The 71,234-nt window shown below is 47.9% G+C and overlaps 6 long non-coding RNA genes across 7 annotated transcripts; 4 read left to right on the top strand and 2 right to left on the bottom strand.

Moving 5' to 3' along the window:
• Positions 1-30,466: 30,466 nt before the first annotated feature.
• LOC103888813 (uncharacterized) lies at positions 30,467-31,588 on the bottom strand. The gene is made up of 2 exons (XR_008516982.2): positions 31,261-31,588; positions 30,467-30,870 (listed from the first exon to the last, which is right to left on the bottom strand). It is a non-coding gene; the product is annotated as an uncharacterized LOC103888813 (long non-coding RNA).
• Positions 31,589-31,694: 106 nt separating this feature from the next.
• Positions 31,695-34,719, top strand: LOC100940007 (uncharacterized). Its single transcript, XR_008516979.1, has 2 exons — positions 31,695-32,025; positions 34,039-34,719. It is a non-coding gene; the product is annotated as an uncharacterized LOC100940007 (long non-coding RNA).
• Positions 34,720-37,195: 2,476 nt separating this feature from the next.
• Positions 37,196-43,346, top strand: LOC129052142 (uncharacterized). Of its 2 annotated transcripts, XR_008516981.2 has the most exons (3): positions 37,196-39,778; positions 40,593-40,743; positions 40,834-43,346. It is a non-coding gene; the product is annotated as an uncharacterized LOC129052142 (long non-coding RNA). The 2 variants fall into 2 exon arrangements; XR_008516980.2 differs by having other exon boundaries at positions 40,593-43,346.
• Positions 43,347-43,801: 455 nt separating this feature from the next.
• LOC129052141 (uncharacterized) lies at positions 43,802-58,441 on the bottom strand. The gene is made up of 7 exons (XR_008516978.1): positions 58,068-58,441; positions 57,847-57,960; positions 56,565-56,680; positions 56,195-56,437; positions 52,509-52,621; positions 50,590-52,361; positions 43,802-44,615 (listed from the first exon to the last, which is right to left on the bottom strand). It is a non-coding gene; the product is annotated as an uncharacterized LOC129052141 (long non-coding RNA).
• Positions 58,442-58,565: 124 nt separating this feature from the next.
• On the top strand, positions 58,566-63,186 carry LOC134760766 (uncharacterized). The gene is made up of 3 exons (XR_010138721.1): positions 58,566-60,228; positions 60,757-61,828; positions 62,881-63,186. It is a non-coding gene; the product is annotated as an uncharacterized LOC134760766 (long non-coding RNA).
• An 869-nt stretch (positions 63,187-64,055) lies between these two features.
• Positions 64,056-66,140, top strand: LOC129052140 (uncharacterized). Its single transcript, XR_008516976.1, has 4 exons — positions 64,056-64,368; positions 65,340-65,461; positions 65,557-65,749; positions 65,941-66,140. It is a non-coding gene; the product is annotated as an uncharacterized LOC129052140 (long non-coding RNA).
• Positions 66,141-71,234: the final 5,094 nt, after the last annotated feature.

Below are 71,234 nucleotides of genomic sequence, written 5' to 3'. Positions count from 1 at the left end.
CAGATTTCGAAGAAAGATGTGGCTCTTTGTAAGAGCTGTGTCATAGGAAGGGGGAAAGCACTCACCAGTTTCCTAATAGAGCAAAACGTCACTTGTAATCTAGGGTCCTGATTAATGCAGAGACCAAACCTAGGAAAGATCTGGATGCTGGAGTCTACTGTTTGAGGACTTCAGCTCTAAGACCTCATAGAAAACATCCTTTCAAGCTTTCTTCTATACCCAAGGTCCCTCCAACGTTTGCCTGGAGAGGAGAGACGGTGACTCTTGGGTGAGGAACAGGCTGAGTGGCAGAGGGGCGAGCAGACCTCCTCATTGTGGATCCATGTCTTCATAGAGGCTTTTGAGAGGACCCTGACCACATGCATTTGGAAGAGGTCACTATATTTTTCCAGTAAAACATTTAGGATCTGTAAAGAGGTCACGGTATTTGGCTAGGGGATAAAAAGAACTGAGAGTTTCTTTGCCAGTTGGGATTTTTAACTTGTAAAATACGTGGCTTGAAATTCTGTTGATTTGGCTGGGCGTGGTGGCTCACGCCTGTAATCCCAGCACTTTGGGAGGTTGAGGTGGGTGGATCACTTGAGGTTAGGAGCTCGAAATCAGCCTGGCCAACATGGTGAAACCCCATCTCTACTAAAAATACAAAAATTAGCTGGGCGTGATGGTGGGCGCTTGTAATCCCAGCTACTCAGGAGGCTGAGGCAGGAGAATCGTTTGAACCCAGGAGGCAGCAGTTGCGATGAGCCAAGATCACACCACTGCACTCCAGCCTAGGCGACAGAGCAAGACTCTGTCTCAAAAAAGAAGATAATTGGGAAATGTTATTTGCATATTTAAGTGATCAAGTTGAGTATGCATTTCTAGGGGATCTTGGATGACTTAGAGTCACTGTGCCTCCTCTCCAGGCAAACCTTGGAGGGGTCTTGGGTACACTTGGGCATAGAAGGAAGCTTGATATTTTGCTCTATTAGGAAACTGGCAAGTGCTCTCCTCCTTCCTATGACATAGCTCTTACAAAGAGCCACATCTTTCTTTGCACAATGTCACTCCTGCCATCTCTCCAGTCTCATCTCCACCCCCATTCCTACCACTCCACATTGGTCTCCTTTAAGTTCCTCATGTGTGACAAGTTCTGTACACAGATGTTCCCTCCATCTGGGATACCCTTTCTGCCACACCTTCAGCCAATGAGCCTATTCTTATCCTTCTGGGCCAAACTTGACTGTTACCTCCTCCAGCAAACCTTCCCTGACAACCCTGTCCACCAGGCTTTCCTCTCCCTCACCCCCAGGATTCTCCACCTCACTTCATGTTTGTTTCATTCCATGTGTGTCTGTGGAGTACCTACTCTATGCCAGGCACTTTCTAGGGGCCAAGACTACATCACTGAGCAAGCAGACAAACATTACTGCCCTCATAGAGTTTATATTCTAATAAAGAGAAGAAAGAAGTAACCCAAATAATAAGGAAATGTTATAGTTTATTAGAGGGTGATGAGTGCCATGGAGATCAATATAGCAGGAAGGAGAAGAAGGCTGAGAGGATTCAATTTAACAGGAATATGGAGAAAAGGGCTCCCTGAGGAGGCAACCTTTGCACATGAATCTGAGGGAGTAAATGATACAGTGATGCAAATATCTGGAGAAAAAGTCCATGCAAAGTATAAAATAAATAAAAACAGTGCCAGGTTGGAAAGGGAGGGAGTCAGGAGTCAGTGGCAAATATTCAAATATTCCCCTCTTGATGTCTCAGCAGACAATGAGGAGACACATTCTACATGGTTTCTGAGAGGGTCTCCAGTGGATTGAGCCTAGTTGTCCGCCTGTGTGCCCAGTTGTCTATTGGTGCATAGCAAACCACCTCAAAACTTTGTGACATAAAACAAGAACCAGTTTATTCTGCTTGTTGACTCTATGAGTCAGAAAATCAGATAAGATATAGCCCTAATGTGTGTGAGGCCTCTGCTGGAAAGAGTTGAAGTTCTGCCAGTGACTCAAATCACTAGAGGCTTGAATCATGACAGAATTCTTCACTCACTTGTGTAATGTCTGCCTGCAATGGCTCACAGATTAGCCTTGGCTAGGACTCTCCAGCAGAAGGCCTAAATGTAGCCTCCTCATGTGGCTTGGGCTTCCTCCCAGCATGGCAGACTTCAGGCATGGTAGCTCAGGATTCCAACAGCAAGTGTTTTAGCAAATAAGGTGGAAGCTAAATGATCTTTTATGACCAAGCCTTAGAAAATCACATAGCATAACTTTTCCTAGCTGGAAGAGCCACAGGAAAGGACAGGGAGCATAGAGCCCACCTCTAGATTGGAGGAGCATCAAACATCTGCAGCCATATTTTAAAACTGCCACACAGTAACTAACTCAAAATGCATCCTTATATTAGCTTCTTCTCTTTCTCTATTTCACTCTTCCCAGTCCCCCCACTTCAGTTCCTCGGATTGCTTCCATAATCTATCTGAACACAAGCCCTTGACTCAGGCTCTGCTTGTGGGAGAACCCAAGCAAAGACACTCCCTATAGCTTCAACCTCAAACAATTTGGGGACCTTCCAGGTTTGCAAGATGTCGTTTGGTTTCGGCATAAGTGAGTTATAAATTGAGTCCACTTCAATTGGAATTTCTAATGGTCATTGGAGCAAAGGAAACACGCCAAAATCTGACATAGTCACACACTCTTTCTTTCACAGGACTACTTGGGTTTTCCAGTTTTATTTCTCTCCCCTTTAGCAGCTGCTTACTTTTACTGGACAGAATAATTCATGGGAGAGCTTTATAATAACCTTTAAATTCTCTACTTTATGAAGAGAAAGAACAATACTAAATGCATGAATATTAACACAGGTGAATGTCTCCCCTCTCTTTTGATTTGGCTTCATAAACCCTGCGACATGGCAGGACTTGGATCAACTCAAATTGTATCAAATTTAAGTGGTCTCACTTTTTAAAAGTCCTCTGGGAATTCAAATATATTTCCTCTACAGGTGATTCATTTTTCTCCCATCCACTTTGAACATATAAAATTCAGAATATATCAAGCATAGCATCGATTTATTTCAAAATTCACCATTAACTAGGACCATTTTTAGACCCTGTGTTCTTGCCCTTCCCTAAAAGTAGCCTGCAGCATTTTCATAATAAAAAGCAGTTAGCATGCTTAAAATCTTGAATGAATTAGAAATTATTTCCAAGAAATCCATGGGTCAATTTATAAGCAATAAGCTTTTTTTTTTCATTTGAGGTGTGCTTTACAAAAGCATTTTCCTACCTCCTCCAACTCTGGGTGATGGCTGTTGATTCTGATTGTGGCTGAAACCATGATGATGAAGGTAATAATGATGCTGCTGATGGCAGAGGTGGTGATGGTGATGATGAAGTTGATGCTGCTGCTGATGGTGGAGGTGATAATAAAGTTGAGGGTGATATTGATGATGGTGGCTGTGTTGCTAGTGATGGTGAAGGGGATGGTGATAATAATGGTGGTTGTGGTTGTGGTGATGATGAAAGTGAGGGTGATATGATGGTGATTTGTGGTGGTGGTGATGATGAAGGTGGTATTGATGATGGTTGTGGTGGTGGTGATGATGAAAGTGATGGTGATATGGTGGTTATGGTGATGAAGGTGATGGTGATATTGATGGTGGTTGTGGTGATGATTAAAGTGATGGTGATATTGATGGTGGTTGTGGTGGTGGTGATTATGAAAGTGATGGTGATATTGACGATGGTGGTTGTGATGATGGTGATGATGAAGGTGATGGTGATATTATGGTGATTGTGGTGCTGGTGGTGATGATGAAAGTGATAGTGATATTGATGATGGTGGTGGTGGTGGTGATGAAGGTGATGGTGATATTGATGGTAGTTGTGGTGGTGGTGATGGTGAAGGTGATGGTGATATTGATGGTGGTTGTGGTGGTGGTGATGATTGAGGTAATGGTGATATTTATGATGGTGGTTGTGGTGGTGGTAATGAAGGTGATGGTGATATTGAGAATGGTGGTTGTGGAGGTAGTTACGTGAAGGTGATGGTGATATTAATGATGGTGGTTGTAATGGTGATGACGATGAAAATCATGGTGATATTGATGAAGGTGGTGGTGCTGGTTTCTCACATGGGAAACACTGATTGAAGATAAAAAAGTATTAACTGTGGATAGTTCATTGAAAAATACAAAATATTCCTTTCACATTCCTGGTGCCTCTGTTTACACTTTTAACCTCATTGAAGTGTTCACAGGTGATCACCAAAGATCCTAATTTGAGAACCTTAACCACAGAAACATCTGAACCCGGATGAGTCCTTCCAGACAACAGTGCAGGTCACGTCACTGGGTCAGGGTTTCCTTGGATGGGACTGAAGAGGTGGTTACCATGCAGATCTCTAGGAGAATGCATTGCTTCAGCTCAAGAGGAAGCATTACGGATTCCTCAATTGGGTCAACTGTGGAATAACTTAGGAAAAGAAGTCCCTGTTTGAAGACACACCATATAAACGAATCTCTCTCTTGAAAAAATGAGCCTTTGATATGGTTTGGGTTTATGTCCCCACCCAAATTTCAAGTCAAATTGTAATCCCCAGTGTTGGAGGCGGGGCCTGGTAGGAGGTGATTGGAACCTGGGGGCAGACTTCCCCTTTTGGTGTTCTTGTAATAGAGCTCTTATGAGATCTGGTTGTTTAAAAGTGTGTAGCACCTCCTCCCCACCTTCCTCCTTCTCTGGACATGTAAGACGTGCCTGCTTCCCCTTTGCCTTCCACTATGATTGAAAGTTTCCTGAGGCCTCCCCAGCAGCCGAGCAGATGCCAGCATCATGCTTCCTGTACAGCCTGCAGAACAGTGAGCAAATTAAACCTCTTTTCTTTATAAATTACCCAGTCTCAGGTATTTTTTATAGCAATGCAAGAGCAGACTAATACAGCCTTTCTTTATCTGCCCTCAGTGGAAACTGACTAAGGAACACATCACATCACATCACATCACATCACATCACAAGCAGATGTCAACCTTCACAAAAGCATCTCAGGCTGCACTCATCTGGTGAAGAACTTTCCACGCCATTTGTGAGAAGGGCCACAGGACCTCCTGCACCATCATGCTTTCATCTAAAGCAGACTAGCCAGGTTCGTAAGTCATCTGCACAAGCCTAGCCAGTGTACAGTGACCTGCTTTGATGCGGATGACCACAGGGAAGATGTATGTGAAGAGTCAGCTCACCTGGGAGCCACCACACCCCATTTGCCTTTTCTTTTCTTCCAAAATAAACAAGTAACTCATGCAGCAGTTTCACCCATTATCAAAGGCAAGAAAGAGATGGGGATAGAAGTGAATATATTAATCAAACTCAGCTCACAGACCTACTCCCTTCTTCAGTTAGAGCCTGTAATTTGGGTGCTGTGATTTCTGAAGTCAGTGAAATGCTAAATAGAAGCATGTCAGCTGGTATCAAATAGATCCTCAAAATAACATTGCTGGGAATGGATCCTTTGATAAAATACTCCTTAAAAGTTTCAAGATACATTTTTTTTTTACAAAAAAACATTGGCAGAATTTTCTTCTAGTTTCCAGCTTTACAAGGATGATTTTCATTCCAAAATGTTTTTAAGCTTGCAAAATATCTTACTTCTTTCACTCCCCCTATACTGAGTTGTCTCTTTTGCATTTCGCAGTTAATTTTAAATCTGAGATGGATGACTTCTTTGGTGCTGAGTCACTGGAACAGAAATGGCCTAATTTTCTATTACATGTGAGCAAAATGGGGAGTCTGAGGCTTGTATATGGGCAACATGAAATATCCCTTAAGAGACTGAAAACTACAAACTCTGCTAGCCAAAAGAATCTCTGATGTTCTCCAAGCATGGTTTTTCTCTTGTAGGTTTTTCCTGGCAATAAAAAGGGAGGGTTTTTTTAAATTAAATACTTAATACAAAAATTAAGTATTTTTATCTTCCTAGCTAGACCATATGTGCTATGAATTTAGCATCTGATTTTTAACTGTCCTAGTGCCATTCACTATCCTTTGAATCTCAGAACAAGTGCTTGGTAAATTCTTACTGACAGCTTGATTAATGTCTCAGAGAATCACGAGATGACAGATTTGGGTGTGAGGTGGGATCATTGAAAAAGAAGGAAAAGCCTTGCTTTCATTAAAAACAAAGTAGCTGTTATGGACCAGATTGGATTCCCCTCCAAATTCATATGTGAAGTCCTAACCCCCAGGACCTCAGAATGATGTATTTGGAGACAGGGTCTTCAAAGAGGTAATTAAGGTTAAGTGAGGTCATTTGTGCCAGCCCCAAATCCAATAGGACTAGTGATATGATTTGGATCTTGCCCAAATTTCATGTTTAATTGTAGTCCCCAGTGTTGGAGGTGGGACTTGGTGGGAGGGGATTGGATTATGGAGGTGTTTCTCATGAATGGTTTAGCACCATCCCTGTGGTGCTGTTCTTGTGATAGTGAGCGAGTTCTTGTGAGATCTTGTCATTTAAAAGTGTGTAGCACCTGCCCCTTCTCTCTTGCTCCTGCTCCCATGTGAGGTGCCTGTTCTCCCTCTGCCTTCCACCATGATTGGAAGCTTCCTGAGGCCTCCCCAGAAGCCCAGCAGATGCCAGCATCATGCTTCCTGTACAGCCTGCAGAACCGTGAGCCAATTAAACCTCTTTTCTTTATAAATTACCCAGTCTTGGGTATTTCTTTACAGCAATGTGAGAACAGACTAATACAACCTGTGTCTCAAAGAAGAGAGGACACAGACACATGCAGAGGACGCAGGGAGCAGATGACCATCTCCAAGCCAAGGAGAAAGGCTTCGGAAGAAATCAACCCTTCTACCCTCCAGAATGCCGAGGAAGTACATTTCTTGTGTTTAAACCACCCAGTCTGTGGTAATTTGTTATGGCAACCCTTGAAAATGAACACAACCACTATCTTCCCTTTCGCTGGGGTTCCATTCTCTGAGAGCTGATATTGCTTATTCACATGCAATCCGCGAGTGAAATATGACATGTTTTTACATCAAAGTCAAGGATGAGAGACATTTGAACTTGAGCTTAAATATTCAATTTGTACCTGGCCAGATAGACTGTCTGTAAAATGCGTTGTCCCCAAAGAGTTTCAAATGATTTATAATCCCAACAGTGAAAAAGGAAGTGGCCTTCTTATATTAGTATTTGAAATACTTTCCAACTCCCACCAAAAAAGTAACAGGCAGTTAGATCATATCTCAAAAACTAATCTGAGCAGAAATGTCAAGCCCTGAACTGGCCAGCCTCTCTATTAGGAAGCAGATCTGGAGAGACCAGGGCTTGCCACCTGCTTCTCTCATGTTACCTAAGCCTTATAATAAGAGTATGGATCTTCGAAAAAAAATAATGCATTAAAACGAGAAAACATAGAATAACCCATGTTGAGTTCATGCTGAGCACGGAGCCCACTCAATGCCCCTCAGTCATTGCTTCCCTCCCTCCACTTCAATGGTCACAAACCTTCAGCTCCCCTTAAAGCTCTTCCTCTCTGCCGGCTTTTCCAGATCTCCAAAGCTCCCTCTCCTCCCCTGGCTGGCACCCTGTGCTCCCAAAGCCTGGACTGGGCCTGGAAGGGACATTCTCCTCTGTTCTCCTCCACTTTCCCCCTGCAGCCTGGGGCACAAGTGTCGGGAGAAGGTACAGATGCCTCAGCTTGTTGTTCCCCAACTCCTTCCCCAGTACTTGGATCCCTTCTCTGCCCGGGGCTCCCTGTTTCAGAACTGGCCCCTGAGAATTGCATCTCTGGGGCTCCCTGCCCTCTGGCATCCAGTTAGGTTCAGCCAAAGGGACTCTCCCCTGGAGGTCATAGGGCAGGAGGGGAAAAGTCAGGGTGCCTCTTCGCTACTCTCCCTGTGGTGTGACCTTCCCTGCAGGGCTCTCCCTGGGCTACCCATGCACTCTCCTCCACCCACCCCTCCAGCCGTGGGCTCTGGGCAGCTCCCTCTTCTTGCTGGTCCCCAGGTGCTTTCATCATTTAACAGTTCCCTTAATTCTGCCCCAAACCCCCGCTGTGCATGCCTCTGTTTCCCACTGGGGCTGGGGCTGAAAAAAACTGCTAGACCAAGGCCAGGCACGGTGGCTCATGCCTAGAATCCCAGCACTTTGGGAGGCCCAGGAGGGCGAATCACTTGAGGTCAGGAGTTCGAGAACAGCCTGGCCAACATGGCGAAACCCTGTCTCTACTAAAAATACAAAATTAGCCAGGCCTGGTGGTGCACGAGTGTAATCCCAGCTACTTGGGAGGCTGAGGCACGGAATCACTTGAACCTGAGAGGCAGAGTTTGCACCAAGCTGAGATCATGCCACTGCACAAACCAGAGCCCAGGAAACAATCAGGAACCGAGTCCCTGACCCAAAGGGGGCTCAGCAGAGAGGAACCGGAGTCTGCAGCCCTGGGTGCCACAACTCTGGTTCCTGCCACAGAAACCAACGATGCCACACATGGCCACCCCCCATCCCCAGTCCTGCGCCTCATTGGCCCTGTGCACACAATGCCACGGGGTGCCCCAAACCACAACCTGCCCTGGGGCTTGGCTCCTGCAGCTAAGCCAGGCTAAGAGCAGCAGGGAGGGGTACAGGCTCTCCTTGGAACCCTGACTCAGCCCCTTCCAAGCTGTGTGACTGTGGGGAGGTTATTTGCCCTCTCTGGCCTCAGTCTCCTCCCCTTTAAAATGGGTGGCATGATGGACCTGCCTCGTGGGGTGGGAGGGGCTTCAGTGAGATGCTGCAGGCACAGTGTTCAGATCCAGGCCTGCACAGGACGGTCTCAGTAAACCCGAGCTCTGGGGATTTCCCTGTGCCTGGGACGACCTGCCCGGCTTGCCTTCTGCAGCCCAGGCCTCTCCGTAGACTGTGGACACTGCACAGATTTCTTCCATGCATACGTATTCTCCTCAACCCCCGCTCCAGGCCACATTCTTCCCTTTAAGGAAATTCTATGTCCTGCGGTCAGTGCCTACACCCCTGCCTCACCACCACTCACCCCGGCACTCCCACTGGGCTTCCCAGCCCTGCTCCTCAAAGCCTCTCCTGTGGAGCTCCCTGTGCTCCCCCTAAGAACCTGCCCAGTCCCTCTTGGGTGTCCACAGGGGTTGTCCTGGGCTGTTGTTCCTCCTGGTCTATCCCTCTGCTACCGTCTGAAGGTGTCTCCCAAAATTCTCGTGTTAAAACCCAATTGCCAACGTGATAGTGTTAAGAGGCGGGGCCTTCAGGAGGTGATTCCAGCATGAGGCCAGAGCTCCTGGATGTGACTGGCACCCTTCTACCCATTTGGACCCAGAGAGCAGCCCTCACTGGACACTGAACCTGTCAGCGCCTTTGTCTTAGACTTCCCAGCCTCCAGAACTGTGAGAAATAAAGTTCTGTTATTTATAAGCTACCCAGTCTCAGGCATGTTGTCACAGTAGCGGGAATGGATGAAGGCCCCTTTCTTGTTCCCATGCTCAGCCAGGCTTTCTCTGCCACCCTTGTCCTCTTCTCCTGCCCCTAAATCCAGGGGTCCCTCCATTGAGTCTGCCTCTCACTCACTCTGCTTCCCCTCCTGGGGGTCTCAGCCCCCCTTAGACCACAGACACATGGGGTCACAGACACACAGGGGACTCCTTAGCCACACCAGCCAACCACTCTCCTGGCTTCAGACCTGCAGGTCCACATGGGTGTCCCACGGCACCTTCAACTCAGCCCGATAAATTCACCCCCAAATGTAGGCTCTTTGGGGGTCACCGCCTCGGTGACAGGTGACCCTGTCCCTCCAGGCCCATCCGGAACCCTGGGCAGCTCTTTTATCCCCTGTCTCCTCCCTCTCCCTCTTGTCTCAAACCCAAGTCCTACTGAGTTGACTGCTAAATGGCTCTTGGCTCTGTTCTATTCCTTCCTCCTCTGCTGTCACCCTCCTAGCTCAGGTGACCATCCTCTCTCACCTACATGATGGTCTCACCCACCTCACAGACCACCCTGGCCCTGGGCAGCCCCTCCTCCTCATCCCCCACACCATGGACAGAGGGACCTTCCGTGGTCACGTCACATCCCTGCTAACCTCACTGAGGTCTCCCACTGCATTTAAAGACACCCCCAGTGCCACATGTGGCTGAGAAGGTCCTGCATTGTCTGCCCCTACAGCCCCAACCCCTGCCTTCTTCCCTTGTCATCCTCACCTCAACACTCTGCTTAAACCCCACTGAACTTCACTCAGGTTCTTCAACTTGCTGCACCATCTTTGCCTCCAGGCCTTTGCACATGCCATTTCCCTGCCTGGAACTCCTTTTCCTGCTCTTTTTGCCTGCCTGAGTCCTCATCATCATGAAGTCAGCGCAGCCACAAGCCCTCCTGGAAGCCTGTCCTGGGTTTGCCGCTCCTACCTGCTCCCATAACAGCTGAGCTGCCCAAACACACAGACAAGTCACTGCCGGGCACTTCTCATTTCCACAAGCAAAGGACAGTGACCTCATAGTAAACTACTGAAGGAGCAGCTGTTGTTTCTCCCTGCCCATTTTCCCATCTTCCATCTACAATTTTTTTCCATATAATTCCATTTTTCCTTGAGAAAGTCTCTCTTCCTTTCCCCAAATCCATGTGGCAGTTCCCAGGGCTGGTCCATTCCCGGTGGGCCTGTGACCCAGGTCTGGCCCATCCGTGTACCACATCCTCCTAACCACAGCAATTGACTTAGGATGGAATGTGACCCAGACTGGCCCAAGGATTACCCTGCCTCAGAACAGTTAGCAAGAAGACCCTCTTTCTGGTAGGGCTGAAAGGGCTGAAAGAAGATACACCTGGTGTTCCATTTACTGCATAACAAATTGTTCCAAAATCAAAGAGCTCAAAATAACTATTTCATTATTCCATGGGTCCCATGGGTCAGGAATTCAGACAGAGCAGAGCAGAGTGGTTTGTCGCTACACCACAATGTCCAATGCCTCAGCTAGGAAAAATCAAACACAGGGAACCATCTAGAGCCTCTTCACTCAATCTGGTAGTTGCTGCTGGCAATCAGCTGGGCCCTCAGTTGAGGCTGTCAACCTCAGCACCTCCATGTGGCCTCTTCATACAGTCTGGGCTTCCTCCCAGCGTGGCAGCCTCAGGACAGTAGGACTCACATGCCAGCTCAGGCTTCCAAAGGCAAGTGTCCCCAAAAACAAAGCAAAATCTGCACTGCTTTTTCTGACCTAGTCTCACAAGTTGTGCAGCACCATTCTCACCTCTATATACTGGTTTCCAATGAGTCACAAGCCTGTCCAGCATGAAAGAGAGAGGACATAGACTGACTTCTTAGTAGGAGGAATGTCAAGGCCACATTGTAAATGAGTGCCTGAGATGGGATATTGTTGTAGCCATCTTTGAAAAATAGAAGCTATTGCCATAGCTGGTGCTTGCAAAAGCAAAGAGCCTTTCTACTGATGAAGCGAACACAGAGGAAAGTAGAGGCATCAGAAGGGAGGGACCCAATGCTAATAATGTCATGTGAACACCTGGATCCATCCATGCCTAAAACCAGACATTCTGGATCTCGTACATGAACCAATAATTTCTCTTTTTACCCTAAGAGCTATATTTCAATCATTCACAACCAAAGGAGTTGGTGTTTACTAATCTTTACCTGATTAGTAAAGAAGCAGCACAATGCAACAGGTAAGAGTGTGCTCTTTGGAACCAGAAAGCCCAGGTTTGAATCCTGGTGCTTCCTGTTCAAGCTGTTTAGCTTTGGAAACAGATTCTCAGTGGTCTGGTTTGCACCACTTGCCTATATTTTGAAACTAGCCCAAATGTCCCATAGAGCTGATGCTTATGGTTTTTCTGAATAAACATAAAAACTGATCCTCCCAGTTTGGTCTCAAAGCTTGAGAAAGTTACATTTGTGTTATCTGAGTTCCTTTCTCAGGAAACCAACCATCAGGACTCCCAGATAGTAACAAGGAATTGAAACTCACCAGATGACTACATTTAGACAATGAAACACCAGACCCCTCACCCATGTCTGCCTAAGCCATCACTTGCTTCCTATTGAGCAACTCCTCTTCCTTACCCCTCCCTATTTCCTGTCTTCCCACACATAGTTACATTTTGTCCCTGCTACGTAAACCCCTAGTTTTCCTCAGTGAAGGAGACGGATTTGAGGCTGATATCTCATCTCCTTGGCTGAAGCAACTGATTAAAGTCTTCTTCCCTGACAATACTTCTGCAGCATCTGATTAAAGCTTTCTTCCCTGACAATACTTGTTGTATCAGTGCTTTCTGTGTAGCAAGCAGCAGGACCTAGCCTGAACCCCTGGTGTTTCAGCAACACTTTAACCACTTGATTTACAGAAACCATCAAACTGCATGCAGAGGTAGGCAAACAATTTCTTAATCTAACCATGAAAGAAAAGAATGATAATTCAAACTCACTAAAATTCAGAAGTTCTATTCATCAAAAGCATCATTAATAAAGTGGAAGGGAGTAAAAAGGCAAATCTCAGATGGGAAGAAGACATTTGTAATATCGTATACTTGACAGTGACTTGTATCTAGAATATACAAAGAATTCCTAAAAATCAGTAAGAAAAAGGCAACCCAATTAGATAAGGAACAAAGGATTTCAACAAACCTTAACAACAGAGGACATCTGAACATCCAATAAGCATGTAAAAATATTTTTCATATCATGACTCGTAAGAAAAATGCAAATTAAAGCCATAATGAGATACTTCCACACATCCACCAAATAGCTACAATGTCAAAAGACAGACAATACCAAGTGTTAGCAACGATGTAGGACAACTGTAACTCCCATGCTGTTGATGGGAATGCAAGTCACTACAGCCGCTGTGAAAAATGTCTAGAAACATCTACTAAAGCTAAATAAATATCCACCCCTCCCCCCCATTACCCAGTCCTTCCACTCTGGGAAATTATGCGACAGTAATGAGTATGTACATTCACCAGAAGACGTGTATGCATGTCCATGGCAATTGTATGCCTAATAGAAAAAAAAATTAGGCCAGGTGCGGTGGCTCATGCCTGTAATCCCAGCACTTTGGGAGGCTGAGACGGGCGGATCACAAGGTCAGAAGATCGAGACCATCCTGGCTAACACAGTGAAACCCCGTCTCTACTAAAAATACAAAAAATTAGCCAAGCGTCCTGGTGGATGCCTGTACTCCCAGCTACTCCGGAGGCTGAGGCAGGAGAATGGCGTGAACCCGGAAGGCGGAGCTTGTAGTGAGCCAAGATGGCGCCACTGCACTCCAGCCTGGGCGACAGAGAGAGACTCCGTCTCAAAAAATAAATAAATAAATAATATTAAACAGATATCCATTAGCAAGAGAATGGATAAGTAAATTGAGGTCTATGCATGCAGTGGAATGCTATGTAACAATGAAAAAAAAATGGACCACTGCTACAAGAAACAACATGCAGACATTTACAGATCCAGCAAGGAGCCAGGAAAGCCAGACACAGAGGACTAAATATGCTATGAACTTATTTATACGAAGTCCAAGGACAAGCAGGGCTAATCTCAAGACTAACCTATGGAAGTTGAAATCAGAGTAGTGGTTTATTGTGGGTGTGTGTATTAGTCCATTCTCACATGGCTATAAAGAAATACCTGAAGCTGGGCTGGGCGCTGTGGCTCACCCCTGTAATCCCATCACTTTGGGAGGCAGAGGTAGTCAGATCACCTGAGGTCGGGAGTTCGAGACCACCCTGACCAATATGGAGAAACCCCATCTCTATCAAAAATACAAAATTAGCCAGGTGTGGTAGCACATGCCTGTAATCCTGGCTACTCAGGAGGCTGAGACAGGAGAATCGCTTGAATCCAGGAGGTGGAGGTTGTGGTGAGCCGCAGATTGTGCCATTGCACTGCAGCCTGGGCAAAAAGAGCGAAACTCTGTCTCAAAAGAAAGAAACAAGGAAGGAAGGAAGGAGGGAGAGAGAGGGGGAGAGAAGGAGGGAGGGAAGAAAGGGAGGGAGGGAAGAAAGGGAGGGAGGGAAGGAGGGAAGGAAGGGAGGGAGGGAGGGAGGGAGGGAGACCAGAAACTGGGTAACTCGAAAAGAGGTTTAATTGGCTCATGGTTCTGTAGGCTATCCCGGAAGCATAATAGCTTCTGCTTTTGGGGAGGCTTCAGGAATCTCACAGTTATGGCAGAAGGCAAAGGGACAGCTGACATGTCAAACAGCCGGAGCAGCAAGATAGAGTGAGGGGAGCTGCCACACACTTTTAAACAACCAGATCTTATGAGAACTCAACTCAGGACCAAGGGGGGATGGTGCTAAACCATTCATAAAAACTCTACCCCATGATCCACTCATCTCCCACCAGGCCCCACCTCCAACACTGGGGATTACAATTCTACATGAGATTTGGTGGGGACACAGGTCCAAACCATATCAGTATGTGTTGAATCACAAGGGGTGTGAGGAAGCCTTCTGGCTGTTGGAAATGATCTGTATCTTCCCCTGAGGGTTGTCACATGTGTGTGTCCATGGAAAAGTGTACTGTGTTTATACTTAAGAAGTGATCGAACTTAACTTTAGATGCTCGCACTGAGATTCTTCTACTGAATCTGTGGTCTTTCAAGTTTAGCCATTCGGTGGATCTATATTTGTTCACAGTTACAAGTACTGTGACTCCTGTGACTATTACCATGTATAGTGTCAGTTGAATTGGCCTTAGGGCGGCATATTGATGAGTTCCTCATAAAAAGACAATTATAGATGTCCCTCAGTATCCCTGGGGAATTGATTCTAGGACCCACCCGCCCCCCACAGATATCCACAGATGCTAAAGTCCTTTGTATAAAAAGACATAGTGTTTGCATATAACCTATGCGTATCTTCCCATATACTTTAAATCATTTCTAGGTTATGATACCTAACACAATACAATGTAAATACTAGGTAAATAGTTTTTATACTATACTGACTTTTAAAATTTGTTTTCCTTTCTAATTTTTGTTTTAGTTTATTTAAATCCAGATTCTGCACAACATATTGATTTTTTAATCTGTATTTTTAAATTGTTGGGGTTTTTTTTCAAATGTTTTTATTCACAGTTAGTTGAATCCACAGATACAAAACCCATGGATAGAAACAGCTGACTATACATCTTACATTCTATGGCTGAAGTCCAGTTACAGGGTGCCCTTAGATGGGGGTGAGAGAAAATTAGCAAAGATGATGTGACCCAAGGTGGGGAAATCCAGCTCTCTTTATTTGGGCTTCAGCAAGAGCTGACCAAATCTCTTTTTTTCAACAAAGGGCATTTTTAAGTTTCATGAAGCCAGAACAGAGGAACTGAACTAAATAATAATGTTGGGTGTTTTTTTTTTTTAAATAAAGAATGCTTCCTAGTGAATTCCGTGCTGCCAATTCATGCCAACATTGAGGCCTACAGCATGGATAATTTGGACCTGCTGCTGAGAAGAGTAAGACTTTGTGTTAGCTGTGGGCAAGATTGCATAGACCTGGGATGCTCCTGGATCCTAAAAGGGAACTGTTGCAAACATGCGCCAGCCAGGCCAGACCCCACCCGTGGTGGTTGCCATGGTGACAACACAATGGATTCCTCAGGGAGAATGTGGCAGCATCTCTGGTCTTAGGGAAGTGCTTGTGGTAATGAATTCCACCCTGGCCTCTTCAAGGGCCAGCCTAAACACAGTTAGGCAGAGATATTGAAGCGTTTGCTCTCCCTGCTCCGTCCCTTGGTCAAGTTGTTTCTCGGGTCAGCAGGAGGCCAGGAGCTTCCCTGTAGACCATGCACACCCTGTTCTGCAGAGAGAAGCCGAGCATCCTCCCTGGAAGTGCTCAGGCCCCACTCGGGTGCACAGAACCTTCAGTTCACAAAATGCTCCTGAGCTGCTCTTCCCACCAGCTTCGCCGAGGTTTGAAAGAGCCATATTAGTGTTCTTTTTTTATTTCTCTAAGACATATTATTTTCCCACATTTCACACACACACACACACACAGAGGCATGCATGTGTGCACATCTGTTTTCCAGAGAACAAGTGTTATTTGTTATGTCATTCAGCCAGAAGGAAGTTCACACAGCTTTTCACAGACCTGTCTTCAACTCACAGAAAAAAATCCCTTTCTGAACATCCCTGACACCTTCTCAGCCCCCCTTTTTGAGACGGAGTCTCGCTCTGTCGCCCAGGCTGGAGTGCAATGGCTCAATCTCGGCTCACTGCAAGCTCTGCCTCCCCGGTTCACACCATTCGCCTGCCTCAGCCTCCCGAGTAGCTGGGACTACAGGCATCCGCCACCACGCCTGGCTAATTTTTTGTATTTTTAGTAGAGATGGGGTTTCACTGTGTAAGCCAGGATGGTCTCGATCTCCTGACCTCGTGACCTGCCCGCCTTGGCCTCCCAAAGTGCTGGGATTACAGGCATGAGCTACCGTGCCCTGCTCCCCGTCTTCTTAAATACCTGAGGGGTAAGGCATATATCAGTTAGCATGTTTGGTGTTGCAAACAACAACAACAAAAGTCCAACTGAACTAAACATTAAAGGAAGCATTAGGTTTCTCCAGTTGAGGTAGAGGGCCTCAAATGGGTTTGATCAGTCTTGGCTCTGTTTCTTTGTGCATCTCTTGCTCTGACTCCAATGCCAGAGACTTCATTCCCTCTGAATTTCCTTGTGGTCACAGACTACTGTTTGCATCCTCACTTTCCAGAAGGGAAAAAGCTTCTGTTTCCCAGTTGTGAATCAAAAGTCTTATCTTCAAAATCAATTAATGTAATCCATCACATCAACAGGCTAAAGAAGAAAAATCACATGATTATATCAATAGCTGCAGAAAAAGCACTTGATAAAATTCAACACTCATTCATGATAAAAACTCACTGAACTAGGAATAGAGAGGAACTTCCTCAATTTAATAAATAGCTACAAAAATCCCATAGCTAACATCACACTTAATACCAAGAAACTCCACTTAGCTTTCCCACTAAGATCAGGAACAAGAAAAGGATGTTCCTTCTCCCCACTGCTTTTCAACATTGCACTGGATGTCCTAGATAATGCAAGTCCTAGCTAAGACAAGAAAAGGAAATAAAAGGCATATAGATTGGGAAGAAAGAAAGAAGACTACCTTTGCCTATAGATGGTCTGGATTGTCTATGCAGACACACTGAAATAATCAACAAAATAACTCCTAGAACTAATAAATTATTATAGTGAGGTTGCAAGATACAAGGTTGATATACAAAAGTCAATCACTTTCCTATATAGCAGCAATGAACAAGTGGAATTTGAGATTAAAAATGCAATACCATACACATTAGCACTCTTCAAAATGAAATAGTTATAAAACTCACAAAATATGTATAGGTTCCATATGAAGAAAACTTCAAAACTCTGAGGAAAAGAATTTTTTAAACTAAATAAATGGAGAGATAGTCCATGTTCATGAATAGGAAGACTCAATATTGTCAAGATGTCAGCTCTTCCCAACTTGATCAACAGATTCGATGCAATCCCAATCAAAATTCCAGCAAGTTATATTAAGGATATTGACAAACTGATTCTAAAGTTTTTATGGAGAAGTAAAAGACCCAGAATAGCCACGCACGGTGGCTCACGCCTGTAATCCCAGCATTTTGGGAGGCCAAGGCGGGTGGATCACAAGGTCAGGAGATCGAGACTATCCTGACCAACATGGTGAAACCCCGTCTCTACTAAAAATACAAAAAAAAAAAAATAGCCGGGCATGGTGGTGTGCACCTGTAGTCCCAGCTACTTGGGAGGCTGAGGCAGGAGAATCTCTTGAACGTGGGAGGCGGAGGTTGCAGTGAGCCGAGATCGTGCCACTGTACTTCAGCCTGGGCAACAAAGTGAGACTCTGTCTCAAAAAAAAAGAGACCCAGAATAGCCAACACATAGTAAAGGAGAACAAAATTGGAGGACTGACACTACCTGACCTCAAGACTTACTGTAAAGCTACAGTAATCAAGACAGTATGGTACTGGTGACACTGATAGATCAATGAAACAGAATAGAGAGCCCAGAAATAGACCTACATAAATAGAGTCAACTAATCTTTGACAAAGGAGCAAAACCAATACAAATGAGGCAAAGACCTCTCAACAAATGGTGCTCCAACAACTGGACAAAAAAAAACCACAATGAACCTGGTCGCACAGTTTACATCCTTCACAAAAGTAACTCAAAATGGAACACAGACCTAAACATAAAATGCAGACTATAAAATTCCTGGAAGATAACATAGGAGAAAATCAAGATGACCTTGGGTTTGGTGATGACTTTATAGATGCACCAAAGGCATAATCCACGAAAGAAAGAATTGATGAGCTGAACTCCATTACAATTGAAATGTAATGCTCTGCAAAAGATACTGTCAAGAGAATGAAAAGGCAAGCCCCAGACTGGGAGAAAATATTTGCAAAAGACACATCTGATAAAGGACTGTTACCCAAAATATAAAAAGAACTCTTAAAACTAAACAATAAGAAAACAATCCGACTAAAAATGGGTCAAAGATCTTAAACTACACCTCACCAAAGAAGACGTACAGATGGCAAATAAGCATATAAAAAGATGCCCGCTGTAGTAAGCAATTAGGGAAATGCAAATTAAAACAATGAGACCAGCCCCGGTGGCTCATACCTGTAATTCCAACACTTTGGGAGGCCGAGATGGGAAGATCCCTTGAGCCCAGGAGTTTGAGACCAGATTGGGCAATGTAGGGAGGCCTCATCTCTGTTTAAAAAAAAAAAAAAATTAGATACCAGCAACCACCTATTAAAATAGAGAAAATCCAAAACTCTGACAACAAATGCTGATGAGGATGTGGAGCAATAAGAGCTCTAATTTACTGCTGGCAGGAATGCAAAACGGTACAGCTACTGTGGAACACAATTTGTCAGTTTCTTGCAAAACTAAACCTACTCTTACCATACAATCCAGCAGCAGTCATGCCCCTTGGTATTTACCCAATTGAGTTAAAAGCTCATGTTCACAAAAAAAGCCCTGCTTATGGATATTTACAGCAGCTTCATTCATAGTTGTCAAAACTTAAAAGCAACCAAGATGTCCTACAGTAGGCAAATGGATAAATAAACTGTGATAAATCCAGATAATGGAATATTATTCAGCACCAAAAAGAAATGAGCAATCAAGACATGAAAAGACAAGAAGGAACCCTCAATGCCTATGGCTAAATGAAAGAAACCAGCCTGAAAGGCCATGTACTATATGATTCCAACCATACAACATTATAGAAAAGACAAAACTATGACAGAAGATCAGAAAATTAGTGGTTGCCAGGGATTGGGGAAAGGGAGCAATGAACAGGTGTAGAACAAAGGATTTTCAGGGCAGTGAAAATACTGTGTATAATATTGTAAGGATGAACATATGTCACTGTACATGTATCCAAACCCATAGAATGTATAAAACCAAGAATGGAGCCTAATGTGAACTATAGTCTTTGGATGATAATGATGTGTCAATGTAGGTTCATCGATTTTAGCAAATGTGTCACTCTGGTGTGAGATGTTAATGGGGAAGATGTACAGGTGAGGGGGCCAGGGATATGTGAAAAACCTCTGGAACCTTCTGCTGATTTTGCTGTTAATCTAAAACTGCTCTAAAAAATAGTCTATTACAATTGAAAAAGTTCTATCTTCACTCTGATTGGATCAATTCTGAACCAATTCTAGTGGCTAAGGGGAATACTGTGCATTCATTGGCTTAGCCCTGGGTTATGTGATCACCTGTGAACCAATCTCAGTGGCGAGGGGAATGTGATCCTGCTGTGGACCCATCTTCAGATCACCAAATGTTTTCATGATGAAATATTTCACCTTTCTTAGTCAGTCTGGATGGTCTAGACTTGAAAAAGTAATTGACTCTGCTTCCAGCTCTCTTCCCATACTCCTGAGTTAAAGCAGACACTATTAACTCCTAAGGATGGGGGCTGCAGGACTCACAGAGAAAATGGATGCAGAGAGCTGGCCTCCAGGACCATCATGCTAACAGAAGAGGCAAAACACACATGCTCACACAAGCACACTGTTCCGCAGCAGCCAGGCCTATGCAAGCCTACCCTCAAAATTCTGAGGAAGCTGAAAGGTCGAACAGAGAGGCTGACAAATCCAGTTTCTTAGGAAGAAACATGTAATAGCGATGTGCAAACAAAAGCCATGTCTGTCTCCTGGTTGGAGGCGAGACAAGGTGGTGGATCCCCACACCATTACTCCCCAAACCCATAGGGAAGCAGTAATTCAGAAGGGATGTGTAGAACTATTGAAGTAAGATAACATCAAGGTTGTTTGAACTAAGGGAAGGATTTACAATAAGTACCTGCTCTTACACAAGGAACGATAGATAAACTGAAAATCTTAGAAGTCTTCCTGAAACTGGGAGTAATCAAAGCCAACATGGTGGATTTGCTTCCAAAATGGAGCTGCTCTGGCCTCCACATATGTACACATGTACACACACACACACACCCAGCACATGTGCTCACAGGCACACACCCCAGTGCACATAGACATATGCACACACATACACCATGCACTTCTCTGGAAGAGAGGGGTCTAGGGAATAATCTACTTCCTGGAGACCCCCATGGCTCCACCATCATAATGTGGGTTGACAATTTGAGGTATGGATTAGTCCACTTCTAAAAAGTAAAGTTTGTTTTTTTTTTCTCTCAATGGGGTTTCTAAACTGTTGCACAAAAAAAGGAGGCTGAGATGATGTCCAGCAAGAAAGTCACCTGTATAAAAAGATCTCTGTCATGAGTGGGGCCCAGAAGTCAGGGTAATGCCCAGGAAGGACCCCAGACAGACCAGAGGAGTCAAGTCCTGATGCCAAGTGCAGGGGCTCAGAAGTCAGGGTAATGCCCAGGAAGGACCCCAGACAGACCAGAGGAGTTGAGTCCTGATGCCAAGTGCAAGGGCTCATAGCCCAGCCTCCCTGCAGGACCTCACTCACTGAGGTACCCACCCCAACAACAGGGTAACTCCAAGAGCCCCTTGCACCTCAATATTCCATGAGGATCTCCAATGATGAGTTTCCAAGGGCAATTAGTGAGAAAGGAGAAAACAAGAAACCAGTCAGGCAGGCAGTTAGGGTGGGTCCTCAGTTGAATTCTTTCAAACAAAGGAACAGCCTGATAACTCGAGCTACAGGCACAGATAACGGAACTTGCACAGGGGAGCTTGCCTGAGACATGCTCACATCTGCACAGGTAAGAAAGGCTACACAGGTGACTTGCCCAGACATGCCCACAATGGAAAATTCCATCCCCTAACACATGCACAGTAAGAAGAACAAACAATATGAAGTAACTGAAGCTAAGGGGCCACAGGTGCATTAGGAGGATGGGGTGGAGCTACCAGAAATTCGAGCCTTATACAGATTAGATGCCCAGTCCTCATCAGTTTCTAATAAAAGCCTTTGCATTCAACAGTAAAAACAGCAACCCTCTTTCAGGCCCCCTCTCTGTGGCAGAGAGCTTTCTTCTTTTAGTGATTAAACTTTCACTCCTACCTCACCCTTTGTGTCCATGCTCCTTAATTCTCTTGGTCCTGAGACAAAGAACTCTGGATGAGATCAATTGGAAAGATTGTAACATTTGGAATTGACATGCTACCTAGGGAGGTCTTTACTCTCCAAGCCTAAAGAAAATATTGTGCTTACTTCTCCAACCTCCCCTGCCACAGTTTTTGGCCAGGGATGGAGTGAGGTGGAGGGTTGTGCTTTGGGTGAATAGAGGCACAGAATGAAAAATAAACTACTTTTTGAAGCTTTGTATCTGCTTGTACCTACAGTCACTTTGTTTCTAAACTCAAAAATCCCTTTTACAAAGAAAAACACTAAGCCTTGTAATTAGGGCTTTTCAAAGCAACTCAGCTCCCCCTTACAGGGCCAACTGCAGACAAACTTGAGAATGGTTGTAGAGCATAGCAGATACCTGGTGCCGAATGTGATGGTAACAAGAGTCCAAGTTGACTGATCTCTCTGGCGAAGAGATGAGACTGCTGAAAACGGCATTTATCAGTGATGTGGGCGTGTCATTCAGTCCCATTTTCAAGGGTTTATTTTTGTGGTTTTGTTGCCTGCTTAAAGTGATTTGCTGGTGCCGTTCTTTTAGTCCTCTCCCTCCCTGCCTAGAAGGTGATGTAGAGGTATTTGCACTCCCAGCAGGAGACACAACCCTTGGCAAAAGAAACTCTCAGCATAGGATAAGCAGTTCCAAGCTCTGGCTCTGGAAGTCATGCAGGCTGTAGCGTGAATCCCATGGCAGAGCACCAGAGAAGAAGGTGCCTGCAGCCTTTGCAGTCCTGAGGCTTCCTCCTCCTCCAGAGAGGGGGATAGTTCCTGCACTCCCACTCTCCCATCTTGTAAGTCGCAGAGTCAGAGGCTGGTCCTAACTCTGGGCGGTGGACTGGGGGTGGGTCTCGATGGAGTCTGTGCCATTTGTGGGGGCGGGTGAGAGAGCACCCTTCCGTGTAGACTCTTCACCCTGGACTCTTCCATTGGGAGTCTCACATTCTGGCCACTTACGCTGCACTTGCATATTTCAGAATCCTTCCTCTAAATTCTTCTGATTACTGTCTTAATACTGCCCATTTCAACATATTATTGAAACAGATTATTGCGAAGCTATCACTTTAGGAGAATGTGCTTAGGGGTAAAAGCTATATCCCAGCTTTTCTTCCCCTGCCCCCAGCTCTATTTCCCATCACTACCATGTTATAGCCCTCAGGGGGACTTGGTTAAATATCCAAGGATCTCACCACTGATAAATCATAAAACATTGCTTAGAGGCATATTATATAGAAGCCAAGAGGACAACTGTCTTATTCTCCGAGGGCTGCAGGCAATCTTCTCCTTGTCCCATAACAGATTTCTAGTTAATAGATAACATTGCCAATTGTCAGAAAATAGGTGGCCCCTCTGAGACAGGCCCACAGCCCTTTCCTGGCTTGGCTCCATTCATCAAGCTGAGTTTTGTCTCAGCGGTGTCACATCCAAGTTAGGGTCTCTGCTTGCTGCTTCCTCAGTTATCTCCTTGAAACAAATTTCTTTAAATTGACTCTGCAGAATACCATTCCAGAATTTGCCATCATTTCTAATGAATGTAAATTTCTGTAACAATTTTCAAAATTGGCCACCAGCATCATAGGTTCCCAGCATACACATCATAAATTTCAGAGGCTTCCAGACCTGCATATCTCGTCACTGAACAGATCCGAGCTTAAAATCAGAAGAACTGAATCATCATGTACTCTGAGGCTTAAAGAAACATTTAATCCAAGTAACCAACACACAGTAATAAAAACACTTTTATCATTACTTTATGATATTAACTTGTAAGGATACCCAATTAAAAACCTATTGATTGGTCAAACATTTAGCCCTTTGAAAAGTATTTTTTAACAATTACTTTGTGCACAACACTGTTAGGTGTGATGAAGTGTCCACAGAACCACAGTACAGTTCAATTAAATGAGGCAAATAATGATGAGTTCCTGCCATGCCTCAAGAATTCTGCTAGACTGTGTGATCCAGAAGTGAGCAAAATGCAGATCTTATCGCTGTCAAGATGACAGAGTAAAGTGATGTATCCACTAAATTAGTAACTCTAATTTAATAAAGGTTTTGTGCTAAATAGAAGATAAGTTCACACTGGACACAGGCAAAGGCTGGCAAACGCCTTCATTTCCTACAAGTTACATGCTTCATGGGGCACATGGGTGCTCAAGGAGACAGTGGGCCTTGGTAGCCTACGAGAATCGTGGCTATGAGCACTGACCCTAGACTCAGACCCCTCAGGCGGAAGCCAGCTCTGCTCCTACTCACCGTGAATGTGCTTAGGACATTAGAATGCTCTGGCCTCAGTTTCCGAATCTCTAAAAACCAGACACTGATACCTAATTCATTATGGATGAGACAGTGCCCGTAGAGAACTCCTGTGAGGCGTGCCTGGGCCCAGAGGTGGAGCGGATGGCTGTTACTATTGGAGGGTTACAGCAGGCTTTGGTTCCCACTGGATCCACTGAGAGCTCTGCCCGTCACCGCAGCCAGCAAGACTGTCTTCAGTACACAAGCACCATCCTGCCTCAGGAACATGACGTTGCAACCAGACGTGGTACCAAGCTGTGTGCCTCCCAGCCTAGCAGAGGCTTCAAAGCCATCAAGCCCAAACCCCGCCATGCTCCTTGTGCACTGAGCCGTCCCTACACAGTGTGGGAGACAACTTAGTGTGGGGCCACAGTATGGGTTAACCTGGCTGCTCTCTGGCTGGCTACAGTCTGCCAAAGCAATAAGCAGCAGTGAGAAGTTAAGTAAACATCACAAAGTAATTAAGTTGCTATGGCAGTAAATCTTAGTGACTCAGGTTCAGAAAAGGAGTGGCTCTCAACCAGGGGCAGTTTTTCCCTCCAGGGACACTTGCTAATGTCTGCACACAGTTTTGGTTGTCACGACTAGGTAAGGGCATAACTGGCATTTACTGAGTAGAGGCCAGAGATTCTGCTAAGCATCCTACAATGTGCAGGACAGTCCCACAACAGAGATTGCCCAGCCCTAAATGTCAACAATGCTGAGGTTCAGAAACCTGTACACAGCAGCAGCAATGGCTGGTGCTTGTTGGAGGAGGAGGGTGGCTTAACTAGAGTCTTGAAGGACCACGAAAGTTAGAAGAGCAGGCAGGAGAGGGAAGCCTTCCAGGAGGGGTCCCAGCACAAGCAAGGATGGGAGGGAAGAATGTCTGAGGGGCAGTGAGCAGGCTGGCTAGGCTGGAGGGGCGTTTGTGCAGGTGATGTGTGGAGGGCGTGTGGGGTTTGCTCTCCAGGCCTAAGCAAATCCGTGGGCTTCCGCTGAGAAACTCCCCATCCCTGTCCATGTGGTGAGGAGGGACTTTCAGTCAAATGACAACACTGTCCCCGAGTCCAGGGAATAACATGTGGCCAAGACAGGACCATCCTGTCCTCCTGTGGGGACCTGAATGGTGAACAGTGACACATGAGTGGATTCACCATGATGGCCACACAGAGGACCCAGGAGCTGCCCTGATGTCCCCAAGCCCCGTGAATCTGGCTCTTCACATTTAATTTTCCTACAAACTTACCCCATTTCTTCCCATAAATGTCTTCAAAAAATTAAATCAAGGAATCCAGAGTCGGTTTCCATTGCTTGCACTCAAAGTTGGATGGGGGTCTGTGGCTTGGGTCTTCCTCTGCCTTCCTGCCACATATCTTCTAGTGCCTGGACCCTGAGCATGGTGACAGCAGAGTCTGCCGAGCAGATAAACACTCCACTGAATTACAGGACTGTGGTGTGTTGTGCACTGATGTCTGCAAGACACACACACACACACACACACACACACGAGAGAGGACAGATAGGGACAGCCAGGTTCACAGCAGACACTGAGCAACCACTTTCCTTTCTTCCTTGGTAACAGAGCCACACTTTTGTTCACCCCTCCAGTAGAAAACAATGTGCTGAAGGAAGGTGGCCCTGCCTCAGCCCTAAGCGGAGCAACGTGATTGGTCAGTGGTTCAAGGCCAATCACAGTAATCCTCTCCTCTTTGCTTGTGATTGGTGTGAGAGTAGGTCTGTCACCCAGTTCTATTAATAGCTAATGGGACCTAAGGGACATCTACTAGAGGCTTCTGGGAAAGATTTCCCAAGCCACACAGGAGAAAAATCTCCCAGCTCTCCTTCCCTTCCTCTGTTCTGGACACAGGCTGGTGATGCTGGAGCCACGACCGGAAACCCCAAGGCAAAGACCAGAGAATCCCAAAGATGCAGACAGAGACCTCCTAGAGCTACAGAGTAAGCCAAATTGGAGTTGCCTTTTCTGGACTTCTTGTTAAGTGAGTTAAAAAAAATGCCTTTGTAATTTAAGCCTGTGCTTCTAGAACTTTAATATTCAATAGCCTTTTCAACAAATAGTGTCAGAAAAAAATTGGACACACAGACAAAAAATTAATCACACCCTAACTGTCATACAGGATACAAAAATTAACTCAAAAATGGATTTTGGACTCATAATGTAACATGTAAAACTATAAAACTTTTTAAAAAAATACTTAGGAGAAAATCTTCAGGACCCAGGGCTAGAAGAAGAGTTCTTAGACTCGACACAGAAAACACAATGCACAAAAGGAAAAATTGATCAACTGGACCTCAATAAAATTTAAAATTTTTGGCCGGGCATGGTGGCTCACGCCTGTAATCCCAGCACTTTGGGAGGCCGAGGCGGGTGAATCACGAGGTCAGGAGATCCAGACCATCCTGGCTAACGCGGTGAAACGCCGTCTCTACTAAAAATACAAAAAATTAGCTGGGCGTAGTGGCGGGCACCTGTAGTCCCAGCTACTCGGGAGGCTGAGGCAGGAGAATGGCGTGAACCCGGGAGGCAGAGCTTGCAGTGTGCCGAGATTGCACCACTGCACTCCAGGCTGGGCAACAGAGCGAGACTCCATCTCAAAAAAAAAAAAAAATTTAATACTTTTGCACTGCGAAAGGCCTTGTGAAGAGGATGAAAAGACAAGCTATGTACTAGGAGAAAATATTTTCAAACCACTTATCCTACAAAAGATTTAATACCTAGAATAATATAAAGAATTATTAAAACTCAACAGTAAAAAAAAAATCCGTTTAGGAAATGAGCAAAAGACATGAACAGCTATTTCACCAGTGGTGATATATGAATGGCAAGTAAGTACACAAAAAGATGTTCAACATCATTATCCATAAGGAAAATGCAAAATAAAATCACTAAATACCCACAATGAAAGTGGCTAAAATAAAAAATAGTGATAACAGTAAATGATGGCAAGGGTATAGAAAAATTGGATTGCTCATACAATACATTGCTGTTACACAGATGCTCTGGAAAACAGTTCAGCAGTTTCTTCCAAAAATTAGACATGTGCTTACCACATAACCCAGCATTTGCACTCTTGGGCATTTGTCCCAGAGAAATGAAAACTTGTATTCAGACAAAAATTTATATACGAATAATCATAGCAACTTTGCTGATAATAGTGAAAAATTGGAAAACAACCCAAATGTCCTTCAATGAATGAGTTAAACAAACTGGTGCATCTCTACTATGAAACACTATTCAGCCATGAAAAGGAGCAAACTATTAATACCTGTGATGGTGTGGATGAATCGCCAGGGAATTAAGCTCAGTGAAAAAAGCCAATCTCAAAAGGTTATGCCCTATATGATCCCACTTAGATAACTTTTTTTTTTTTTTTTGAGGCTGAGTCTTGCTCTATAGCCCAGGCTGGAGTGCAGTAGCGCAATCTCGGCTCACTGCAACCTCCACCTCCCAGGTTCAGGCGATTCTCCTGCCTCAGCCTCCCAAGTAGCTGGGATCACAGGGGCCCGCTATCACACCTGGCTAATATTTGTATTTTTAGTAGAGACGGGGTTTCGCCATGTTGGCCAGGCTGGTCTTGAACTCCTGACATCAAGCGATCTGCCCACCTTGGCCTCCCAAAGTGCTGGGATTACTGGCGTGAGCCACCGCACCCAGCCCCTATAGCATTCTTTAAATGACAAAATTATCAAAATGGAGAGCAGAATAGTGGTTTCCAGGCATTAGGAGTAGAGGAAGGAAGGAGAAGAGTATAGCTATGTAGGAAAACAGCCTTTTGTGTGGCAAGAGTGACACCATCTTGAAGCAAAACTGCCATGATGACTGGTGTTTGACTCTTGCATACTAAGGTGCTCTCGAAGTGTAGATAACCTCTCATATAAAGGGAATTGAACAATGAGAACACTTGGACACAGGGTGGGGAACATCACACACCGGGGCCTGTCATGGGGTGGGGGGAGGGGGGAGGGATAGCATTAGGAGATATACCTAATGTAAATGACGAGTTAACAGGTGCAGCACACCAACATGGCACATGTATACATATGTAACAAACCTGCATGTTGTGCTCATGAACCTAGAACTTAAAGTATAATAAAAAGAAAAAGAAACAATGCCTATAGCATAGACAACCCCTCATAAACATGTGTATCTAACCTCCTTAGTGGTCACAAGTGTCACAATCTGAGGTGTGAGTAGTTGCACATATTTTACAAAAACAAAAGCTTCCTATCTAAAGGATATTTTCTGGAGAGTGGGTGTAGGGATCCACAGTCTGGCAGCCACCTGAGATATTGCTTTAGTAGGTCCCTACTAAATGTTTCTTTCACAGAAGCTGGATTTGTCAGCTTCTTTCTTCAGCCTCTCAGCTTGCTGGGCTTTTGGGGAAAGGTTTACATAGACCTGCTCTTCATGGAACAGGCTATAAAAGGACAGCGTGAGGAATGCTTAGGAAGGAACTGTTTTGAATCTTAAAGGTGGTGGTCACATGAATCTAAACATATAACAAACTTTCAAAGAACTAAATACACACTAATTAGTGCATATAAAACTGGTGAAACCTGGGTCAGATACATGGATTGTATCAGAGCCAATATTCTGGTTGTGAAACTTTACTATAATTAGGAAGATGGTATTATTGGGGGGAAATGAGTGAAGTGCATGTGAGGTTTTTCATGTTTCTTACAATCACGTGTGAATCTAAAATTATTTAGCCAAATTGCACTAAATTTTTTGTGGCTCCATGTATTAATGTGGGGAACCCATTTCCTGAACTCCACGAAGGCAGTTAAATAATATATATTACATATCAGAAATCAATTCCTTTTGGTATTGTAATTTTTTTTTCAAACAGGAAAACGCAGCGGGGGCATTGGGGAAGCTTTGGAATTAATATATAATTAGATATTTAGCCAGGTAGAAAGCTTAAGCAAAATAAACTTGACTCTAAGTAATTAAAAAATTTAATATGCATACGAATCACCTCGGTAATCTTGCTAAAAAAAGAAAAGCAGATTATGATTCAGTAAGTGTTGGTTATTACCTGAGATTCTGCATTTCTAATGAACTGATATTGCTGGTTCATGGACCCCATTTTAGGTAGCAAGAAGATAAGCCACTTTTAGCTGCATGTTCTGTTACTTGCTGGCAAAAGCATCCTAACTCTTTTGATCATTTGCATAGTAGCCCCGCCCACTGGAGGAGCCCAGAGTCTTATCTTCCCATCAATCAGATTCACCCTCCACCTGTGGGAGGAGCCAAGAGACAAGTGGTGGGGAGAAGACCGTCCTTTTTCCAAAAGGCAAGAGCACTTCCGTGTGTTGTGAGCCTGGGTGAGGGAGAGACCGAGGAGGATGGAGGTACAGCCAGATGGCAGGCACAGATGCTGATCTGGGGATGTTCTGGGTCTTCGGGTGCCTCTTTATGTTCTGTTTACGAAACCCAGACGCCCTTTCAGTGAGAAGCAATTCTGCCATGTTTATTTTTTGCTGGGGAAAGAAGCCACAAAACTCGAATATTTATATCCATTGTGCAGTCTTCTCCAGTTTCCAGGCACATCTTCCTTTTCTATATCTTGGAGAGCATTTCAAGCCTCCTGGAATTTTTCTTCAAGGAGGGGCCTCAGGGCCACTGCTACAGGGTGACTCATTGAGCCGCCAGGAGGCCTGGGCTTCCCTCCTGGAATCAGGGATTCCATGTGGGCCTCTCAGACCCAGCTCTCCTGTGAAGTTGAGAGCTTCAAGCGGGTCTTCTAGGGAGGTCAAGAGGCAGAGGGAATATTGGAAATGGCTCTGCCACTAGCATGCTCTGTGTCCTTGGGTGAATGATTTGGCTTCTCTGAAAACCAGTTTCTTCCCCTGCGAATGGTAGGAGTTGCATCAGGTGATTTCTTAGGATCCTACCTGCTCTAAGTGTTTCTTGGTCTCTAAATTCTCATAAACAGGACTTAGCTTAGGTTAGTACTCTCCATCTTGGCTGCATATTTGAGTCACCTGAGGGACACTAAAGATACTAAACCCAGATGTTCTGATCTGATAGATCTGGGGTCCGATGTGGGCGTCAGAAATCTTTAAAACTTCCCAGGTGTCAGTAACATACAGCCAGGGTTGAAAGCCACTGGGCTACACCTGATTTTACAGAAGAGGAAACTGGGCTGTCATCTCTGGTCAGCAGGTCAGCCACCAGCGGAATCCAGTGAATCCCGCTTGCAGTTGTGGGACCTCACAGCCACCCTCTGCAGTGCAGCGCATCCCTAGGACCTGGGGAACATTGCACCTTTCCATTCTTCAGTAATCTTCTCCTCCATCTCTTTCCCTCTCCGCCCCGCCCCTCGCTCCAATGAGCTAAATTTTTCTCAAGTAGCTCCTGCCTCTGTCCTGTGAAAGTCCCTGCCAGGAGGAGTCACCACACCTGTTTACCTCCTTGAACTAGAAGGAAGGAGGGAAATACAGGCAGAGACAAGCAGAACTCGGGGTCTCCCATGTTACTCTGCCGCCCACCCAAAGCACCTTGCTCCAGGTTTGTCACAGGACAAGGGGAAGCTGCTGTGAGGACACTGAGGGTGATGGAAAAGTTGAAAAAGAAGGAGGAGAGAAATAGCACATCTGTATTTAGACATTATCCCTGGATGCTTCTTTGCATGTTAGGACAGGCTCACTACAATCTAGTCATGTTTAGCCCTTTAGGAGCCCTGGGGTAGTGAGTCCAGAGCCAGCACTGGGGGCTTTTCTCCCAGCCCCTTTTCAAAGTCATGTTGACCTTTGAGCATCTCCTGCCCCAGGAGAGCGCTGCAGCCACTGCAGACAGCATGAGATGCTTCTCTATGCGGGCCCAGCTTCATCCTTCTGTGCTCCTGATGATGGAGGACAGAAAGTGGTTCTTCCTTCCTTGCAAGCATTTCCGGTCTCGGAAGACTCTCTGGGGAAAGAACACCAAGAGGGAGAGGCTTCCTAAGTCCCTTCACTGGGGGCTTATCCATGACCGACGTTCCTGGGGAGACATACATTTCATCAGTCACTTTCCATCTCCCTCCACTCTCCCTCCTCCTCTCTGCAAGCTTACACTGTAGCCCGATGGAATTACACAGAGTGCCTTGCATATGCCAAGGTTCTTCCACCTCTAGTCATGCTGTTTCCTGTCCTGGAACCCCCTTCCCAACTCGATCCTGCTGAGCAGCCTGGGATCTGTGTACGGGATGCCCCTCAGAGTGACCCAGACACAGAGGAAGCTGGGGTGTTTATTCCCCGCCCCTCAGTCACGGGTGCAGGCCTGCTCCTGGGGCATTCATCCCCCAGCATCTCCAATGCCAGGCAGCTCAGAGAGCAACTTTCCTGTCCAAGGAACACTTAGAGACCATTCCTAGGAGGAGCGAATGTCCACCTTGTGTGGCATCATCCTGGGGTGCTCCTTCTGGGGGGGACCCCAGTCCCTCCTGCCCTTCCACCCAGAATCCTCCTGTCTCCTGGGTGAAAACTGGAGGCCGGATTCTAGCTCTGCTGTGTCTCTCAGACTCTAGTGAGTGTCAGAATCTTCTGGAGGCCTTGTTAAAACTCCGATGGCCAGGCCCACCCTGAGGTTCCGATTCAGGAGGTCTCAGCAGAGCCCGAGAGCTAGTTTTCCCAGCAGGGCCCCGGGGTGCTGATGCTGCTGCCCCTAGGACCACCCCTGAGAGCCCTGGCTCTCCACCAGAGCCTGCCCACCTGGAGACAGTGACCACAGGCCACAGGTCACCCCTCACTGCTTCACTCCACGCCCTCTCCTGTGACCTCATGTCCTCCCACTTCCCCCTGAGTCACGTGGCTCCAGCCACACCCGCCTCCCCGCTGTTCCTCACCCAGGATCACCAAGGTCTCTCCTGCCCCGGCGCCTGTGCACCTGCTGTGCCTCTGCTTGGGGTGCTCTTCCCAGGGCTCGCTCACCTCCTCAGAGAGGCCTCCTGACCCCTGACACGGCCTTGCCCTTCACCTCTATCGTCCTTTAGAACAGCCCCCACCTCCCGCACATCATGCAGTTGCAGGTTCAATGGCTACTGCTTGTCCTCCAGACTCGAAAGTAACCTCGCAGTGGGCGGTGGGCAGGGGGCGGGGCGGGGGCGGTGTTTTGTTCCCTGCTCTGTCCCAGCACCCAGAGCAGTGCCTGGCAGGGGTGGGTACACACCTGTTAGCAAGTGACTCCGATGCAGGGACCGTTCTCTCTGATCTCTAAATCCACCTTTCTTATGTTGTAGTAGCAATATTGAATGTTGTTCCATACATCATCCATTTTCTTTTTTGACTCTTAGATCGTAGTGCCTTAGAGAACAACTGGGCAAAAAATGGACTTTCAGACACGGCAGGTGCCCAGGTCCAGCCCCCACCCTGTGGCCCTTCAGGGACTGCACTCATTTATTTTTCTCTTTTCTGGCTGTCTGCGAGCCAACAGCTCTCTCCTGGCTTTAATTTTCACCCATTTAAGTTGAAAAAAAATCAAAACAAATGAAATGCACTTAAGAGAAAGCCTTGAGGAGTTACTGGGCCACCTGAAGTGAACGGACTTCTTTCGAGGAGTTATCAATTGTTGTTATCAATTACTTATTGGGCCATGATATGTTCCTGGCGCCACCAAGACGGAGAGGAGACAGGGTCCCTGCCCTGAGGCATCCCAAAGAAGAAGGGAGCATTTGTGAAACGAAAAAATGTCCCAGATGATAAGACAGTTACACGTCACACCTCAAGGCTGCTCTACGCTTTTATTATATTTTTATTCTTAAGGATGTTCTTTTTTTTTATTTTAAAAAGTAATTGAAAAGTTTATAAAATATTCCTAGAAAATAGAGAAAAAATAAAATCTAACTCCAGTGTTTTTAATGCACATAAAAAATCTACTTGGTTTATAAAATTAGGATTTATTATAAATGTTTAATTTAGTTAGTTTGGAAGTTTTGTTAATTTACTTATCAGATTCTGCCTTGAGTTTTCTTCACATATATACCATGTGCATTTCTTTAGGCCATCAAGCAGCCTTCAAAAACATAAATTTCATTAGTTACAATGTATTTCATACATTGTATTTCACCAATCTTGTATTTCTGGACAATACAATTTTTTTTTCTTGTTTTGCTTTTGGTTATTATAATCAATATTGCTGTGAATATGCTTAGTTTAGAAAGCCTTGACTCGCTGTTATTATAATTTCAGTTTATAATCAGGAAGAGGGAAAGCCTAACTCTAAGGTTGAAACTAAATCTTAAAGCTAGTTACACAGCCTCTCTGAGCTTTGCTGTCCTCTTCTGTCCTATGGTAAGAATGATACTGAGGTCCTAGGGAGTTGTGAAGCATATGCTGTGAGACAACACAGCTGAGCAGCCCAGCCAGAGCCCCCTAGGGAAGCCATCAGAGGTCAGCAGCTCCCATCTCCATCCCTCTTGACTCCTAATAGGCTGGGACAGAACTTTGCCCTCCCTTCTTCCTGTCCAAAAGGTGCACAATGATAATGATGCTGATGGTTATTTAGTAAGAAACTTCTCAACAGGAACAGTCATCAGGAGGGGGCACAGTTGGATTCTCTCCAGCGAAGATGTCAGGGTGGACAGAAATGTCAGCGTGATCCAAAGAGGACACAAACACTCCCGCTATTTTATTGTCACCATAGAAAGGCCAGCTCTAGGTTTGATGAATGTTTAGTGAAAGAAAGTTTGCAAAAGTCAAAAAGAAACTGACATAATGATGGCCAAACAGGCTTTCTCTGCATTAGAAGAACTCAGTGGGTCCTTGCATGTCTGATTAGAGAAAAACAAAACAAACAAGCAAAAGCTCCTCTGATGCACAGAGTTAGTGCTCCACTGAACTAGACCAGAAGAGCTTGTCCTGCCCCTTGGAAACAGGGGCCAACATGATCTGTTGGCCCATCATCTGACATGAAGGGACCCATCATCTGACATGAAGGGACCCATCATCTGACATGAAGATGCCCCGGGGGCAATGGAAAGCACGGTGTGTCGGGAGAAGATGGCCCTGAGGGCAGGTGCATTCGGGTGCATTCGGGTGCTAGTGAGCGCTGCAGCATGTTGGGTCTCTAGTTTTGTATCAGTCAGCTACTCTCACAATCACACTATGTAACAAACCACCCCCAATCTCAGTTACAAACAATAGCATTTATTTCCCATTCTCATGTCCACAGGTCTGATGGGGTTCATCACATCTGAGCCAGGACTGGCTTTTCTTGGCTGCAAGCTGAGAGCTGGGTCCAGGTCTGCTGTACTGAGGGTCTCCCGTCTTCCTTGGACAGGGACAACCAGAGCCTATTTATCTCATGATGGAAGGCGGAGAACAAGCAGGCAAGACCAGCCGTGCTAGCACTTGCCACCTCTTTGCCCATGTCACACCTGCTGACGTCCCATTGGCCAATACAATTCACACAACCAAAGCCAACATCAATAGGACAAGGAAACAGACTCTGCCTCTAGATGCACAAACTACAGAGTCACGGACAGAGGACACGGATCCAGCGAAGGAAGATGGAGAATGAGAACAATGACTCTCAATAACACAACCTCCCACAGGTTTCCAAATCCCCAACCCAGGCATATATCCAAGGAAACGGAATCATGGGTTCAGGTTTTAGAGCAAGCAATTTCTGCTCTCCCTGCCTAGTTTCCACACCCTTAACACAGGGGCAATGATGTCACATCAAATCATATCACACAAGTTTGTGATGATGTTTCAACAACTAAACACCAGAAAAATGCTTAGGGCAGGGCCGGGTAGGAGGGGCAGAAGACAATAGTAACTTAACATCACTGCTAACCCGCAAAGTTCTGGGAATTTCTTTGAATGTCTAATTAGAGAACCATGTCCCCAACAATTAACATTTCTTTTGCCTTTTTTTGAATCTGAGAAAATACTAATTGTCACAGGGTGGAATATTTATCTGATGAGCGTATAGAAGTTAAGGGCTCATTGAAATCACAGTGCTAGGTTTGGGTCTCATCCCTCTTCCTACCTGCCTCTCTGAGCCTCAGTTTCTCATCTGTAGAATGGGTACGATCCCAACCTCATGTGTTTGTGGCAGTCAGGGTTAAATTGGCTAATGATTCTAAAGTGCTCTGTGCAGGCCTGGCAGGTACTGAGCAACCTCGGGCCATAGAGAGAGCACTGACTTGGGAGTCAGGAGCTGGGACCTCAGGTCCTATTCCGCGGGGATCTGGGAGAAGTCCCTTGGATTCCCTGAGCCTCATCTGCCCCACATGCTAGTGAGGTGGCTGGACCAGTCAGATCAAGGACGTCCCTGTGGCTGTCTAACTTCCCCTTACTCCCTGTTCAGCAAAGGGCAGGTGCTGGGCCTGGCCAGGCTCCCACAAAGCCCAGGCTCAGCTCGTGGCCCTGCTCAGCTCACAGCGGGTGTGGGGGATGCATTTCTGCCCTCAAAGGACTGAGCTCCAGTTTCTTTCTTCACTGAGTCCTTTACTCTCTGCCTGCGGGTGGTTATTTAAGACATCTCCCGCCTGCAGGGGCCTCTTAGAGAACAAACAGATCATTCCTTCAGCTGCAGTGCAGGCTTTACTGGGCTTGTTCCTGCGTCAAGTGGACAGACCCTTCCTAAATGGAGTCACCCCACAGGCCCCACACTTGGAGAGGGGCAGCCAGGAGCCTCCGAGGCTCTGCCCAGCCCGTTCTGAATGTGCTCCCTGCCCTGAGCGGAGCGCTTACAGCTCCCCGCATCAAGGTTTCTGTCTCCCCAAGGATCTTCCTCATAAAAACCCTTCTTCTCCCAGATCCCACAAACCGACGTTATAAAAAACACAAACACGCTATAAACACCATGTAAATTGATCACATACAAATAATATCCAAAAAGAAGAACTTGTATAACCATTTTAAACTATAAAACATGTCTGTTGGGATTTGTGGGAGATCATGGATCACAGCCTCTCCCTGCTCCTGATTCAGCACCGTGAGAAATGGAAGCGAGGTTCACCCTGGGATGGGAAAGCGTCAGCTGCCACTCATGAGGCTGGGGGGCACGGGAAGCCCCTCATCCGTGGACACAAACAGGCGTCCTAACATGACCTCCATGAGCAGAAGTGGGCAGACAGGGCTGAAAAGCTGACCTTACAAGGCTGAGGACCTGCCTTGAGCTCTGCCTGACTGCAGAGAAGGCAAGTTCTCTTCTTGCAACCTCAAATCTTCCAGGTAAGAACCGAACGAAATCCGGCCTTTGCGTTCTCTCCACCAGCTCCCGGCTCACCCACCCAGCAGCTCAGCACCTGCGAAATCCATCTCCCGATGCACACTTGCTAACCGGGTGGGTGTGAGCACAACGATGGGAAACAGCGGGAGTCCCCGGAGTGCAGACTCAGGAGTGAACCTGCCTGAAGAGTGGCGTCTAACGCACACGCTGTGGTCAGCTCCACCCCACTCTGGGTCCCGGGAATAGGAGCAAGTGAGTATTTTGCTTGCAGGGCAGGTGTTTCATCCACATTATTGCAGGAACAGATGAATTTAATTAAAAGAACACCACAGTGGGCACCTCATCCAGTGATGCCTCCCTCTAAGAACATGACACTGAGATGATCAAGGTTCTAAAAGGGCGATCAAATTACTCTCCGAAAATGAAGCTGCTCAGACAGAATGACAATTAAATTAATAACAAGGAAGACAATGCCCAGATTTCATCTCAGCTCACAGCCCCTCCTGTGTGCTGTATGATTGGGTTCTTGGGGGTGGCTCCAGATGCAGGGAAGAGTCAGGATTTATCCACAAGGGTGAGCTGACTGACAGCATGAGGGTCTCCTACAGCGGAGCTTGCCAAGGTCCGTGGCTCCCAGGGGACCCGTTCCAGGGCTAACAGATGAAGCATGGAAATGCTGTGTGGAGTGACCTGAGCAGCCGTTCTCAGGAGAAAACAGACAAATCCTCCTGCACCCTGGCTCACCAGCTTTGTAGCCTGTATTGTGTCATCTTTGCTGAGCTCCACCAGGTCACCCCTCCTGCTGGCTTTGTGATACTGACATTTCAGGCACTGGCGCAGATACATTGGCCTTCCTGGCTGGGATTTCATGGACGGAGTGAGCAGTGCTGGCTTGGAGGAGCCGTGGCAGCACAGGGCCTGTGCTCTCAGCTGATCAACGCCTTGATAGCCAGGAAAGGCCTGTCCTGACCCCAAAGGGCCCTCGCAGCACTGTTTGAAATTGCTCTTGCCATGTTTGGAACGGATTCCTCAGTACGTTTCAGACTCATTGTTGTGACTTTGGTTTCAATCCAGGGACACACCTTGGCCAATGGAGTGTCTCCACAGCATCTATGATCGCTCTTTCCCAGAGACAGCATCTCAGATACCGATGCTGAAAGAGAAACAGCAGCTGTCCCCAGGTGGCAGGAAATAGTCCATTTTAATGGCAATTTCATAAGTGGCAGATGATTTTTATTGTAATTTTCTGGTGAGCTGATTAAGTGGAGGCAGAGTCAGTTCTGAGGCGTCAATATCTTTAATAACTCGGGGAGACCACGGCCATGCTCAGCAGGAACACTGAGTCCATGGAAAACAGGCCCTGGCCTGCTGATGTGCATAATTCCACGTTTGCCCCCCATGTAACCAGGATGGTAAATTACAGGTGTCAGATAATCACGCTCTGGAGTGGCTACTTGAGGATGCGATCTACCAGTTTAAGCTCCGTCTGACACATGATCAATAGCCCGTGATGCTGCATGGAACTGCAGGCACAGCGTCCAAACCTGTAGAGCAGTGGCTCCCAGCTGTGGCAACTTTGCCCCCCAGATGACATTTGGCAATGTCTGGATATGTTCTCAATTGTCACAACTAGGAGAGGGGGATGCTATTGGCATCTGGTGGGTGAGGCCAAGGTTGCTGCTAAACCTCCCATGATGCACAGGAGAAGTCCCCACAGAGACACATCCTGCACAGACTGTCCATAAAGCTTAAATGAGATGCTCTGACTTGGAGCCACAGTTAACATTCCATTCCATTGTCTGGGTATCTCCAGGGATGTACGTAGCTGGATGTCTAGCTTTTCATCTGGGTATGACCGGCCTCACGCAGAATCAAAACCGTGTGTAGGTCGAATCTCTTATTTGCTCTCCTGCTTCCTTTCGTTGTAATTTTCTCCTTCTCATTAGTATTTTCTGTTACTGGAGGAATGGTAACAAAACATAAAATGCTGGAGAGTTACGATTTTGTTTTTGTCAATAAAAAAGTAATTTGCCAGTGGCTCATAAAAAGCAGAAAATTAATTAGAGAAGACATGAGCTCTATCAAAAAGCTGATCAGGGTGGCTCATGCCTGTAATCCCAGCACTTTGGGAGGCCGAGGCGGGTATATCACCTGAGGTCAGCAGTTCGAGGCCAGCCTGACCAACAAGGTGAAATCCTGTCTCTACTAAACATATGAAAACAAAATTAGCCAGGCGTGGTGGCAGTTTCCTGTAGTCCCAGCTACTCCAGAGGCTGAGACAGGAGAATGGCTTGAACCTGGGAGGCAGAGGTTGCAGTGAGCTGAGATTGCGCCAATGCACTCCAGCCTAGGTGATGGAGTGAGACTGCTTCTCAAAAACAAAACAAACAAAAAAACTGATCAGCTTGGGAGAGCAGCAGAGAGAAGAGTCCAGATGCGAACTCGTCGTTTTCAGGAGAGTGCACAGAGCAGGACCTCGCGGGACTGGCCCAGAGCTCCTCAAACTAACGTCAGTTCAGCAGATGCAACTAGCATTTTAAAACATTAATCACAGAGTTGAGTAGAAAATATCAAAAGGTATCAGTATTATTTTGTGAAACTTTGTATTCATATATATGGGGTGTGTGTGTGTGTGTGTGTGTGTATGTGTGTATGTACCAGGTTCCATTGTAAAATAATTTCTTATGATGGGTTGTGATCAAAACAGCTTGAAAAACACTGGAGTGGCTTCAATGACGGAGGATTGAGAAATAATTAAGTATCTGTGAGTAAATTTTGCAAATAAAAAGAACAAGAAGGCCGGGCACGGTGGCTCACGCCTGTAATACCAACACTTTGGGAGGCTGAGGTGGGCGGATCACGAGGTCAGGAGATTGAGACCATCCTGGCCAACATGGTGAAACCCATCTCTACTAAAAATACAAAAATTAGCCAGCGCCACGCCTGTAATCCCAGCTACTCAGGAGGCTGAGGCAGGAGAATTGCTTGAACCTGGGAGGCAGAGGTTGCAGTGAGCCAAGATCATGCCACTGCACTCCAGCCTGGCGACAGCGAGACTCCATCTCAAAAAAAAAAGAACAAGAAAATTACGAACTCTAGGAAAAATGAAAGGTGTATAAGAAAGAAAATACAACTATATTATAATACTTAGCTCTGCAGAGAATAGCATTTACCTGGTCACATGACATAAAGGCTGATTATGATGCAATTAAAAATAGTGATGTACCATATAGGGTGGCAGGAAAGGAGCTGGTGGGTGGTATAAGAGCTAACTCCTCATCTAGCTTAGCAGACATTAGATAACACTAGACCTTGAAAGCTCTATGAATAGCTTCCCTGGCTTCCTCTTTCTTTTCTTTTCTTTTTTTCTTTGAGACAGGTCTCACTCTGGTTTCCCAGGCTGGAGTGCAGTGGTGTGATCTTGGCTCACTGTAGCCTTGACCTCCTGGGCTCAGGTGATTCTCCCACCTCAGCCTCCCAAGTAGCTGGGGCTGCAGGCGCACACCACCACGTCTGACTAATTTTTTGTCTTTTTAGTAGAGACAGGGTTTTGCTATGTTGCCCAGGCTGGTCTTGAACTCCTGGAATCAAACAATCCACCGCCTCAGCCTGCCAGAGTGCTGGGATTACAGGCATGAGCCTCAGCACCCGGCCAAGCTTCCTCTTTCAGGATTCGGAAATAATGTGCGGAAACAGCTAAAGGACTACTTGTGGATGTCTCTGAGAAGAGGTGGGCAGGGAACAGACAGATTCAGTGGTGTTTGATTTGATGACCATGTATCTCTTTATTTAAAAAGGGACCATTCAGGACCAGCGAGGTCACGGTGGTGTTCACTGGAAAGACCCCAGGGACCCAGGTGGCTCTTGGCTCCATCACCTACAACCCTGTGACCTTGAACAAGTCCTTCTCCAGCTTTTGACACCAGTTGACCAACCTCTAAAACAAAGAGGCCAGGCCAAATTATTTTGACTTGTCCTTGGAGCCCTGTGAGTCTGTCTCACTGTGGAGTGACTTGGGAGTCTGGGCACCACCCACCTTGCCTCTATGTCAAATACCGTGCACATCTCAAGCACAGTGCCTGGCTCAGCACAGGCAGCAGGAAAGCTGTGTGGGTATACCTCAGGGTTGGTGGACACGGTAGACAGCCTTCGCTCTCCCAAGATGGGGGAGGTCCTGTACCATGACTTAGGGAACGGCTCGTGCCTAAGCCCCCATCCCCTCCACAGTAGTGCAGAAAGGATGCTCTCCTAATCAGCTAATTTTCACAAAATGTGGTATGCCCTGGTGGCATCCCCTGGTAGAAGAGTGGATGACTTCCAGGAGCACATAGAGGGGGCAGAGGCTGCAGGCTGACCCTTGATACCCCTCATCCCCTACATTTAACACTGCAAATCCCAAAGTTTAGCTGCCCAGACCAAAACTGAATTTCCCATCCTGCCTTGCAGCTGGTGTGTACCTTCCCAGTGTACCCTTAAATGCATGGGTTCGCCCCACTTCCCCTTTTCCTCTTCCCTCCTGTCTGATGTGACTTGCACCTCCTTAGACCAGGTGGACAAAAACAGACTTTGTCAATGACAGAGCACAAGACTGGAGGGCCGAGGCTCAGCCCAGGGAGCTGCCCAACCAGCCAGCGGGCCCCCATGCCGAGGCTGTCACATAGGAGAGAAGCAAATCTCTGGCTCATGAAGTCATGGGTACGTGGGGTCTGATGAATTTACTTACAAATAAATATGGGAAGTATATTTTTATATCAATAGCCATTTATTCACTTTAATATCCATTAGAGAAAAATATCTCAACTAGTGGAATCACCCCTGCGATTTCACTAGATGAACCCACCAGCAATCCTGGGGACGCTGAGGACCCTCTTCAGCACATGGCCCTCCTGACTGTTGAGGGAGCCAGCATGAAGCCCCCGTCGGTGCCCAGCCGGCCCGAGCTCCTGGACTCAGCCTTGACCGACACTGACTCTGTTCCCACAGCAGCCGCTTTGTTCGTCTCCTTTGTGGACACTTAGCTCAGCGCCTGTGCTGCTCGGCTGTGACCTGACCTTCGAGGGTCACCCCCTGAATTCACTTGCTGTGACCTGTGCTGCAGACCCCGTCAGGAAGCTCCTGGTCTCCCCCGGCCCCTCCCCCGCCTCATTTGCACAAAAGACCTCATTGTTCGGCAGGGTCTGCTTCAGACGTGCCCTGGTTTCAGTTTCCGCAAACACCCAGCACTGGCTTTGGGTCAGGGGTCACTCTGGAATGAACGGCGCGCCCTGAGCAATCCCACATCGCTGTGTGATCCCGGCTCATCCACAGGAAGCCCCGGCCCAGGCACCCAAATGGGTCCCAGAAGTGGACCAGATGCAGCGCAGACGGTGATGCGGGGACGCCGGCATCTCCAACAGTGGGAAAGAGGAAACTTTCTACTTTTCATTAAGCCCGTCCTCTTCTCCCCCAGGGTTAGGGGGACACAGTGTCTTCACTGGCCATGTTGGAACGTTCTGGGGAGTGAAGGGAACGTCCCCAAGAGCAGTGACTTGACCTTCGCTTTGGCAGAGATTTGAAATTCTCTTCTTATCGATCTTTAAATCTGTACACGCAGGAGTCTGTTTTACATCCAGCCGTCCCTGTGACCTCGGGCGAGTTCCTTACCTTGTGTTTCGTCATCTGTAAAGTGGGAATAATGACCGCACGGCCTCGCGTGCTTGTCAGAACCAAATCGGACGATGCACGAAGACCCATTGGCCCGGAAAGCCGCAGCTGGGCCCTGACGATGCCACGCTGTCCATCTGGGGAGGGGAAGTTCATTGCTAATTCGACGCAAAGGAGGAAAAATGCACGTCCCCCTGAGCTGAAAGAAGGAACGAAGCCAAGTCCACCAGGCCACCGGGTCTCCTTAGGCTGAGGAAATGGACAATGAGGTCGACATCGCAACTGCAGAGAGCAGCAAAGCCCTTCACTACCGCTGCCCGGACCCCGCAGCGGCTCCTACAGCCGTCACAGGTCACTGGGCCCGGAGCCAGTTAGGGAACAGCCGCGTCACCATCCAGGGAAGCCGCTCCCAGGCGCTGATCCCCGGAACGGTGGATTTGCTAACAGCAGCCACACAGACACCTCACCTCACGCCAGGCTGCTGAGCTCAGCGGGGGGCACGATTGTCCAAGCAGGGGTGGGGCAGGGCAAGGCAGACCCGGTCACATGGTGGGAAAAGCCAAAAAAACCTGCCTGATTTGGTAAAATGCCAGGAAACTGCCTGAACTGGGCATTTTAAAGTTAGTTTTTAAGGCGTAGCCATTTGTTGTTTGTTGTTGTTGTTTTTGCCTCGTGATCTCCTGTCTCCCTTCTCGTCACACAATAAACTGTCTCCAAGGCAGCCGCCCTCCCCTTGCCAGGACGTGCGAGGCGGGGAGGTCAGGAGCTCTGCTGTGAGGGCACCACCCGGCTTCCGGTTTGTGCATGAAAACCCGGCTCTGCTTTTCCATTCCGTGAAGACTGGACTTCTCCAGGCTGCTCGGTAAATAATCACGGATTCCACTGGGAAGAGGAAACGTCCCCACAGCCCTTTCTCCATTGTGCACCCAACCTCCAGGTATTTTCAATCTCTCAAAGAGCCCCGACTCCTGAAATTTAACAGCTAAAATCGTATTTTTCATTTCCTGAGATTCTCTTGGTGGAATCAGGCAGCCTGGCAGTGTGCAGCACCTAGGGTGGCTCATGATGAAAAATCCAGAGGGGACTTTGCCTTTCTGCATGTCCTTTTGTCACCAGAACCCGGGGACCAGCAGGACCCAAAGCTCCCTGCGGGATCAGCTGGGTCTGGGAATCACTGCCCTGGGCCCAGTTGGACTTTTCGGATGAGGCCGGTGTTTGGCACCTGGGCTGCGCAGGTGGGAAGGACAGAGGCGCTGATGGAGAGAGGGAGGGGAAGGGGATTCACGGCGGTCCTGGGGGAGCCCCACAGGTGCCTTTGGCCTCTGGCTGCTCTACCTGCCCTCAAGCTGGTTAAATTCCCCCCTGAAAGAGAGTTCCCCATTGGGCAAGTTCCAGCGAGCTTGGGCCAGGCCTGTGACCTCAAGGTGGGTGGAGCTCTAGAAGGCCTGGCCCTCACTCCCGGAGTCCACATTCACCCTCAAGGCAGTGAACGGCGCCCCACTGCGCATCTACTCACTAACCAGGCACGGGATGGTTTCCATGGTTCCTGTGTCTTAGACCAGCTCGCTTATGGTGATATGGGACACCCTGAGACCCCACCATGGTGCAGAGTGACATTAATGCATTAAATTAGCAGCATCTGCAACACAAACACATTTCCTTGTGAAGCCTGTGACGTTCTTTGGTAAAAGGAATCATTACATGTTTGCAAACATTACACTCGCTGAGGAAGGGCCTCGGGCTCTGACAAATGATAAATGGGAAAATTAGACGCTTCAGGAAAATGCAAATATCATCCTTTGTAAGTCTGTCCCTTGGCAGGGAAAAAAGAAAGGTTTCCCCAAAGCAGCAAGGCATTCCTTCTACTCTTTTAAGCGCCAGGAAGAAGGGCTGTGACTCTTTCAGGCACTTGCACGGATCTTGATTGTCTTCCACAGTCTCCCCAACGCCCTGGCAATGTGTGGGAGAGAAGCCTGTGATTTCAGTGGACTGTCCTCTAACTCAGCCTTTCTCACCTTTAATTCATGATCACCCCCTAAGGAACCTTCGTGAAGGTTTTTTTCTTACTCGCCCCCACCATGAATTTAATACTACAGAAATACTGCAAAATGGTTTATGCACTGTGCGTACATCTGTATTTTTACATAATGAGAGAAAAATCTTTTCACCTCCGGGAACCAGCTCTGGCCCTCTTGGGAGAAGTATTCCCCGCTGAGGAAGCATGTGCTCATTCCTTCTTTTGTTCATTCATTCAAATGTGCAGAAAACGTGTGTATCTGATGTAAATTCTGGGCCCTGGAAGGAGGTGTGGGAGCTGCCTGGGGCCTGGGGGCAGAGCGATGCAGGAGAGGGGACAGCGAGGACAGAGTCCAGAGACACGAGGGGAGGGATGAGGCTGAGGAGCAGCCAGGAGCCCCGTGTGGCTGGGGTCGAGGGGTGTTAGAAGATGAGGCCAGAGGGGTGATGAGTCACAGTGGGGCAGAGAGAGATGGGTCATCTCAGGCCTTAGGCGACCCTGTGAAGACTTCAGCTTTTACTCTGAGGGAAGTGAGAGCCATTGGAGGGTTTGAGCAGAGACAGGACGTGGTCTGGTTTACTTTTGAATGGGATTCTGTGTCTGAGGACAGGTTGGGGGTGTGGGACAACAGCTGGAGCAGCAAGACCAGCAGGGAGGCCAGGCGGAGGTGATGGTGACCGGAGCCGTGCGGTCAAAGTGGAGGAGGTGAGGGAGTCCAATACTGCAGATCCCTTGCAGGTAGAGCTGCCAGGACTTGCTGATGGATGAGAAGCGGAGTGTGGAAGGCAGGGAAGAGTGGAGGATGACTCCCAGGTGTTGGCCTGAGAGCTGGGAGGGTGGGGCTGCGATTTACAGAGATGAGGAAGACTGCAGGAGGACTGTGCTCTGACAAGGCCCTCTGCTGACTCTGAAAGACACAGGAGAGCAGGACAGAGTGGATGAGGGTGACTCTTAGTAGATTTATTACATTCTCCCAGCAGATCCAAGTACATAATTTTCAGAGCCTGTGCAAAATGAAAATGTAGGCCACATGCTCAAAAGCAGGAACAAAATGTCATTATAGGTACTAAAATAAGAAAGCTTTTGCTTTCTTTCTGCAGTGTCTCTCTTGACCTGTCATGGTGTTTATTATTTGCTACTCAATGTTGCGTTCCCTCAGATATGAGGATGTTCGTAGGGTAGCTCAGACCCCCCACAGTCAAGCCCTTTCAGGGGCAGAAGGTGAAAGCAGTCACCAGCAGGGTTATTCTCCTGAGTAGCATCTCCAGGGTGGCACCTTTTCAGTAGCCTTTTCCAAAGGAATAAGTTAGTATGACAGTTGTCACAACTTCAATGAAAAGCAGCCGATGCAATGGGAGATGGGAGAAGGAACCATCAGTGATGGGAACATGAGACACCTGGGGAAGGTCAAGGGCTAGCAGATCCTTTATATGGGCTCGGCCCTTCTACAACCTGCAGCAAGGCTCAGCCCCCACCATGGCCCCACCCCCACCATGGCCCCTCTCCACGGTGGCCCCGCCTTCATTCTGGCCACGCCCCTGCATGGCCCTGCCCCTAACAAAACCATGTCCCTCTACCCCGGCAAATCTGGTCACACCTCCAGGCTGTCAGGCATCATTGTGGCTAGGGTAGACCCTGACAAATAGCTTTCAGGGGTGAATCTCCTCTTTCTGTGCAGATGAAACCTGTCCAGGCAGGAATTCTTGCATTTCTTCCCCAGCCCAGCCGCCTCCTTTATTGACACCCTGGAGGCCTCCTCGTAGTGTATTTGGGACAGGTGGGCTCCTAATCACTCAACAGATACCTACTGAGATCTGCTCTGTGCCCAGGTTTCAGGTCCTGGCCCCAGCGGTGAAGGAAGAGGGCAAAGCGCCCTCCCTCTGAGGTGACGTCTCCAGGGCTGGTCACAGGGACTCCAGGGCCACGAGCACATGGTTGACCACTCCGCAGATTAGCCCACCCCAGTCGTAAGCTCCTGGAGCAGCTCCCGGCTTTCTGGGTGGTTTCTACCCCGTGGGGCGATTTATAACCGAAGTCCAGAGAGCGAGAGGTTGATGGGGGGCCTGTCCTGTCCCCATCTCAGGGGGGCAGGAACTGCTTAGAGCTCCGTGCGCGTGGGACCAGTGGCTCCGACAAAGCCTTGGCCAAACTCTGCTTCCCGATCCTTCCCCTCACCCAGTTGCCTCCTGCCTACAGCATCTGCGGACGCTCAGCCCCAGGAGATGCGAGCTGCTCGGGGACCGCCCTGAGTTTCTGAGAGTCCTGGGGGCGATGACACCTGGGTCCTGTGCAGATGACACTGGGGAGCCTCGAAGGCTTCAACTCGGGCTGAGCGTGGGGGTGGGCTTGGGGGATGCTCAGTCCTGACCCCACCATCGCGGCCCAGGGGACATATGATGGGGGTTGTGTCCCTTCAGAAAGAGACAGCAGGTCCTGCTGTGCGCACACGCTGGGAAGAGACGGTCCAGCCTCCACCAAGTGGAACCCAGAGCCCAGAGGGAGGGCCCTGCCCCTTCCACTCGGCCTGGCCAGTCCTGTCTGTGGGTTTCCATTGTCAGCCGTGAAGAGGAATTGAGACTCACAGGTGGGGTTAAGCGGAGTGAGGAAGGGCTTGTTAAGCTGGTTAATTCTGGACGCCCCGGGAATCTGAAGATGGAATTGTGAAACATTCATGGATTTGCCCCAGTATTCCAGCCAACCATGCCTGTGTGGGTCTGTGTGTGTGTGTCTGTGTGTGGGAGGGGGAGGGAGGCAGGGGCGGTATGAGTGTATGTATGTGTTGGTACTGGTGTTGATGGTGTATAGTTCTCTCACTTGGGACTCTTGCCTCCCAACCTGATTTAACACGGGTTGAGCCCACATGGCCTAGTGGTTAAGAACATAGTCTCTGGAGCTAAACTGCCCAGGCTCAAGTCCCAGCTCTGCCCCCTGAGCAAGTGCCTTGACCACTCTGCCTCAGCTTCCCCATCTGTAGCATGGGGAGCTTAGTAATAGTGCCGTATCTCATGGGGTTGGTGTGAGGACTAAGTGAGATCATAGATACAGGGCATGGGGAATAGTGCCCGGCGTGTGCCAGCTCCCGCCACTCTGCAAAGAGGACACGTCCTGCCTCCCCACGGCCGACTCACACCCAACAGCTCCTGCATGGACCTGGATAGAATGAATCTGCTGTTCTCCGGGGACCTCCATGCACCTGACTTCAGCTTGGCCTTCAGGGGTCATTCTCAGGATGAACTCAACTCCATTCATACCTAAAAGAATTTGAGCACTGGCTGGGGATCTGCTGGGTCTTCACTGATGAGCACCCCAGAGGAGGTGATCTCAGGTCAAATGTCCCTGTCTGAGAATTTAGGGGGGTGGTAGACTGGGGAAGGTAACTGGGGACTTGAGCTTATATTTAATGTCTTGGTTTTCTTACAGGGAAATACATTATGTATTACTTGTGTCATGAAAATTAATTTTAATTTAAAAATCAATTTCATGCAATATAGATTTCACCATAAAGTAACATAATTTTTAATTTTTTTGATTGAGATATTTGACAGTAGACACTGCATCATCCTGAAAGAACGAACTTTACAGTAAACAAATTTTAGTCCCTTAATAACGAGATCAGAAATAGCTACAAGGCTTGCCCCTCCTGCTAACAGTTATGCAGGGCTTTGCTCATACCAAAGCTTTGCCTCTCATGACTTGTTTCCATCCTTATGACAACGCAGCAAGGTTGGAAGAAGAGGAGTATGATTGTTTCTGTTTTGCCAAAGAAGATGGAGTGACTTTCTCCCTGCAGTGGGTTCCTATTGAAGTATTACAGCAACAATTCACCAGGCCCTTCTTCACCTGACCCCAAATCTCCCAGCACAGTAGCCCATGGCCCCGTCCCTGCCCCCAGCACCAGCAGTGGGCTGTGATTGGCCTGATGCAGTCAGCTCTTCCCACTCTCTGACCTTGACTGATTCAAGAATGGGCACCTGGCCCAGGAGGGCCAGTGAAAGGTAAGATGTTGCCTGGGCTCCCTGGCTTTTCCATGGTTTGCTCTGGACAAGGTGGATGGGATGCAGTTCTTAGAACCACTGCAGCCTTCTCTGCTACCACAAGAAAAGGCAGTCTGAAATCATGACCCGTGAGAGAGGAAACAACCAAGAGAACTTTAGGGAAACTGAACCACAGCCTGATCCAATCATTCCTGTTGCTGTTTATCTCTGGGATTTTTGAAGGCTTGAGCCCATGAATCTCCCTCCTGCTCACACCTGTTTGCACTGAGTTTTCCATTCCCTGCAGCCATAGCTCTCTATCTGATTCTGACTCTCGTGTCGCATGATAATAAGGGGTAGATTATTAAACCAAGACCTTCCCTGGCTGGCTCGTTGTGTGCAATACACACCTTCTCACAGCCAACCTGGTTCTTTACATCTAAACTTCAGAGTCAGACGAGAGACCCTAGAGGTCATCTAGTGCAGCCCCTTAGTGTAACCCCTGAGCAAAGTGAAGCCTGGGAAGAAGTCGTGAGCCCGGATCACAGGGCTGGACTTTCTATCCCCAATTGCTCCTGTTTTTAGGTTAACATGATCTAAGAGACCACCTGTGACAAGAAAACCTGAGCTTCATCTGTCAGTGCAAGGTCTGTATCTACACTCCCAAAATGAAGTGGCAAACATCAGCCATTGCAGACCACTCAGCGAGAAAACCTCCTCTGTTCCAAATATCTGGATACAGTCCTGATTCTAAATTGGAGAGTGACTTTACTATTTTGACTATCTGATATTTTTGCTTTTCTCTGCTAAATTCGATGACTTTTTTGAAAATTATTTTTATTCGATCATTTCACTGGGGTACAGATCTGCAGTGTTTTTCTAAGCACATATTTCCATACCAACAAAAAATCTTAAAAAGGAGCAGAAATGGAGAATGGATTAACTTACCTTTTATTCTATCCCTACTCCCTATAGACTCTCTCACGAGGCTGGGGGTTTTATTTTTCTTCTCTTCTAGTTTCTATTAAGACAAGGACACATGGACTGACATGCAATCTCCAGGTTACTTGAAGCATGGCTGTGAGAGATGCATCCCAAATTGGGATTTTTCCATGCATGGCCACGTTCAAGGGTGCAAAAGGCAGGAGCCACTCAGAGAGTGTAGCTTGGGAGGGCTTTGTGTCACTGTCCAGGTGAGATTTCTCACTCTCAGAGTCTCACCTGGTTGAAAATGTTCATCACGGTAACAGCAGACCCTTCAAGTCTGTGTCACTATTACAGCAAAGATGCTGTGTTGAATTTTCATGGCAAAAACAACTGCAATTTTAGGCCACTGTAAAACATCTTTTGTTTTGTGCTGAGCCATGGAGAGTGAGAACTTAAGCGATAAACACTTGGCATCTGCCGTCCTTCCAAAGCCTCTTTCACATTCACTTACTTCCCTCAATCCATTCAGAACAGTGTCATACAAAAGTGATTTTCAGGCTGGGCACGGTGGTTCACACCTGTAATCCCAGCACTTTGGGAGGCTGAGGCGGGCGGATCACTTGAAGTCAGGAGTTCAAGACCTGTTTGCCCAACATGGTGAAACCCCATCTCTACAAAAATAAAAAAATTAGCCCGGTGTGGTAGTGGGTGCCTGTAATCCCAGTTACTTGGGAGGCTGAGGTGGGATAATCGCTTTAACCCAGGAGGCAGAGGTTGCAGTGAGCCGAGATCATGCCACTGCACATTGCACTCCAGCCTAGGTGACAGAGCGAGACTCCGTCTAAAAAAAAAAAAAAAAATGAATGCCAAGCACGGTGGCTCACGCCTGTAATCCCCCTTTGGGAGGCCGAGGTGGGCATATCACGAAGTCAGGAGTTCCAGACCAGCCTGACCAATGTGGTGAAACCCCGTCTCTACTAAAAATACAAAAATTAGCTGGGCGTGGTGGCACGCACCTGTAATCCCAGCTACTCAGGAGGCTGAGGCAGGAGAATCGCTTGAACCTGGGAGGCGGAGGTTGCAGTGAGCCGAGATCACGCCACTGCACTCCAGCCTGGGCCACAGAGCAAGACTCTGTCTCAAAAAAAAAAAAAAAAGTGATTTTCATCATCCCCCTCAGAGATTATTGGAGGGGACAACATCTTATTAATTTTTTACAATCTTATAATCAATTTTTAATTAATGAGACAATGATGAAAAACAGACTTTATGGAAAAAGAAAAATCACTCATGTAGTTGCAGCTACAGCCAATGTGTTTGAGACTAGGAGCTTTGGAATTGGGTATCTGTGTTCAAATCCTGAGTCCACCATGTCCCTGCCGTGTGAGTCCGGGGACATCACTCACTTGAGGACATCACTCACATGACAGTGTCACTTACCTGAGAGGCCACTATCTGGGGAGGTCACTGGCCTTCTCTGAACCAGTTTTACTCAGTTTTAAGGATTATTATGAAGGTTCAAAGTCAAAATATATTATTAAGGTCTTGCTTCTTGAAGTGTGGTCTGCAAACCAGCAGCCATCACCTAGATGATTGTTAAAAAATACAGAATTTCGGGGCCCATCCAGGTCCTACTGAATAGAAATCTAAATTTTAACAAGCCCCCCAGGTGGTTTGTGAGCACATTAACATGTGAGAAGCATTGTCTTCAAGCATGTGCATGCCGTTAGGTGCACAGCAGGCCTCAACTTAGCCTCCTGATTGGTGTACATCTTATCACATTATACTATTTCTTACTTAACAAAATGCATTTCATGCTGTTTTACAGTTTTCACTTGAGTTCATACTACTTCCTGGTCTACATGGAGCTATTTTGAATGTCTGCGTAATAGTCTACTGAATCATTATATCATGCTTTCTTCTCCCATTTCCCCATCTTGATCATTCCCAGCATTTTGCTGTTAGAAAATAGCACCTTACTGAGGCAGGAGACTGTTGGATCCAGGAGGCGGAGGTTGCAGTGAGCCAAGTTTGCACCATTACACTCTAGCCTGGGCAACAAAAGTGAAACTCTGTCTCAAAAAAAAAAAAAAAAGAAGAAAAGAAAAAAGAAAAAGAAAATAGCACCTTAGTGAGCATCCTTTTATGTAGAGATTTCCAGAGACAGGGAAGAAGGAGGGAAAGGAAAAGAGAAAAAAGGAAAAAAAGAAAAAGAAAAGCATGTATCTGTCTCTTTATAGTCAGGAGTGTTGAATGTCCCCTTTAATCTCATTGTAAACTAAGGGAGAAAACCATGCCCCTGGCTGCATCCACTGGGCAGTGATGGGGGTACAGAGACAATTACCTCACTGAGTCACAGCACAGAGCTTCAGGGATGCAGGATGCAACCAGGGCAGAGGTGTCAGCCACACCTCCATGGCACCGATGCCTCATAATCGACTTATGGAAAAATTATTTTGAAATTTGCTTACCTGCTCAGGAACTGAAACTAGAGAGAAACCCAGATTATGGGGGGACACTTGTATTGAAGGGCCTCCTCGTGAGTGGTCTCTGCACATACAAATCACCTTGCTGCTCAGGAGTTCAAAGCCCTGGCCTGGCACTTATTTCACAGGCTTGCAGGAGCTGACATCATTATGCATTAATGGGTGGCTCAATTGCAGGGAACCCTGGTGACAAGTGACTTCCTCGCCACACTTGGAAACGGAGCCCCGCCTAGCCTCTCCTGTGGCCTGTCCAGAAAGTTAAAGGCAGGCAGCACTTGAGCTCTGGTCTTCCGTCCCCACAGCCTTCACTGTCCCCCCAACGCAGGTGCCTCTGGCCCTAAGCCACTTCTCCAGTGGCCAGCCGTGGCACTTCTCCCTCTCCAGAGCCATGGCCTATTTTACATGAGATAAAAATCTGCAGACAAAAGCTCTTGCTGCCCAGAGCATGCGTTCTAGAACTCAGATAAATAAATGAGCAAGAAACTGAGCGTGTGCAAGGGTAGCCATGCTGTGGGGAAAAGAAGATGGAGGGAGGATAGTAAGGGGACCCCAGACTCAGGGAGTAGGAGGGGGGCAAGGGGATCAGGAAGAGTTGGTGGGGGGGGTCCTCATGCCTCAGAGCTGGGGGAGATTGGAGTGGGGATGAGGGAGGACTTGGGTCCTGGGCTTCTTGGCTGCTGACATGACCAAGGATAGAGGAGACATGAGAACAGCCTGCCAGGTTCCAGGTAGGTGATGGCAGAGCCACGGCTGTAAGCGGACAAGGGAGCTGGATCTCGCAGGGGCCCAGAGCTCTGGGCATCTCTTCTGTCCCACCTCTGGGGCTGAGCCTGGAGGAGCCTGGTCCGCAGCATGTTCCTTGTTGTCACTGACCCTGTGGAGTTTCAGGAACCCCAAGGGCTGCCCAGGGGCCAAAGCGTCTCCTGTGACCTCCCCCCTCCCAGCAGAGGGAGAACCTGGGACCCCCCTCTTTTGGAACACTCCTTCCAGAGGCAACTGCAGGTGGATTCTCATCCGACAAGAGACAGCATCACTCAGAACCCCTAGAAAGGCCATTGATTAAACGCCACAGAGGACAGCAGTGATGAGGTCTGCAGAAGGCAGCACGTAGCCAGAGGCAGGGCCAGGCGATGGATGGCCCCTGCTTTCAGAAACTCCCCGAGTCCCACTGCTCCCTGCCCTTGGGCAGGTCGCTCTGGAGTTGAAGAGTCATTAAGAGAAGCAGTTCCTTTTTATAACCAGTTCTCTTTTCTCTCTCAGGTGGTTCTGGAATAAAAACATAAAAGCGATGTCAGGTCACAAGGAAGAAGCCGCCTCAGGTGAATCTGGCTTCAGAGATGGGGACCCCTGAAGTGAAGCAGGAAGTGAAGGCTAATACTTTTAGCTGGATTGAAATGCAGGAAAGGAACATACTGCACAAGCCGGTCTCCCTGTGCCTGGGGATGAAGAGGTCTCCTTCCCATCCAGGGCTACTCAGAGCCCTCATCAGGGTCCCTCAGTGACTCCATCAGGTCTGAGAACATCCTCTGGGATAGAGAAGAAAAAAACAGAGATTCATCCAAAGCTCTTTGGAATTTAATAATAAAGGAGATAATAAACAGGCAATGGGGGCAGGCGCAGTGGCTCATGCCTGTAATCCCAGCACTTTGAGAGGCTGAGGCAGGAGGATCACTTGAGGCCAGGAGTTTGAGACCAGTCTAAGCAACATGGTGAAACCCCAACTCTACTAAAAACACAAAAATTAGCCAGGTCTGGTGGTGCAGGCCTGTAATCCCAGCTACTTGGAAGTCTGCGCCATGAGAATCACTTGAACCCAGGAAGTGGAGGTTGCAGTGAGCTGAGATCATGCCACTGCATTCCAGCCTGGGCACAAGAGTGAGTGAAACTCTATCTCAAAAATAAATAAATAAATAAATAAATAAATAAATAAAATAAACAGCCAAAGGTTCCCGTGCCCTGAGAGGGCCAGTACGTGGTCGTCATGCCCCCAGAAGGGCAGGCAGCACCGTGCCAGCCATAACATGGGGGCACTGCTCCATCGACTAGACATAGAAACAGTGTCCGGCCATGCCACTGTCCGGTGGAAATCCTTGGAGTCTGTTTTCACTTCTTCCTGCTGGAATGGAAGTCCAGGGACACAGCCCAGCTTCCCCCAGGCAGGCATTCTATTCTGCCCCATTCATTTTTGTTGTTGTTGTTAGTATTATGATATGACTACTTGGGAAAGATGACTCACATTTGCTTTGTATTTAATTCATGTATTCAGACCTATTTCACTTACGTATCCACAATTTTCTGAGCAAAGTATTTGTTTATTTATGGAGTGACTTCTCTGAGCACTAGAGCTGTGAACAGACGGACCTGGCCCAGGCCCTCAGAGGGTGAACGTTCTGGTAAAGGAGGCACAATAAACAGGGAAATAAACAAGATTGGTGAAGAGGGTGAAACTGCTCTACAGGAAATAAACTGGGAATTGAAAGAGCAAAGGGAAGAAAGGCCGCATTGGATGGGGAGGTGAGGACGGCCTCTCTGAAGAGGTGAGCTTTGAGCTCAAGCTGAGGACTGAGAAGATTCCAGCCCAGTAACAGCCATCAGGAGATCACGCCAGGTCAAGGGCACAGCAGGTGCCAAGGCCTGGAGGCAGGACTGGGCTGGACAAGTCCAGGGAACAGAGAGGACGCTAGGACTGAGGACGTACGAAGAGCAGGTTGCAGGGATGCAGGAAGGGGTGGGGGGTGTGGATCAGGTAGAGCCTCCTGGGACAGGGTGAGCCCCCTTGGGGTTCACATGGGGAGCAGTGGGAAGTGATTAGAGGAGTTTATATGGTGGGGGTGCAGCACAGCTGGTGCGCATGTCCGGACAGCCACTGATTGGCTGCTGGGAGGGAATGGAGGGAATGAAGGGTCAGGGCAAGCATGGAAACCGTCGGACCAGGCTGAACCCAGACCTACAAGATGCGAGACCTTGTGCAAATGTATCTTTCCTGAGCCTCAGGTCCTCGTCTGTGATTGAGGGAATCATGAGTCATCCTGAGGCTGTTCTGAGGCTGTAATAAGAAGGCGCCCACGGCAGAGCCCAGCACACAAGGTCAGTGTCTTTCCGTAACGATAACAAGCGAACCTTGACCTTCCCAGACTCACGTCCCTGACTCAGGAGATAACTCAGACCAAAATAACGTGCCCTTGGGTTGCCCTATGGGTGTGCTTGTGTAGACCCAGCCCATTGATCTCGACTGTCAGGGTTTCTTCAGGTGGTGAGAACGTGGCCCTGGTATTGGGACTGCAAATTCTAATTGACATCTCACCTGGGAACGGCAGGGCAGCTCATTAAAGTGACTCAACCCAGAACACAGCCATTAGGGAATTTGATGGTGAAGCCTGGGAGCAAACACCTGCCTTGGTAGTTCAACAAGAATCCAGGAAATCATCTTAAAACACAGGCCAGGCACGGTGGCTCACACCTGCAATCCCAGCACTTTGGGAGGCCAAGGCAGGCAAATCACGAGGGCAGGAGTTTGAGACCAGCCTGGCCAACATGGTGAAACCCCATCTCTACTAAAAAAATACAAAAATCTGCTGAGCATGGTGGCGGGCGCCTGTAATCCCAGCTACTCAACAGGCTGAGGCAGGAGAATCGCTTGAACCCGGGAGGCAGAGGTTGCAGTGAGCCGAGATCATACCACTGCACTCCAGCCTGGGCGACAGGAAGAAAAAAAAATACCTTCCTTTGCTCAAGCAATGGCTTGACGATCGCTCCTTTGAGCTCCAACACCCCATTCTGGGTTTAATTGAAACTGACACACCTTGGCAAGGATGTCCAGCGGCATCCACCTGCGGAAGGAATTGAAATGACACCACGAGGCAGCAGACAGACAAATCCTGGATATGGGGCATCCCACAGAGCAACTGCTCCCAGGAATTCAACAAGCAGTGGCATTAAAAGTAAAATGAAGGAGAGGGGATCACTGTCGACCAAAGAGAAGTTAGAAACTTAACAACCAAATGCCGTGTGGTCCTTGTTGAATTTCTGGAAAAGAAACCAGAAAAAAAAATCTGAGAAACACCTGGGGGAATTTGAACATTGGAGATGATTAGGATATTGCAACTTTGTTAGAAAATGTCCACTTGAGGTCTGGGATTTGCTTTAAAATAATTTGGCAGAAAGAGGGGAAAGAGCTGGAAGGAAGGGGGCAAACCCTGAGAGCTGTTGAACCTGGGTGTTGGGTAGATGATGATTCACTATATTCCTCTGGTTGAAATATCTATAGTGGGCCGGGCGCGGTGGTTCATGCCTGTAATTCCAGCACTTTGAGAGGCCAAGGCGGGCGGATCATGAGGTCAGGAGATCGAGACCATCCTGGCTAACACGGTGAAACCCTGTCTCTACTAAAAATATAAAAAAATTAGCCGGGTGTGGTGGCGGTGCCTGTACTCCCAGCTACTCGGGAGGCTGAGGCAGGAGAATGGCGTGAACCCAGGAGCCAGAGCTTGCAGTGAGCAGAGATCGCGCCACTGCACTCCAGCCTGGGCGACAGAGCGAGACTCCCTCTCAAAAAAAAAAAAAAAAAAAGAAAGAAAAGAAAATAAATATCTATATAGTGATTGTTTAATTGTGCTCAGTCTATTTTTAAAGATTGGAGATTTCTTGAGGAAGTGTTGCAGAATATTGCAGAACACAGCCCAGGAATTGTCATTGTATCATTTTTGCTCCTGCCCCTGTAGCCCAGTATGAACAGGGCATTTCACAAGGACATGAGGCTGGGACTGTAAAATATTACCAACTCTTCTGCAGATGTGGTTCTCTCTGCAACCCCCAGCCAAGTCCTGGATGCCAGGACGGGATTTTATTTGCACGCCATCTGCAGATACCAGCTTGCTCACTACACAAGTCGACAGACTGACGTGACTCTATGCAGCGCTGAGCACAACAGCCGGGGCCTGTCACTCAGCTCGCCAGCAGAGAGCCAGGGTGTTTTCAAGCAGAAATAATGGGCCACCGTGGCTTTTTAAAGAGATATGCTTTATCTCTGGGGCCGCATCCAGGCTGGAGCTGCTGGAGGACAATGACAGGCTCCTGGGCCAGCGAGGAGGCTTTCATACCTTGGCTTGTCTGCAGACGGAGGACAGCTGGGGCTTCGCAGGCCGAGGCACCCAGGGGTTGCGGTGATCAGCGGGGGGCACAGAAAAGCAGCCAACTCTGCACTCTGAGGAGGGTAGAGATTTGGAGAATTTCTGTTGGATTTGAAATGCACGACAGTTCCTTGGAGGAACCGGGAGTCCAGGTGGAATCTTCGCAGGCAGGGTCATGTGGTTTGGTCGCCTTCATTACTCAAAAGCAGGAATCTGTGTTTGGGAAGATATGAACTATGTACTTTTGATTGAAAACAGCTGCACACCCACAAATCCCTTTAGCCAGTTAATTGGACCATGACAGGCACTCCAGATGTCTACCCACATGCCCTTTTCTTACCAACAGGACCCCGACGATCACACGCTCCCTGGATGGTGCCCAGCTTCCTGGCCACTCAGCCTGTGTGACACAGCTCTAGCCCAGTGGAGGGGGAGAACAGGCAGCTGCTGGGGATTCTGGGAAAATGTGGTCTCTTATGTAAGCTCTTTCCTGCTCTCACCTCCTCCTTCCTCCTCTCCCATCTGGAGGCAGACAGGAGGCCGAGCATGGCAGCACCAGCAACAGCAGGAGGCCTCGAGGTAAAGGCACCAGCTGAGGATGGTGGCAGAAAGGCAGAAGGAGCCAGGCCCAGGGCGATATCCTGCAGCCCCACACCTGCTCCGGCCCCTTCGCCCCCGGACCTGTGAATCTGGAATAAGGCAACTTCCCCCCAGAGATGCCACCGTGCCTGGGCTTCTATGGCTTTGAGCTGAGCACAGCCCTGGGTGATGGAGAAAGACAATAGTGGTCACCCTACCCAGCAACCACCTACTTGCACAGGTATAAATTTCAGGTCAGCTGAATCCCTCAAAGCTAAATCCAGAATTTATGAATCTTCTTCCACACCAACCACACCAACCATCCTATTCCTTCAAGATTCTTTGAATGTGTGGCTAGGCTGTCCTACAAGTGCCGTTAGAGGAGGGAACAGGTCTTGTTGCATCCTCCTGCCTCCGCTTCCCCTTCTGTATGACGGAACCTGATTAGCATTTGAGGATTCACCCTCCCCACTCAATCCATGTGTCTAGGGTGAGCTGACCCTGAACCTCAGGTCTCAGGGTGGACACGAGAGCTGGACCTAGCCCAGCCAGCACCACTTGCCCTGGAAAGCAATGGGCTCAGTGAAGGAAGGACCTAAGCTGACCGTTTAGAGTGACTCTCGTGGCCTTTGTGGGATCCGCTCTTGTCCCTGGATTTGAACCTGAGAGTGTGAGGCTAGAGCTTCGGTGGGCAGCTAGCACCAGGCAGGGGCACCTGGAGGCTGCTGGGCCTCCTCCTGCCGAGGAGCCACGACCATGGCAGTGGGTGGACACGTGGAGGCCAGGGGCTCCAGGGGACAGTGTCCAGGGGTCAGACCCAGCTTGCCTGAAGATCGAGCACAAGTGGTCAAGCCTGTTAATGCACTCTCCGCTAAGCCACCGGAGTCATCAGGTCTTCTGTCACTTGCCCTGAGAGAATCCTGCAGCTATTAGGGCTGAAACTTCACCGGCCCTTGGGAAACCTCCAGCCTGCCCAGAAACCAAGAGAACATTTCCGCCTGCTGAGTTTCCCACCACAATCGTCCTCCCTGGGCCTCACCCACCTCCATGTGGGGCCATTTCCTTTGGCTGAATTCACTGGACTGTCAGGGAACCGCAGCTGGGGTTGACTTTGCTTGCTTCCGAGCGGGAGAACACATTTTGGTCTGTTTTAACACCTAAATGACACACATATGCCCTGCGTAATGCAGAAATGGAAAGTTCCTATGTGCAGAGGTCATCATAGGCATCTTTGTTTCTGAGGTTTTGCTCAAAGAAAACAAACCTGTAGCCAGCACTCCTTGCTGGGAGGTCAGACTCTGCTGCTGCAGCTGCTCCGAGGGCTGAAGTGCCTCATCCCTGGCCCAGGTTCCCTCGATGGCCTGGCGGCTCAGTCTCTCCTAAAGGCCTCTCCCCTCCCCCTGCTGACTCCGCTCCCCACCACCAAAGGCTCTGGCCTCCTGCGAACTTTGTTTCTGGGGATTAAAAAGGCCTCGAGGATCTTGCAGCTCCATCTGCAGAGGCTGAAGGAGCAGCAATGTCAGTGGCTGTTTTGCTAAACTGCAACCAGCCACCTCCCTGAAGTGGGTAAAATACTGTGAGCCCCAAGAGAAAAGTCCACTCATGGAGGTGCCAAAAGCAGAGAGGCGAAATGCCTCTGAAACACGAAGTCACCAAACAACCTTCACAAACCACGAGTGTCAGGTCACAATCACAGGCGGGGCTGGCCAGGGGTGGCTGTTCCTAACAGCCCCTTTGTGTTTCTGTCCATGAAACAGACTCCACGATGGCCCCATGGCCACTTCTGCGCTTCGTTTCTTCTCTGCTTCCTGGAGGCCCCTGTCCACTTCTTGTCCTTGTGGTTGGATTCCCTTCCCAATTCCTAGAACTCCGTGCTTTCCCTGGACCAGGGCTTCCCAGCCTTCCAGGGAGTGGGCTATAGAGCAGAGCATTCCTCTCCTTTCTGTATGTCTGAGGTTCTCTGAGCCCTGTAGTTTTTAGCTGCCCAAAGATGACACGTCTCCCCAAACTTGAGGCCTGATCCTCCCACCAAAGACGCTGTGTCCTATTACCTGCTCTCTTTTCATGTTGGCATTTATTATTTTCTGGAATTGTCTTGTTTAGTGACTTATTTACCTCCTTTAGTGTCTGACTCCTCAGACTAAACGTGAGCTCTGTGTAGTCTGAGGCTACATCTGTGTAATTCTCTTGTGTTTCCCTGGAGCCCGCAGCCATAGAGGGTGCCTGATAGGAGCTCAATCAATGTGAGGTGAAGAGATGAATGAAGGAAGGATGGAATGAATGAGTGGGGGCCTCTTGGTCACAGTCCCCCTTATTGTTGCTTTTTTTTTTTCTTGCTACTGCCTCTCTCCAACTTGATGTTTTCTGGACTCAAAACCTTATATGTCTGTCTCGTGTTGTTGAGTACAACTTTCTGCACATGGTGAAAATGTTCTGTGTCTGCACTGTCCAATATGGCAGCCACTAGCCACATGTGACTATGGAGCACTCAAAATGTGGCTAGCGTGACTGAGAAACTGAATTTTTAAAGCTATTTAGTTTTCATTGATACAAACTGAAATAGCCCCAGGTGCCCAGTGACTGCCATGGAGGACAGCACAGGTCTTGATCTTCAATGTCATTCTTAGCTGTGGCCTTTGAACCTCATCCTGCTGTCTGCCTACATCTGGCCCATCCAGACTCCCAGCTCTCACCCCACCATCAGCCTGGGGGTCACAACCTCCTGCTAGCCAGGCACCTTATTCGCCTTTGGTTTAGGGGCCCACAAGATTGGACCAGGTCTCAATTTGATTAGAGCATCTGAGGCCATTTCAGTCCAGTCTTAGCTCAAAGGTTTCCCAAGAATACAGGACAAATATGAATCTCCTCTCTACAGCCTAGGGCCCCCAACAGCAGACCTCCAAAAGCTCTAGAAGTCACTGAGACAAAAAGGGGGAACTGTCATCTATCGGGCAGCACTCTTTTTTTTTTTTTTTTTGAGACAGAGACTCTCTCTGTCGCCAGGCTGGAGTATAGTGGCACGATCTCGGCTCACTGCAACCTCTATCGGGCAGCACTCTTGATCACAAAGGACAGAACACCCACTCAAACTTAAATGAGCCACAACATGAATATCTTCACTCCAGAAACTTAATGGCCCAGCAGTATTTGACTATAGGCACAGCTGGATCTTTGTGCAAAATGACGTCATCAGGAAGGGATCTCTTCCATTTCTCAGGCTGGCGTCCTCCTGGATGGGCTCCCTTCTGGGTCACACAGTACTCATGAGATGACAAAGATGCCCCAGCAGATCCTGATCCTCCCATCATCCCAGCAAGGACAGTAGAAAAGAGAAGCCTCTTCCCCAATTCCCCAGCAGAAGTCCAGGGACTGACTCAGATCAGACAAGCTGGGCTCAGGAACCCACCTCCTGATGCCATCACTGAGTATGTTTGATTGGCTGGGTCTGGGTCACTTGACAATCTTGGAGCTGGGGAGTTGGGGGATTAAGAGTTGGGGAAGGGGGCACCAGGCACAGTGACTCATGCCTGTAATCCCTGCACTTTGGGAGGCAGAGGTGGGTGAATTGCTTGAGCTCAGGAGTTTGAGACCAGCCTGGGTAACATGGCGAAACCCAAATTAGCCGGGCATGGTGGTGCACACTTGTAATCCCAGTTACTAGGGAGGCTGGGGTGGGAGGATCGCTTGACTCTGGGAGGTCAAGGTTACAGTGAGCCCTGATCTAGCCACTGCACTCCAGCCTGGGTGACAGAGTAAGACCCTGTCTCAAAAAAAAAAAAAAAAAAAAAACCATAGTGGAGGAAGGTTGTTTCCCACAAAGGGAAGCCCGTGAAGAACTAGCAAAACAGAGAGAAACTGTCCAGGTAGGTGAAACCCAGAGATGCCCCTTCAGGGTGTTCAGAAGACCCCAGCCCCAGCCCCATGTGACACGTGTTGCTCTCTTCTGCCTACAGTGCCACGAGAACTGGGTCTGTTCAAGTGGAGTCCTGAAACCCCAGAACGAGTTGACATGTCCCCACCACAGGTGAACGCAGCCCCATGCGCCACGTCCATGTCCCAGGAGAACCTGCAAATTGATGATCTGTGCCGAGGTTGAAGGTCTTGTCTGATTAAAAACTGCTGTCCACTCCTCCACACATTCTAGATTGATCAATATCATATTCCCAGTGCCCCCAGCCTCCCCACCAAAATAGATTTAACCTAGAAAGAGAAAAGAGCTGCAGAAAATTAATCACTTTTTTATCCTAAAGGGACACCAGGGTGATGAATTTAAGCTTTGACTGGGGAAATTAGAGTCACAGAAATGGCCAGGTGGAGCCTGGAAATGTGAGTTCAGGCGGCCTGTTGTCCACAATGGCATCAACAGGGTCCAGGATATTATGTCATTTCTTCTCCCTTGCCTCAGTTCCCTTATCTGTAGAATGGGGATGATGTGGTAACAGCAGTGCCTACCACACAGGGCTGTTGCAAGAATTAAGTGAGTGTATATGCTCGGCACATAGGAAGAATTAGCTACTATTTATGGAGCCTGAATGGCAATTAAACAACATTAATAACACGCATTCACAAACACATCCGCACACACACACCCACACACTGCAGACTTCCGCCAGGCAGGCCATCACCATGCTCTTCCTTAGCCCACTCCCTGACTTCTACCCAGGCATGGGCCAGCAACTTAACATGGTCACTTCTCTTTGCACAGCTCTCTGAGTTGGCCAAGCACCTTGACATATGTCACCTTGGTCTTTGAGCCCCAGCAGTTGAGACTGATGGATATCGGAGTATTGGTTCATGCCACAAAGGAAAAAACCTTGACCCAGAAAGAAGGCATCTCTCCCAAAGTCAGGTGCCTGGGAACAGCTGAATCAGGACTTGAACCCTGGACTCAGATGCCAGGCTCACCCTAGGAGTCATCAGCATCATGTGCAGCCAGCACCTCTGGGCTGGGTACCGCTATAGGCTCTGGGGACACAGGTTCGTAAGTCAGGTCGGACACTGATTTTCCTTGGAGCTCACACACAGGTAAGGAGGGGGAGAGATGTTTCCCAAGTCAACACATGCTCAAATTCATTTCAGATGGTGATGAGGGGTCTTGAGAAGAAGAAATGGGGTGAGATGCTAGGAAGTGCCTTGGTGGAGAGGGCTCCTGGGGACAGGGTGGCCAGGGAAGTGCTCACCCAGGAGGTGACACCTGGCAGAGCCCTGAAAGGTGAGAAGGGGCAGCCATGCACAGGGCTGGGGACAGCATCCGAGAGGAGAACGGTTGGTCACACAGAGTCCCTGGGTTGGGAATGAACCTGGCTGTTTGTGGCACAGAAGGAAGGTCAGTGAGTCCAGGAGAAGGAGGAGGAGGGGTGAACAGGCCCCTGGCGCCTGCCCGTCTGGAAGCATCGCCAAGTTTCCAAGCATCTTCCAGGGCAGAGAAAGCTCCCTTCTGAGTAGGAGGGGCTTGCTTCACCAGCAGGAGGGGTGGGAGAGTAGGAGGGAGCCCTCATGTCCCGGCTGCAAGTCCAGGGCTGGAAAACCAGGCGGGCCTCCACGGAGGCTGCTCCTTCCCCATCGGGCCTCCACCATCTGGTTGGAGCATCTCAGACTGAGGAGCAGGAAGTGTGACTGTCACAGGCCAGCGCCTGCTGACGAACCTCCCAGCCCAGGTGGTGGCCTGTGGTGGGCTTCCCAGTGCAAGTGAAGGCGGCTTTGGCAAGGGGCTTCTCTCCCTTTCAGTTGCCTGCTGGTTCTGCCCACATGAAACTGAGCTGGTTGGCTGGGCTTCCTTTACTCTATTTGGTTTTCTTACTCTCTGAATAAAAGATGAAAAGTCAAAACATATGCATAATGCAGAATTATAACACTTGGATTTGTTTAACTTTATCTTTGCCGTTTCTCAAGTGTTCTTGCACCTAAAGCACACCATTGCATAGAAAAAGACATGCTTTGGAGAAAGTGATATGACTCCTGCTTCCAGGAATGGAAGGCATTTTTAACTCAGCTGCTCACATGTGTGAGTCTGCGTATGTGTGTATATGTGCGTGTCATGTCTGTGTATGAGTACTGACCATGTCTTTTATTTTCAGTATTCTGATGCTCTGACATTTCCAGGCCTTGCCGACCCTGGACAGCGTGCTCTTCCCATGCTTGCCAATTCCTAAGAGACAGGAAACAACTCATCTGGAGCATGTCTTGCAAATGAAAAACAAATCAAGAGCCCACACGCCCCAACCACCTCTTTTATTGGGCTCCCCCTCTCCAGGGCCAGGTACCAGACAACTAGGAACAGCCCCTGTTTCCCAGAGCCTGCTGAAGTGACTCAAACTCACAACCCTAAGCCTGGTTACTCTGCCTACCCATTCATTGCTCAATAAAGTCTCACTTCCTCCCTCTTCCTCTTGAAAGGAAGCATTCCCCACGTGGCCCTGCAGAGCACGGTTCCCCGGGTTCCCCATGTGGCCCTGCAGAGCATGGTTCCCGGGTTCCCAGGGTTCCCCATGTGGCCTTGAAGAGCACGGTTCCCGGGTTCCCCGTGTGGCCCTGCAAAGCACAATTCCCCAGGTTCCCACGGTTCCCCATGTGGCCCTGCAGAGCACGGTTCCCAGGTTCCCCGTGTGGCCTGCAGAGCATGGTTCCCAGGTTCCCAGGGTTCCCCATGTGGCCCTGCAGAGCACGGTTCCCGGGTTCCCCGTGTGGCCCTGCAAAGCACAATTCCCCAGGTTCCCAGGGTTCCCCATGTGGCCCTGCAGAGCACGGTTCCCGGGTTCCCTGTGTGGCCTGCAGAGCATGGTTCCCAGGTTCCCAGGGTTCCCCATGTGGCCCTGCAGAGCACGGTTCCCCAGGTTCACCATGTGGCCCTGCAGAGCACGGTTCCCAGGTTCCCAGGGTTTCCCATGTGGCCCTGCAGAGCACGGTTCCCGGGTTCCCCGTGTGGACCTGCAGAGCACGGTTCCCAGGTTCCCAGGGTTCCCCATGTGGCCCTGCAGAGCACGGTTCCCAGGTTCCCAGGGTTCCCCGTGTGGCCCTGCAGAGCACGGTTCCCAGGTTCCCAGGGTTCCCCGTGCGGCCCCGCAGAGCACGGTTCCCGGGTTCCCAGGGTTCCCCATGTGACCCTGCAGAGCACGGTTCCCGGGTTCCCAGGGTTCCCCGTGCGGCCCCGCAGAGCGTGCCATGTCTCCTGTTTCTCGGGACCTAGAATGTAATGAATGTCTTCCCGGATGACAGTACTTTCTGTGTCTGGGGGTCTTACCATACACAAATCCCTGATGAATAGAGTGAGTCTCTGTATCCCATTCTGCGGGCATGCACACAACAAATACACACATATTCACAGAGTCCCTTATGTGTGCTCAGACATGTGAACTTTGCATCACAAAACCACTGAGTGATGTCAGAGGCGCCATGAATCATAATGACAGCTCCTGGCCTGGTATCCAAGAGATCTCAACACGCTGCTAAGTCACTGTTCCCCGCTATGAGAACCGGTCACTCTCTTTGAGCCTCCAGTTGAAGGGAACTAAATTAATCTAGGATGACCCATATTGTGCCGCAGCTAATGACCCAGTTCACCTCTGGTTAGTTTTCTGCTTCTGGGTGTCCTGGGAACGGGTGGTGTTTACTCCACTTGGGACAAACCTTTATTAATGAGCCGGAGTGTTGGCTGCTCTAGGCTGAGTGTTTTAATAGAAATCGGCCCATGGGCCAGGGCGTGCTGAAGTTGCAGAATATGAATAAGGCCCTTCTCTTTACCCTCTCTCCTCTGCCTTGATTTGCATGACTAAGCTTTTATGCCTTTAAAAAAAAAATGTGTTTGTTTGTTTCTTGATTGTCGCTCCATCTCCTATGGAGGAAACAAATTACTTACTCACCAGGCAGGGACCTCAATTTGGCAGAAGTCCAGGTCTGTTCCTCCAGCAAAGGGGAGTGAGACAGCCACACTCATGCTAGTAGGGACAATTCCAGGAGAGCCGACATGGCCCAGGATGTGGGCTAAATGATTACACAGGTCCCCAGCAGACTCCTTAAGTGGGAAAATACTCCCTCTTAAGGAGTCCTAGCAAAGGACAGCGGTTGGGAGAGGACAGAAAAGAGTCCTTCCTTGTAAAATGTGGCTCAAACTAACAAAGAGCTCCAAGGTGTCTCTCAGTGAGGCAATGGGTTCCCTATGGAAAGAGAAGATGTTGCTAATTCTTTGTAGCTGTGTGATTCTCGATTCTATCAGAGTCAATGCCAGGCTTTTAACACAAATATTTTATCACTTCCCCTTTACTCAACTGAAATGAAATTCATAGAAAATATAACCTAGCTACAGGCATATTTCTTAACATAATTTCCCCAGAGGGATATAAAGAGAAAAAGAAAGGAATTTATGATAAAATAAAACATAGTTCAACATGTAAGTGCCCTGGTGATATGATTTGGCTGTGTCCCCACCTAAATCTCATGTTGAACTGTAGCTCCCGAAATATCCACGTGTCATGGAAGGGACCTGGGGGCAGGTCACTGAATCATGGGGGTGGTTACCTTCATGCTTTTCTCGTGACAGTAAATGAGTTCTCAGGATAATCTGATGGTTTTCTAAGGGGATTTTCCCCCACTTCACTCTGCACTTCTCCTTGCTGCCACCATGTGACGGAGGACAAGCCTGCTTCCCCTTCCGCCTTGATTGTAAGTTTCCTGAGGCAACCCCAGCCCTGCAGAGCTGTGAGTCAGTTAAGCCTCTTCCCTTTATAAATTACCCAGTCTTGGGTGTTTCTTCATAGCAGCCTGAGAACAGACTAATACACCTGGCATGACTAAGGTAGAACATGTAATTATGTCATCACATGCTTGAACTTGGATGCAGAATCACAGTGAACGAAGTCACAGATGTGGACTGACTACAGCTGTACTGTTCTGGGCAACTCAGACTCCACGAGAGGCTCTGCCATCGGTAAGGTGATTTTTTTCAAACAGGTGAGCAACATGCAATCATCCTGAAAAAAACAGAGTACAATCTTCCCGTAGTTTACACCATGGGAAGAGTGTGGTAAAACTCAGTTTAAAACAGTAAAAAAATACATATATATATTTCTATGTAAAATGGAATTCAGTTCTGGGCTCAGATCATTTCAAGCAGCTTTTTAACCTATGTGAACATCCAACAGGGCATTCAAAATTAGTGCCAATGCATGAAGCAGCAGCAGCGGTGGTGGGCTTCAGAGGATGGTACCAGAACTAGTCCCTCAGGCAGGTGTGGGTGTCCCATTTTTAGGCGATGAAATGCATCCAGAGAGAGAAGACACTCACCCAAGACCTCACAGCCAGAAAGGGCCAGAGCTGAAATAAAATCCTGTGGGACTCTAAACCCACTGTGGTTTCCTGCCTTTCTTCTAATGTCACTTGGCAGATCCTACAGCAGCCCAGCAAATATCACAGTCCCCATTGCAAGACTCACCCACTCTGTCTTTGAACCTGAACCTGAACTTGAAGAGGAGGATCACCTTGACCACTGTCTATTAATAGACTGTTGGAGTGGGAGTGGGTGCTATCAGACCCTTGCGTGGATCCCCCTTACTGAGCATGTGCGACTATGTTTGTTTTTTGTTTTATGTTTTTTCTTTTGAGACAGAGTCTCGCTCTTGTTACCCAGGCTGCAGTGCAATGGTGCAATCTCAGCTCGCTGCAACCTCTGCCCCCCAGATTCAAGTGATTCTCCTGCCTCAGCCTCCCAAGTAGCTGGGATTACAAGTGTCTGCCACCACGCCCAGCTAATTTTTTGAATTTTTAATAGAGACAGGGTTTCACCATGTTGGCCAGGCTGGTCTTGAACTCCTGACTTCAGGTGATCCGCCCGCCTCGGCCTCCCAAAGTGCTGGGATTACAGGCATGAGCCACCGCGCCCAGCCTGCCCCAGCCATTTTGAGTGGTGTCTGAAAATGGCTCACAGGTGTCCCCCTCCCCAGAGTACTGCCCTAGGCCACATGAGAACTTCCTTTTCCAATAAGCTGCAACCCCCATGCTCATCCTAGGGCAGCCCATAGCCAATGACTAGCATGGAGATGCAAATGCCAGCCCCCTGCCTCAGACTGGGACCAACTCTGGGGTACAATTCATGCTCCCGGGGTTTCCATGGGACCAGGCTGAAGTTACTCTCCTTCCTTGCTTAGCTTTTTTTTCCTGACCTATTCTGCACCTTCACTCCCTTCTCTCAGGAGCAGCTTCTCAATAAGTCACATGCATAAGCCCTCTGTCATAGGCTCTGCTTCTAGGAAACCTGACCTAATACAGGGTCAAGACAGAAACCAAGAGCCTAGTCAGGAGACTACTGCAATAGTCAGTTGAGATATGACGATGGCTTGGACCAAAATGGCAACAGTGGAGATGGAGAGAAGGGATTGATGACTTTAGAATATTAGTGACTGCATTAGGTACTCTTCCTGTATATCAATAAGCTAAGCCAGGAGTCAGCAAATGACCTTCTACAAGGAGCTCTAAACCCCATCCATAGGAAGGTCCCCTTTTCCAAGTTTGTCCTTCCTTGGGTTCATTCTCTTAGCCCTAGGGAGCCATATATACTTTTAAAAATATTCTACAGTTATTCTTTTATCATTGTTTAATACTTATTTATGTAACATTTTCTCTGTTTAAATCGCTGTGTGGTTTCTATCCCCTGATTGGCCTCAGGCTGCTATCCCAAGTGGATGGAACCCGGCAAGAAACAAACTTGATAAAGAATAAACGTAAAGTCTCAGGTTCAGCATTATAGAATGCAATTTAAAAGGTTGAGTTTGGGGATGAGAAACAGTAGCTTAAGAACCAGCACAAGATCCTTTCCAGCTTTAACATTCTATTGTTTATAATCTTTCCAATCCTCCCATAAAAATGGCATATTGAAAGATCACTTACTTGGAAATCAAAGAACACAGATTCCAAGCTGGTGTCTGCAATGAACTCTCTGTCTAATCTTGAAAAAAAATACTTCCCCTCCCTGAGTCTCAGTTTCCTCACCTGTCAAAGTACAGTTACACTAGATGTCCCCTAAGATCCTTTCTACTGTGAATTGCCCATGGTTAAGTGAGAGAGGATATGTACAAAGCAGCATTTCTTGAACTCTAAAGTGCTTAATGATGGTAATGGATTCTCCCATGATAATCTGTGTCCATTTGACTAAGTCTGGCACTCACTTTCTCTCACACCCCACACCCAATCCATCAGCATTTTCTGACAGCGCTACCTCCAAAGTAGATTCTTCATCCACTCACTTTTCTCTTCTCTATCACCCTGACCTTTATCCAAGCCCTCATTATCTCTTAGTCAGAAAATTACAATAGCCTCCTTGCTGCAAACAATGTGGTTTAGGCTGGGCATCTACTTTCCTTCCATGTGTCTGGAATCCTGGTGCGTGCTAAGCAGAGGGTGCCTATGGGACCCGCCCCAGTAAAAACCCTGGGTGCTAGGTCTCTAAACAGCTCCTGTTTTAGTCTGTTTTGTGTTGCTATAAAGGCATACCTGAGTCTGTGTAATTTATAAATAAAAAATATTTGGCTCATGATTCTGATGGCTGGAAGTTTCAAGATTGGATGTCTATATCTGACGAGGGCCTCGAGCTGCTCCCACTCATGGTGGAAGGTGAAGGGGAGCTGGTGTGTGCAGAGATCACATAGCGAGAGAGGAACCAAGAGCAAGATGGGGAGGTTCCAGGCTCTTTTTAACAACCAGCTCCATGGGAACTAACAGAGTGAGAACTCCCTCACCCACAAGGGAGCACATTAATCTATTCATGAGGGATCTGCCACCATGACTCAAACACCCCGCATTAGGCCCCACTTCCAACATTGGGAATCAAATTGCAGCACGAGGTTTGGAGGGGACAAACATCCACTCCATAGCAGCTCTCCACTCGTGTTAGGTGCCCCTACTCCCTGCCACTCCCACAGGCTCAAGCTCTGCTTTCACAAATACACATCGTGATGTCACTCCATTGCTTAAATCTCACCAATGACCCCCTACTGTAGTGAAATAAAACCCAAACTCCTTACTGCGCCCGAAAGGCCCTGCACAATCTGGCCCTTAGTGTTCCTTTAACATGGAGACCTTTCTTGCTCCGGGCTGTTGCTTCTCCCACAAGGACACGTGCTCTCCAGCACCTGGCATGGCTCGCTCCTCCACATCCCCAAGGTTGGCTTCCTCAGAACCCTTCCCTGACCACCCTGGCTAAAGCAGCCTTCCACAGTCATCACTTTTTATCAAACCATTCTTCACAGCACTTATCACAATCTGAAAATGTCTTATTTATTCATTTTCCATCTCTTGCTATCTCTCCAACCAGAATGGAAGCTCAGTGAGAACAGGACCTTTGTCTTGCTCAGTACTTTACCCCCAGCACCTAGCACAGCGCCTGGGATAGTTTGTGCACAATAGATATTTGCTCAATGACTAAATAAAAGGAAGTGTGTATGATCAATTGCAGATAGCCCACCTCGTGTGCCAGCTTCCCGGTTCCAGGGTCCCAGTTAAGTCCAATTACATGTGCCCCCTTTTATTCCCATCTTCCTCTCTGGTACTCTGTAGGCAGCTTCACACACCTGTACCGTGTATGAGTCAGGGCTTTAGTTGCAAACAACAGAACTCTGTCCAGTAAATTTAAGTAGAAACTTGCTAAAACATAGCAGGTAACTAGGAGATCTACCCAGAAGGGCTAGATAATTAGATTTAAAGTTACAGAGCCAGGAACTTGGTCCAAATCTTACCACAGAACTGTTCACATGAAAATACCTCTGGGTACCAATACTATAGCCTCTACTACCCAAAATACCAATATGGGACTCTCACATCTGATACATATCCCCTGTCAGTATATCCTGTGGACCTGGATGCAGCTCCTGCCGCTAATGGGCCATCCTGAGAAATGATTGAATGAGGCTGCTGTTTCTTAAAGTTACAAGATTCCAGTTCAAAATGTATGTCTATGGGTACATAGGATTAGAACAACCAGAGCCATTGGACCTAGCCCTTCCAGAGTAAGTCAGCGGGTCGGATAACTGAGTAATTGAAGTCTACAGAAGATATAAAGTTTGCTGAACACAAGAAAGTAGTTCCAAGTTTCTATATGGCTGAAAAGAAGAACAAATACTCACAGAACTCTTTAAGCAGCAGCCATGGATGATCTGTTTTCCCCCTTTAGGCAACTGGCTCTTATCACACCAGAAAAGGTTACAATAAATCATCCTCTAGTTACCTCTCTCCTCAGTGATGACAAATGTTGCCAAATCCATATGCCTGAAGGCCCCTGTCTTTTTAGATGGTTGAATCGCAGTCAACGTGACTCCCACCATTACTTATTCTTCTTCAACATACAGTCAACCTCAGCATCGATGTGGAAGAGTTTTGGGTGCTACAAATCTGGGACAGACACAGCCTTGGAGACCATGGGGTCGCTCCCAATTTACATGTATAAAAGGGGAAATCAGTGAAGAAAGGGTTGCCCTGGCTCAAGACTCACCTTTCCTCTCCTCCCTTCTCTCCTTTTTAAATATTCACTGAGTATCAGCCACAGGCCAAGCAATGTGCTAGAAGCAGAACATACATAGATACAAACAGAAGCTGAGAAAAACATAGATGTGATTCCTACAGTCATGGACAGTTCATTTGGGGTAGAGGTTGGGGAGGAGAGATATTAACCTAATAGTCATTGAAACAAATGTAATATGGAAACTAAGACAAGTACACCTTTTAAAGACAATAAAATCATGTGGCTCCCCTGCTCAAAATCTTCCTGTGACTTCATCCCACACACACAGAGTGCAATCCAGCCTCCTACCAGCCCCCTGAGATGCAGCTCCTGCCTACCTCTCTGACTGTCCTCTTGACACTCAGCCCTGATGACTGGGCCCAGGCACGGGGGCCTTTTCTCTGTTTCTTATACTTTATTTGGGCCTCTATCATTCTAGGCCTCTGCTGCTCACAATCAAACCCAATTCCACCAACACAGCACATTCAGGAGCTTCCATCTTTATTTTTAGGGCCAGGTGATGCCATAGAAGCATTTAGACAGCAGGAGTGATGCGTAGGTTTGATGCATTGAATGATCACTCTGGCTGCATGGAGGAGATGGGCTGGGTGTTGGATGTGGGGTGGGTGTTGGATGTTGGGTGGGGTTGTGGGGAGATCCTCTGTCCTCACACAGCATAGAGGATGCTGAGGCTTCCCAGACACTGAGCCTGCGGGCAGAGAGATGATGTCGAGTGAAGCTGAGTCTTAGAGGCCAGGTAGACCCTGACTGTTCCATGGGTGGGTCACATTTCCAAACCCCAACGTCCCTGTCTGCAAATTTGAAGATTTGAGACTCTGGGACTCGGATAAGGGCCCTGCTGCCTCTAAAGTCTTATGTGTCTGCCCAAGCTCCCACAACCCATGAGGGGCAAATCTTGAACCAGATGTTGCTGTCTGAGTTTCTTGC

Source organism: Pongo abelii, chromosome 21, assembly GCF_028885655.2.
Source record: "Pongo abelii isolate AG06213 chromosome 21, NHGRI_mPonAbe1-v2.0_pri, whole genome shotgun sequence".
NCBI classification, from domain to species: domain Eukaryota; kingdom Metazoa; phylum Chordata; class Mammalia; order Primates; family Hominidae; genus Pongo; species Pongo abelii.
This window is presented reverse-complemented; position numbering and strand designations above follow the sequence as displayed.